General features: G+C 42.6%; 1 protein-coding gene across 1 annotated transcript; it reads right to left on the bottom strand.

Annotated features, from left to right (window-relative positions):
• Window positions 1-446: 446 nt before the first annotated feature.
• FAM189A2 (family with sequence similarity 189 member A2) lies at window positions 447-49657 on the bottom strand. Its single transcript, XM_028516805.2, is given in 15 exon segments — window positions 447-1192; window positions 3804-4096; window positions 6221-6376; window positions 7740-7818; window positions 8007-8136; window positions 14697-14709; window positions 14712-14829; window positions 14964-15071; window positions 16515-16582; window positions 16585-16611; window positions 16614-16641; window positions 20538-20619; window positions 20621-20646; window positions 38173-38229; window positions 48721-49657. Coding segments are annotated over 15 exon segments (2169 nt in total). The 5' UTR covers window positions 49504-49657; the 3' UTR covers window positions 447-991.
• Between the last annotated feature and the right edge of the window lie 11291 nt (window positions 49658-60948).

Raw genomic sequence — 60948 nt, 5'->3', positions numbered from 1 at the left:
TTGAAAACTCCCCCATCATTAGCACAAAATCCAGCCCGAGTTCCTTCTACCTCTCCCCTCACTCAGGGCTGCTTTCACAGCAGCCTCTAGTGCTGGGGGCCTTTGCATTGGCTGTTCCCTCTGCTGGAACACCCTTCCCTGCCCCTCACAGTCAAGTACATTGTAAATGTCATTTCCCTAAAGAAGCCTCCTCTAACCACCTCCTTCCTTCTTAGCACAAATGCCCAATCTGTAATCACTTTACCAATTTACTGCTCACGGTCCCACTCCAAGGCAGCTCCACGAAGCCATTTGGCCAAGCTACACCTAAGCGCAGGGATCAAGTGCTCTGGAGAATAAACTGGCTTGGTAGCCTGCCCAAACCTGGCCACCATTGCTCCCAGTTCCAAAATCTTTGTAGAGTAAGGCGCAGCCACGTCCACATACACAAATGTACACCAAGTGCATAGGTAAAAAGTAAAAAGTTTTATTCTCAGATCTGCCTTAGTCATCACTAGTTTTGCAAGCAAGAAGAAGCAGGGTCGACAAGAATACTCTCCCTAGATGTCCTTCATGACAATTTGTCACTGACGGGGTTTCCTGTCGTTCTAAAGATAGTGTGATTTCAGGGTGCAGAAAGGGGCTTCATGATTAGAGAACATGGGAGTTAATCATCATGCTTCATACCAATGCAAGGCCACCAAGAGCGACCAAGAGCAGCCCAGCAATGACAGAGAGCTCAGGGAATAAGAGAGGAGAAAAGGGTGGGGGACCCTACACCGGGACAGGGGGCCGGCAGAGGAAAGAGAGATGCTGTCTTCACCATCTCCAACTTGATGCATCCAACAATTAAATGTGCCCAGAAAGAGCTGATCATTTGCGGGGTCAGCAGAAAAAGAAGACAGAGCAGGGAAAAAGCATCCTCTGAAGTACCCCCCATTTGAAGAACTCCCAGAGGGAGACCCCACCCCTGACCCTGTAAACTACTCCGCAGGAGTCTGATGTGGCTGGTTCACAGGACAGTCTCCCGAAAGACACCGATGAGGCTGTGTGGCCGCTCAGCCGCACGCCGGGGTCTCCGATCACCTCTCAGCCTCCCTGCCAAGACGAAGGTGCTCAGGTCTCCGCAGCTCTGCAGGTGCAGCAGGCCAGGCCGTCTCCGCAAGGGCAGGCGGCGGGCCCTGATAGGGCCGGGCTGCCCGGGTGCCATGATCTTTGGGAGAATAGAATAAAGAGGGTGGGGAGAGGTTAAGCTTCACCAGTTATGATCCTGGGACCTGCCACCTATATCCATCCCTGTCATGTTCAGTTGCCTTGAGAAAGAGAAGAGGGTATTTTCCCAAAGAGAAACCCACTGGGAATTCCAGAGAGACTTAACAGACTGTCTCTTTCCTAAAGTTCCTAAGACATTTCCCAAATTTTCTATGGTTTCTATTGTAGGCCGGCCTATACTTTACTGATTCATCTACTGCAATTTCTTCTTTTATATTTAACATTTCTCATCACTTTCTTCCAAGTCCTCTGTGGCCTAAGCCAGTGACTCTCACTGGGACCAGCTTCCCGGCTCTCCCCACACTGATTCTGACATGTGAGTCTAGGGTGGTGTGCAAGCATCCCAACAAGAACCCAGGTGACACTAGCGTACTCAAACATTCGATACTAGCCTGACATGGTGACCAGGTGGTGAGTATATAACCTCTCAACTAAAACCAAAGATGCTTCTAATTGCTCTAAAAACCCCTCAATAAGCAACATAACCACTAGGCCAATTTATCTGTAAAAAACTCTTAAGAATAGATCTGTTTTTATAATATACTGCATACATAACTTTAAATACATGAAATTCTTCATCCAACTTGGACCGACAAGGGGAAGACGGCTCATTATACGCAAGTGTTTATGCTGCACAGTCCCATTGGTACGGCCTGTGACACTGTGAGCGCCTCGGGGAAGACCCCAGACCTGGCACTTCATCGCCACTCACACCACAGCACGACCCCTGGGATGACATTTTGCTTCGTTTGCACCATTCTCAGATTTTAAAGTCATTAAAAAGTTAATCCCCCAAAGAGAAGAGACATTAAATTCACTAACATTCTATTATTATATTTGTCTTTAACGCCTGTCCTTGTTTCCTGATTAAGAAGAAAATTTCAGCATTGATAGATGTCGTCTGTTGTTACATATATGTTAGAACAAGTGGTTGTGATATTGTCAAAATTTAAAATGGATCAAAAAACATTCTAGTAAAAAAAAATAAGTGGAAAATGTGCAAAAGCTGGGAAGAGCCCAAAACAAAAGCTCCCCTTGCCCGTCCCTGCCTCCTGCTGTCTGTGGTGGGTGCAGCCCTATCACGCGTCACCCCCGCGGCCAGTCCTGGGAGGCGCCAGCAGGCAGCCCAAGTCTATTGCAACAGTCCCAGCACTGAACTTTGATCCAGTCTGTGCAAAAGCCCAGTGAGTATCTGAGCTGATGGCGTCTGCTGGGCTCCAAGCGCCTGTCATTTTCCCCCAGAGTGATTCTGCAGTGAACAAGACCTTGTGGAAGGCCCAGACCAACCACTCAGCAGACTCTCCAGCCCTTACCTCACCACAGCGTGGTGGCATTTGAGTGGCTCTCAATGCTTGCCACTGTTTAGTGGGCTACTGAGGCTGGACAGGGGAAAGGAAGCAGGAAATGACATTTTGCATAGACCAGAGGGACACAAGATTTAAAATGTCTTTGCTATACAGGATTCGAAGTAGAGCCTGACCCAGGAGCACGCGCCAACCACTCTTTCAGAAAGCAGATAAGAGGGTCCACATTCATGTGCTCCCTCCTGTGAGTAATCAGATCGCGCTTCAGCTCCCCTGGGTCCCCTGAGGGGCTGGGAGAGAATGTGGCTTCTGGCTTCAGTTAGAAGAGGCCAGAAGGCAGAAAGGAGGAACAGAAAGGAAAGTGAGAAAGGAGTTTCGTCAATCTGCCTCAAAATTTGACCTGCACATCAGCCCATTTCAACTCGGGAAGTATTCTCCGGGGACTTGATGCAGATAGGCAGGCACAGCCAGGTAACAGGGTGTGCGCTGTGCACCAATGCCTCCAACAACTGCCCCACATCCCTGGGCAATGCAGCAAATGCCTCAAAGGTGCCCACTTTTAAAAACCAGTGGGTAGCTGAGGCTGTAACCCACGCCCAGTTCTCACCTGAAGGAAACCCCTTCACTCAGAGATATCGGTGTTGTGACCCCCTAGTCCAACCCTGCACTTATGATGAGAAACCCAATATCTAAGTGCATCACTGACGTGCCCAGTTGTGTCTTTCCCCTCTAGCTCCTGGTCAGGGGTTGCCTTGCATTTTTTAACCTATGGGAAGGAAGAGGTGGGTATTCCTTTCAGTCCTCTCAGCTTAGGTGTCTTGCTAAACATTCCATGAGAATATGAACAACCCCCAGAATCGTGGCTATATTAAAATTCACGTATGTCCATCATTGTCGAAGGGCTGAAAAAAACATGCTGCGCAAGGGAAACTTTCAACAGAGGATAGCAATTGCCGAACGTGACCACTCGGCCAGACGCCTTGCTTTCTTCCCCAAGCCACACCCTTTTCTTTGTCCAGGCTTCCACGCCCTGGGAAAATGGGTTTCTCTTCCTTTGAGCCAAGAACACTGTGGAAAAGCCGCCACCCCTGAAAAGAAAGTGCTCCAGCTTCCTCCCCCTGCCCAGACCATATTTCCCTTGACACGGTGACATTGAGCTTACTGTGCCTTGGACAGGAAATCAGAGAAGCCACTTTGGCAGCTGTGGAAACAAGTTATCTGATTCACACCAAACAGTAATAAAACTACCTGTTCGAGGACACGGGCACTTGCAATGACTTCCTCCATGTGCTCCTCGTCGCACTTCAGAACAGACTTAATGCTCTCCACAAGCTCATGGATGTCCGGGTTGATGTTGCCAGGGGTCTGCTCCAGGATCTTCGCCACCAGCACCTTGGTGTCTACGTAAGATTTGTAATCTATTAGAGACTGGGGTCTGCATCTTGAGACTCTGGATCTCAGACCCCTCCTCAAGGTCACTGCAGCCATATCCAGTCTCCCTTCAGTCTGAGTCGCAGCTTCACAGCTCAGCACGGGAGCGGCTGTGGACAAAGACAAACAACACGTACCCATTGGCCGTGCCCCTGTGAACACACGCCTCTACCTAAACTCAGTGTAGAAAGTCCGTGACAAATGCCGACAGCCATGCACCTCTTGCTTTTTCATTTTGCGAAAGGAAAAGGAAAGCAAAACCAACAACTGTGACACAAGCTTATTTTCTGATATAGCTCCAACGGGACATGTCCCCGAAACACTTCACTATGCCACATGAAACACGACCCTCCCCGGGTGAAGCCAGGTGATAGAGGAGAGCACCCAGAATACAAACCACAGCGGAGCCACAGTTCCATGGGTAATGACCAGTATGCGGGGCAAGCAGGCAAAACGTGGCTGACTGATGAAAGAATGTTCCACAGGGGGAGGATGGAGGAGCCACTTGGAGACAGGGACTAAGGAAAGACAAGACTTGTGGGCTGAGTGCAGAGCTCTGCTCACTTTGACTGTACCTTTGTCCTAAACGTCCTCAAGGACACTGTACAGACTTATACGACCAGTGCCCACACCACGGTTGTGAGGCAGCTCTATAGCTGATGGTTACAGAAGGAGAAACCTCAGTGCAGAAGCACTGCGTGATTCCAGAAGTCAACAGTGGGCCTGGGAAACCCACCACAGGCTCTCATTTCCACGACTACCTGCTGTAGCAAGGGTACAAGGACTGGCAGAACATTGCTGCACCGTTGGGTGGGTGACGTGACACTCGGGCCTGGTGTTTCCACGTGGTCGGAAGCCAGCCGGCAGCTGTCAGTGGACACGGCACTGGAGAGTCCAGTCTGTGAAGGCCTGACAAGCAGGAACTGAGATATTCAGTGAGGAAAGGAAGCAGGGGTGGAAGAAGAGGTGGAGAAAGGAGAGCATCCTTTTCCTCTGGAGAAAAGTAGGCATGAGGATCTCTAAACGGTCGTTAGTGGCGGTTCTCCTAGGCTCCCATGAGCTTAACCCAGAGAGCTAGACTCTTCCAGGAACAATCCCTACAAACATGCCCATATGAGGACAGGGTGTGCACTCAGTCATGTGAAGGCAACCTGGTCCCTTCCACGGTGAGGGCTCCCACAGGTGAACACGTGTCACCCCTCCAGCACTACAGGATGGGAACAGGTTCTGTAAAGATCTCTCTAAGCTGTGCAGACAGCAAAGTTCCCGTTGAGGCCAGCAAGTGGCCCAGCTTGAGTCCTCAACTTGGCAGGCAGGGCAGGGACCCACAGTGAAGAACGGCCTGGGAGCTAAGGGGCCAGGCCGCCAGCCGTCTGGGGTTGCAAAGGTGCGCTCAGTCCCAGGCGCTGGGGCTCCTCCCCAGTCAGGAGCCACAGCAGAGACAAGAGCAGTGTTCTCTCTGGCTCCCCACAGTCAGTCCAGAGCTGCGCAAACAATGCAGGCTGTCAGAGGGACGAAACCAGAATGTAAGGGGGGTGACACAAGACCCCAGAGAAGGCAAAGGGAGAGTAGTATTTGCATAGAGCACGAGGAGAGCATAAGCCACTTGGGTTTTCATTCTCTTCCTTTAGTTCCTGTATTTTTTAGTTTTCTACAATGAAGACATATTTGGAAATGTTCAGATATTCATATATTCAAATAGCATCTATATATAAACAAACCCCTAAAGGGATGGAGACGAAGTGTGGGTTTCACGCTAACCAAAGTTCTTCAAAAACAAGGTTGGATTTAAAGAATTTAACCTATCTGTACACAGTAGAAAGATAACTAATATTAAAGTGTAGAAGAGGGGATGAAATTACCACCCTTTGAGTTTTTCCGTGAGAGAGAATGTGCACCCCCACAGGATCGCGAGCACCTGGAAAGCAGAACTGGGTTTGCGTTAGTGCCTTTGTGCAGCGCCCACCACCAGATCATCCGCAACCAAATGCATTCAATAAAATGGCTTAAAAAGAACAGCTCCCTACCAACCTTAAAAGACATGGCAGATATATATTCCTGATGTGCATGTAGAATACCTTACTTCCTCAAGACCTCTTAACCGCCTTTAGGATAGCTTTTCAAATTCAGGGTCCCAGGCAGCCACAACCCCACCTCCTGCCCCCCCCCCCCACTTCCACCTGGCACCTGGAGGCAGATGCATGCTCTGAGGGGAGCTTGGGGAATGGCCTCACCTCTCTCCACGGAACAACGATGGAACAGGGGGTCACTCCTCGATCTTCTCCTCAGGGGCCGGAGAAGTCCCCGGCGCTCCACAGCACGCCGCTGGTTGGAGTTGGCAGTTGAAGTGGATGCACTTTCTTCTCCGGGTATGTTGGGAATGTCCCCATCTGAGTAATTTTTTAAGAGGAGAAAGAAAATTGATTTCACTAGCCACAGCCCTCAAAATTTTGGGTAGGAAACACCTGTGAGGCCAAACCTTGGGGGTGAGGGCAGCACAGTTAGTAACATTTGCTTAGGCAGAAGGCCCAGGACGTTTGTATTTCCCAGCACTACGGGAAACGCTGCCTCTCCAAACCGGCACTCCAAGTCTAAAACAAACAAACAAAAACCTCCAAATCCAAGCTGAAATAAAGAAGCCTGCCAAAATATCAGTTTTTTCTAAAGGTGTTAGCACCTTCTCCAGGAAAGCATCCTGTCCACCTTCAGCATCAGAAAGCTCCCACCTATCTTACAGTTTCTGACTGTTCTGGATGAGCTGGGTCAGGTGGGCGGTAGGACCTTCACAGCAAGATGGCTGCCCTGGTGGCTGTAAATGGAGCACAGGCAGGGTTTGGGGGGGGCGGGGGGGCGGTAGATGCCTACAGGCTCCACTGTGGAACTTCTGGAAAACTGCATTAAAGAGCTAGAAGCCACTAAATGAATCAGTAGAACCACTCTGGAATTGGATGACTTTTGCTCAGGAAAATAAAATCACATCATCTGTGAGCCTGAGTGTGGTCGGAGAAACTTTTTTAAGAAATGGGACAACTGCAAACGTACTCGGGAAACAGAGCGCCGCTGCCTAATTCTACATAAGACAGAAGGTGAACAGAACAGAAACACAACCCCCAATGGTGCTACTGAAAAATCACCTCCGTCTAAAAGAGCTAAATGCTGATCCATTGTTTGTGACTGTGCGCAATTTTGTCCTGGTGGGCAATTCTCTGGGCCATTTAAAACCTCTCCAAAGAGAGAGCTGTAACACTGTTACCTTGAATCACAAAGAGAAATATAAATGGACTCTAGTATTTAACTCAGGTCTGGAAATCAGGAATCACTCCCTGTTAAGGTGACATGCCCTGAACCCTAGGTTATAAACGACAGCGTAATCTCACAGCAAATCAGCCCATAATAAATGAAATGCTTTCTTCTCTTCAAAAGAGCTCATCTTATTTTAATAGAAGTGAATAAAAATCTTCAGTTGGAAAATGTAAGAATGCCGCCAAATTAAACTCTGTAAATCTATTTCACGGGTCAGTCCCAGAGACCAGTTCGGTTATTCACAAAAGATTCTAAGGATATCTGTATTTCTGTCCACATGTTATCTCCCTCTGTAAGCCCTAAAGTTGATAGTAGTTTTAGGGAAGGATACAGCTTGACTCATTTGCTCCAAAAATATCTGATCTCCAATAAAATGCTACAAAATCATTATTTGATCATGTTCTAATTTTCAGAATCACAGGTTCTGGCAGTGAAAAATGGGTTTATTACCTTGAGTCATGGTCACGCAGTCCTGCTCCATCGGGCTTCTGGCAGCTTCGGATCCTCCTGACATTTGGAATGAAGACTCCTGAATCACAGGGAAAAAAAGGAAAATTGGTTAATATTCTACTCAAGCATCATCTGGGCTCAGTGACCCTCTGAAAAAGATCAGCAGTGCAGGCACGGGGCTGCGGTGCAGGGGCTCCTGCCTCTCTCTGAGCCGAGCGCTGCTCGTCCTGCCTGTGCTCCACCGGAGAGAGACTGTGTGCTCCGTACCTGCGGCCGGTCCGTCTGGTTCACCACAGCTTCGTACGGAGGCGGGGGATCCAGAGGACAGAATACTTCCACGCCCTTGATTCTGGCTCCATATATATGCGGCAGCGGAATAATATTGGGACCACCCATCCTAGGAAAAGTATGTTGGCATCAGGAAGCAAGTTCTTCAGAGAGACCAGGTGACCTTAGTGGCTCCAGCTTGCTTGGCCTTTGCCTGGAGATGGTTATCCTCAGGCAAGTAGCAACACATAGTATGCAATACTATCATTCCTGTATAATCTACTAGGCAAAAAGTAAGCAAAAGTTTCTAAGAGACAGAAAGCAGCTTGAGGATTGCCAGGGGCAGGGAGGAAGGGAAGGGAGGAATGGGGAATGACCGATTAAAGACACACAGTTTCCCGGAGGAGCTGAAAATGCTTTAGAACTAGATGGAAGGCATGCTTGCACCATACTGTGCACTTACTAAGTGCCACTGAATTGTACATTTCCAAATGTTTCATTTCAGGTTATGTGAATTCCACCTCAATTAAAGAAAAAACAAAACTATAGACACAGGGAAGCTCAATTATTTCTTACATTAGTGCAGAACAACTTTCTTGCCTGGGTTTCCCTGATGTTTCATTCATGAGAGCGACATTAATATTTGTTAAAAAATGTTTGAAAGAAGAAATAAAATTTTCAAATAAAGTGAACAGCACACAGCTCAGAGACAAAGCAGCACACGGCAGGGGGGACCCCGGAGGGACTGATTCTTCCTGAAGGCAGTCCTTCAACAAACACCGACGGAGCGCTGGCTGCACACCAGGCGCTGTGGTTCTTGTCCTGTGGGTAAAGGGCCCTTGACAACAGAAGCACAAACAAAAACAAAAACCTTGCAAGATTTTCTGCCAGTGTCCATACAAAACTACATACCCACACATGTGATCTACATAACAAAGACCCTAAATATTAAAACAATAATTTAAAAATACATAGAAGTTTATACCTTCTAACAAAACCCCCAGTTATAAAATAATTCCTGGGGATATGATGGGCAGCACAGTAACTGTAGTTAATACAGTATTGTATTTGAAAGTTGCTGAGACAGAAGATCTTAAAAGTTCTCATCACAAGAAAAAAGTTTCTTTACTGTGTTTGGTAATAGATGTTAACTAGACCTGTTTTGTTGATCATTTGTAATACATACAAATGTCGAATCATTGTGTTGTATACCTAAAACTGTATTCCATTTCAAATATCCATCATTTTTTTTAAATATACAGAATACAAAAAAAAAAAACCTGTATTCAAGCCTTGGAGTACTGGAGAATGAAAAAAGTTGATAACAGCAGAGTTTAATATCTGCTGTTAAAATGCAAGAGTGGACAAGCACTAAAGGAGATTAATAAGGAAGCAGGTTCTAGAGCCAGTTCACGCAGGGCACTGCTTCTTTGGAAAGGTGCTCTTTGTGTTTATGGCCATTTCCTGTTATCCTTGGTGCCCATTTTCAAAAATGTAATTGATGGAGGAAAAGAGGTTGAAAAAGATGTGACATTCTTTATTGCTAACAATAAAACTTTATTGTTATATCTGGGATTTAGAAGAATGAGACTCTACAGCCTGAATTAAAAAAGAAAAAAACAAAGCTGTCCCCCCTTTTCCTTTATCTTAGTTCAGAAGGAAGACTCTCATCTCCTGCTTGACCCAAAAGGGAAGGGAGGTTATGTTTTGACAGCTACTGCAGGGATGTGTGCAGGCTTGGTATGGAGCACACAGAAGACCTAAAGAGAGGCACCAGCACGAAGGGTCTCTCCCAGCGGTGCCGGGCTGGGGTCCTGGTAAAGTTATCAAAAGGGATATTATGTGCTCCCCTCCCAGCAGGACTTGCCCATGGGTGTTTTGCCAACTCTCCACTTCAACCAAAGCCGTTTAAGAACTGTAAGCACCAGGAGCTGCCAGGAACCCAGACCCTCTGGGACTGGACTGAAGCACTTTTCTGGTCAATGAATAAGGTAACTGGTTTACTCAGTGAGACCTAGGGCCTCCTCCTGTCCTCTCCAGAGGGCCAGCCTTCAATCCTTAATTAACATAAGCTTCATGAGCCATCTTTCTAGCACTTGCAAACCCTGGATTTTTCCCCCTCAGCCAAATGTGCCAGCATTCACTATTGTGCCCTGGCCTGGAAAATTAGTACCCCCATCTGTCTGTCTGTCAGCTCTGGTGGTCTGTTTGTATTTCCACACCAGTGGCTCCCTACACAGTATGTGCACAGAGAAGAAAGGGCTTGTTTAGGGCCAAGGGGACAAATGGCTTCCATTTTACAGCCTCAACTACAGAATCTCTTCAAGAAGGAAAACAGACAGAAAAGAGGGGATAAGCTTTATCTAAACTGACCACAGAATAAAATGGCTTCTATGGTGGTTATTGAAATGGCCAGGAGACGCCTCATTTTGATGGAAGATGCCACTGGAGTTCATGCAGAAGGCAAGTTCCTTTCCTACTAAGCAGCTTTCCCTTATTTATTTCCTTATTTACCTCTCGGGGTAAAAATGGACCTGTTGTGGGAAATGGGCCTACTACTGACTGGCAGGCTTGTCCCTGATCCCTTATGGGTTTCACCTGGGAGGTCTCCTAACTGTGGACGGCCCAGGCCTCCGTTCTAGAGACTCTGCTCTGACTGCCTGCGGTGGGGCCCAGGTATCAGTAGGTTGTTAATGCCCCAGGTGACCCCAATGCACAGCGAGGACCCAGAACACTGCAAGAGGAAATGGATCGTGGTGGCTGAAATTATATCTGGTAGAGATGATCAGATTTTTATTAAGAATGACTGTCTTTAGCCATAGCCACGTGGCTCAGTGGTTTAGAGCATTGTGCCATGCACTGAAGGGTGGTAGGGTTAATGCCCGGTCAGGGCACATGCCTGGGTTGCAGGGGACAACCAGTTGATGTCTGTCTGTGTCTGTCTTTCTCTGTCTCTCTTTCTGCCTTCCCTCTGTCCCTCCCCCTTCCTCCCTCTAAAATCAGTGGGAACATGTCCTCGGGTAAGGAATGACTGTCTAGAAAACTAAGGCAGAGGTAAGATTAAGGGCTGTTCCTTCAGAGTAAGAGACACACCGAGAATATTTTAAACACAGTAATTAACAGTGATGGAACACAGCAGAAACTTTTACTTTACAAAAGATTTTTTATGCCCATTATTTTGTAACAATCCTCTCAGTAGCCATGTGACAATGCAGAATAATGAGGAAACTGAGGCTCAGAAATGAAAAGAGATCACCCAAGGTCACCCTTTTAGGAGACTCCAGAGTCTGAGCTCTTTCACATTCATCCCAAAGTCTCCAGGAAGCCAGGAGCTGGTTCGTGGCCTGAGCCCTGAGGGTGACCAGAAACTCAGACAGATCACGCAGAATATGTTGTTTTGATGCTACAAATATGCCTTGAGGACTCATCTGGGGGTGATGCAGTAACTAATATGTCCTTGACCAAAGAATGATCTTCCTCTGTGTACTGGAAAAGCTGTGCATGCCTTTTCACTGAGCACCTGGTGGTAGGGTTGCTGCCTGTAGAGGGGGGAGCAAGGGAGGGGTGCCCCACACAAGAGCCGAGCACTGGGTCAACTGCTAGCACAGCCTGGCCCCACTTGCGTGTGAGTGTTGAAGCTCATTAGTAAAAGAAATGGGTGGGCTTTGTCTTCACCTTTAAGAAAGGCTCAGGTCAACCTGGCTCCTACCCTCCCTTCTTTAATTTCCTACAGCAGGTCCCATGGTCCGAGTAGGTCCACATTCATGAAACAGTTTGGAGACTCTGCCCTTTGAACTCGGGCTCAAGCCAATTTCTAAGACCGGGGGGCCTCTAGGGTAGTGGAGACAGGGTGCACAGCCCCTCTGTTCTGACAAACTGATTCACAACTCAGAGAGACCAAGATCATGTTTGGACCAAGGTCATGGCTGCAGTCAGGCTTTTGGTTATGAAAGTGACCTGAGAAGCCCTTTCTCAAGGAGATGAATGCATGAAGTGGTTCTGTTTATAGACGTTAAGTAAATAAACCTCTTCTGAGAGGTCATAACACCTTAGAAGAAATGGGGAGCATTCACTGTGTGAAAACACTTATCATAACTGGCTGTGGAAACTTAAAAAAAATTTCTTAATATTTTGCCTGCCTTACAAGAAAAAAAAATTACCACTTGGGATTAAACATCTAGTATCTATAAAGTTGATTTATACAGAGAATCTAGCAAAAGCAGTCAAATTTTAAAGTATCTCTGAGAGCCCTAGCTGGATTGCTCAGTTGGCTGGAGCACCATCCCATACACCTAAAGTTTGTGGGTTCGATCCCCGGTCAGGGCATGTACAGGAAGCATATAATGGATGTTTCTCTCTCACCTCCATGTCTGTCCATCTGTCTCTCTCTACCTCCTTCCTCCCTCTCTAAAATCAATAAAAACATATCATTGGGTGAGGACTAAAGGGAAAAACATTTTTTAAAAATATCTCTGATAGAGCCTGGCTGGCGTAGCTCAGTGGATTGAGCGCAGGCTGCGAACCAAAGCATCGCAGGTTCGATTCCCAGTCAGGGCACATACCTGGGTTGCAGGCCACGGCCCCCAGCAACCGCACCTTGATGTTTCTCTCTCTCTCTCTTTCTCCCCGCCTTCCCTTTCTAAAAATAAATAAATAAAGTCTTTTTTAAAAGTATCTCTGATAGAATACGTATATAAAGGTGAATAAATTTAACCATTTTGAAAAAGAAAGTGGGCTTCCCTCTGACATTGGTGGAATTTCAGCAAATGAGACTGGTTCCCCATTGGAGATAAGATCTAGGGCTCTGGGTATACAGTTTAGGCCAAGCAGTGTCTTCTTTCTCACAAGAGTGTTTTGTTTTAACACCCTTCCCCATGTTCCTTCCGAAAGTTCTGAATAGTAATGCCCTTGATGAGAAGCTTGTCTGTCTTCTTCCAACCTGATTTGGCCAGGGGCCTTCTCAGGACCCAGACAGACAAATCCAGAGGTGCACATATATCCTCCAAGAATGGAAAATACCCACACTGCTAAACATGACTGTGGAGGAGCACAGGAAGGAAGGAAAGAGAGAAGAGAAGGTTGGGAGGCTGGTCAGGACACTCTAGGCCTCTGTTGGACAGCACAATTCCCAAGCCCACATGAGTCACTTTCCCTTTCAGCTACTACAGGAATAAAATCTGTCTGTTGCCTCCTCTTAGGTCAAACAAGTGCTCCCCCACAGTCTCAGAGAGCCAAGGAGTTCTTCAAGAGGGCACTTCTCTTCTGAATCATGAAACACCAAGCATTTTACTATTCTCATGAACCCTCTGCACCCAGCCTGAGACTAGGTAATGGTTTAGCAAATGTGCCCTAATGTGCACAAAGAACATAGGTTTTGTTGCTGTCTCTCCAGCCCCTGAAATTCTTGGCTCATTTCCTAAGAGAAGGAAACCAAAGAAGCTGCCCTGGCCCCTGAAGCTTCAAAGCTTCAGTGCACCACTGCCTGACCAACAGGGGAGCTGAGCTGCTCCTCAGCCATCCCCAGCCCCTCTGTTCAGCCAGCTGATGCCCCCTATGGCTTTGTGGGCATCCTTCATCCATCTAGGTGGGCTTGAGGTGGGGTTTAGGTATGACTCGGAAGGACAAGTCAGGAAGATAACCCGAGGAAAAACCACTAACAGCATCTGGTGGTGGTATGCACTGGCAACCTCTTTCAAAGCCACGTATGGCTGCTGTAAGCATAAAAAAACTGATTTCCAAAAACACCATGCCTCGCACCAAATTTGACAACTCTCCAAGTGTACCTTAGGGAGTAAATACTTTAAATTCCTGGCCCTCAGAATATCAAGCTTAAGACACTCATCTTTCTATAGAATTCAGAGGTTCTCTCCTGGAAACTTAAATATAGGTTTGCTTATCCTGGAAATTCAACTTAAGCTCACCTTGTCCAAGAAGCCAACCCTGACTAGCTGACCCTTCCTTCAAGTTCTCTGCAGCCCACCCACCATTCCAGGTTAGGTGGTTCTCCTCTGTGCCCTTAAATCCTCTCCTCTGAGTACTGCTTACTGTGATCGTAACACCACTCACTTTGAATGACCTAGACTGTAAGTTCCTTGATATGAGGGAGGGGGATAGGGACATTGAACTCATTTTCAATCTTAATAACCCAACACAGTGACTAGTAAGCAGCAGAGAACGGATCAAATTGTTGGTTCAATGAATAAACTAAGTCATTCCTTAGAGATACATTCTAGAACTTGGTAACAATCAGAGGAAGACATGGGGCATTTCATTCTACAGATAATAAATCCCGAGTTAAGAAACCGATGATCAAATTTTTAGCTAGAATTTGAAAATGATAATAAGCCTGGTGTCTATTTTTTCCAGACCAGAGAGAAGTAATTAATAATTCATCTTTTTTAATGGCTGGGAAGAGTTTCATGATTTGGGGACCTGCTGATGGTGTATAATGAACATCGATTTGGCTTAACTAAGTGCGTTTCTAGGGCAACAGCAGCTCTCAATCATGTCAAATTACAACAGTTATCTCACTGGGTGTCAGTTTTCCTGGGAAGCTAATTGAAACTGAAAAGTATATCTTTAGGTCAAGGTTTGACTTTTCTTTGGTTTCATGCAGTTAATCAGAGAGAGAGAGAGCTCATGCTCACATGGTACAGAGCATTGGGGTGACAGGGTACTTACGAACGATACCGCCGGTTCATCCGGGTGTGCATGAGTAATATGTGGCGAAATAGGAAGGGGGAGGCACTGGTGGCACAAAGTCATCGGGGTCTGGGATGCGTCTGTGTTCGTCCACTTCTTCAGCAGAAATCTGGGATTCATCCTAATTAAACAGCACCTCTGTTAGTCAACAGCCTGCCCGCAAAGGCTCAGGGAGAAAAGCAATGAACAGCACAGAAAGGCCCCTGGGCAGGTCCAGCAGAGACACGGTCACAGTGCCACCTTGCATGGACTTACACTGCAGGATCTCCTGGCTGCAAATATCTGGAGGTAGCGAAGGGCGGCTGCCACCAAGCAGACGGTGGTGGTCAGGGCATTCAAGGCACACAGGGCAAAAAGGACTTTCTAAAACAAAGAAACAATGATGGTACTGAGTACCTCAAAGGAGATGCCCAGAATGCAATATAAAACAACTTTAAAATAATAATACTGTCCCAATAAGACAATTCTCATGAGAAAATGCATGTGAAGAACTTACATTTTAAGTGCCCCCCCAAATGCTGGTGATTATCATGACTCATGCAACAGAGAGTACTTCTTAATTTAATAAATTTATCTTAGAAGCTTCCTGTCCCAGAAAGACCTGATATGACAATAGTTCTTTTGCAAGCATCAAATACGGTTTGGAAACATTCCTCACAGGAAAGCAGTAAGTTTTCTCTTCTGAAGTTGGTGTCCCCAGTGACATCCATCCCCTCCCATAGCCTTGCATCAGGACAGCTTGCTGCTTCATTTCGTGGCCACTGATTCTATTTCAGGAGCTTTTGGCAGTGCTGCCCAGAGCACCCAACTAGGACAACGGAGGGGGCGGGCTGTCCGAGTGTAACAGGGCTCTCTCCTCCAAACACACAACTCAAAATAGTAGCAAAGGCAATTCCAAAAGTTTCTGTTGCCACAGTCCTGGCTCCTTAGTGGGGCTTTCCCCAAGCAAAGTCCTGGCTCAGAATGTTTGGGGGTGACTCAACTACCAAAAATCCCCAGCCAAATAAGAAAGCCATTTTTTACGTCCTTCGTAATCCAAAGAGCTGGCAGCTTCTCTCTCTTCTTAGAGATTCCTCCTCCCCACAAAAAATTAACCCCAAAGATCTAACTAAAGAAAGCCATCACTAGCTTTCAATAGTGGTACACTATCCAAAAGCTAATACCTCACAGTTCACCAACTGATCTTGTCACTTACTGGCTAACGGTCCTTAAGTCAGAACATGATTTTATCCAGTTCCCTAATAAAGGTTAATTTTGATTTCTCTTCAAATAGGATCATTTGTTTTTAATCCCTTTTGTTTATTATAGCTGTTGCCTATTAAACAAGAGGTAAGTGCTTGAATTTCTCCTATATTTCCTGGCCAATATCCCTCCAAAGTCTGTGTCCCAGAACTGTAGCACTCAGCAGCCCACAAGATTCATTTATACTAACACGGGAGGATCAGAACAATGACAGATCGGTATGCAACTTCAAGGTTGTGCTAAAAGCCACATTATATATGTATATATAAACATGCATATATACATGTACGTGCATATGTATATACTCAGGCTCCTTTACATGTTTTACTATTTTATAATTCTTAAACACAAAGAAATTCATCCCATATTTAAAAGACATACAATAATATGTGATTCTTCTGTGTTCAATTTTGTCTCTGAGTCACTCACTGATGAGGGGTTGTTCTCATCTGTTTTCAGCAGCATAACTGATGGAGGGTAATGGCAAGATATTTCAAGTAACTTTGTTTTTTCTGGGGATCTGAGGTATATTTATTGCTGGGCAGTAGAATCCACTCAAGGTACCTTAAGTAGAAGGTGAACTGCACTACAAGGCTGAACTGGGAAGAGTTTCAAGGCATTTTCTTTGTCGTGCATTTGGCTGGTTGAAATTCTTCACACAGAAGCAAATCTTGCCTTCACCTAAATCCACCTTAAGGGGAAAAAGGCAGAACAATAATTTAATTATGAAGAAAAATACACAGGCTATACCACAGAACACCAATCCTACAGAATGAAATATAGGTTTAGTGTCAGTATATCAGTCAGGATAGCTCTCGGTATGCTGTGGTAACAACCAGGCCCCAATTTCCAGTGGTTTAACCAAACAAAGTTATTTTGAATATACTACATGTCCATTAGGTCAGCAGGGGCCTCTGTTTATCATATTCACCTAGAGACCCAGGCTGATAGAGCATCCACCATCTCAGGATTGATCGTCACTATGCCAAAGAAATGGAAGACACAGGACGATTGTACAAGGGCACTTAAAGTAGGCTTGCCAGATAAATATAAGACCACCCAGTTAAATTTGAAATTTAGATGACTAACAGATCATTTTTTTAGTATAAGTATGACCCAAATATTCCATGAGACATGTTTATAGTAAAAACTATGAGCTGTCTATTTGAAATTCAAACTTAATTCATTGGTTTTTATTTGCCAGATCTGGTAACCCTAGCTTGAATCTTCCTCTTGGAAATGACACTCAACACTTTACCTCCCAAAAGATTGCCAAAGCAAATCATGTGGCCCCACCAAACTCCAAGAGGGCAAGGAAGTTCAGTCTACCAAGTGTCTGTAAGAAGCAGATGGTATTATTTCAGTGACAGTAGTAGCCCTAAACCATGTAGGCTTAAAAAGATCTCTTAGTTCACATCTTCCATGTTTTCTTTATTTAAAGTTATAATGTCAGTGATCAGTAATTTCATATATATTTTAGTAAGAGGCTTTGCAAACCTTTTCCAAGTTTCTCTTGAGTCATGTTGTGAAAATATGTACCACCTGCCTGTGGCTCACAAGACCTATAATTTGAGGGCAGAGGTTTGTTCTTACTTGCCCTGCTGCTTGAGCTGCTGAAGTTGACTATTCTATTTTGGCTAAAAAGAAAGGCCACACCTCTCACACTTGCTAAATTAATCACACAGCTTTGACTTCACATGTTACCATGGATTTGGGGTGACCCATGTAGGTGGAGAGGAAAAGAAGAAAGGAGAGCATCTCTTACCCCAAAAGACTTCATTTGTCAAAGAGCCTCCCTAATGAAAAGCAACTATGACATGGCCCCACTAATTAAAACTTGTGTGTTTTATGCATTAAAAATGGCAAGAAAATGCCACCAAGTAGGTAACTATACTATCCCAGAAGAGTTAAGATTTCAAATGATTTTTAAAATTGCCCTATACTTTTATGACTTAAATTTTTACAATCAGAAACAAACACAGATTTGGTTTTATGGTGAGAAAATTTTTTAAATTGCAAATATACTTAGAAGTTTAAACAGATATTTATGCCTTGACATCCCCCACCCCACTCCCCACTCTAAGGCAATTTTACTATCTCTGAGAATTTGAGAATCTCTGGATGTGGGACTCAAGTCTGGATATCTTTAAAAATGTTCCCCCAGCTTATTCTAATGGGCAGCCAAGGTACAGAACCACAGAATTTCTCATAAAAGTCAACTATACCTTTAACCCCTGCAATCTGGCTTCTGTTTTCTCCAGACCTACCAGTGTCCAGCCACTAGGCTAATTTCTCACTATTGCCCTCCCAATGTGGTTTCTACCCATTCCCTTTATTTATTCATTATTCAAAGTCCTTCTCAAATGCCTATATTCCAGGTAGCCTTCCCCATCTTCCCATGGATACAAACCCTTCTTCCCTGCATCCCCTAGAACTGTTGTCACACTAACAGCTGAACTCGGTCTACCCTGTTCTGTAATTGGACATTTATTCATTCCCTCTATGAACACTGATCAAGCATTTGCCATGTGTATACCTACTCCTCTCGCTACTGATAAAATTCTAAGTCAGAAGTGATGTCTGACTTTTCTTTCTACTCTCTGCAGCCTCTAGCATGGTGTCTTGCTTATAACAGATGCTACAATTTTGCCCAATTGTCTTTCCATATATTGTGACTTTTTACTTCCAACTTGTGTGTACTCTCTTTGCTCCTTCTACTTTGCTGTGCAATTACTAATTGGAAATACAAACTTTCTTCAAAATTTTTTTCTGGGAACTCTTCTGTATATAAAGGAAGCTACTGAAATCTCCCAAGATAATAGAGAACCAAGGAAATTCCCAACTGGAAGAAGAGAGAAGACAGGTGGATGAATATCTTTAACCTAAAAAAGAAAAGGATAAATGCCAGAGAGGTGTCGAACTAGGACATTGTGGAAGATTATCTTGTGAGGGGACCAGGGTTTATTTCCTAAAGGAGGAAATAAGCACTTTTGAGGCTTTAAAAGACTGATGATGACCATTGGATGAACAGGAAAGTAAGGCACAGGGAATTTGGTGGGGGTGGGGGAGGTGGAAAGACAGCATTGTTAGAAATAAGAAAGTAGGGCAGGAGCCTGGGTAATGAGCTGCAGGCTCTGGCTCAATTACAGGGAGCGTGGGCCACTGCAGGGAGTGGGCGGGATGAGGGTGAGGCACTGAGGGCCTTCCAAACCAGAAAGGGCTGCGATCTGGGGCCCCTTTAGTTACAGTTATGAAAGCATTAAATGACAAAAATCAAAAGGGTTAAGAAGGTGCAGCAGTTTTTTAGTAAGTCCCTAAGGAGCTTTCCTGCTTGGGAAGGTCATGAGTTTCCTTCCAAGGGTCTATCACAGCCTTTGTAGAAATGTGGCAGCCAGCTTCCAGCATCTGGCTGGTTTCCCAGGGTGAGACTGCCTTGATACCAAATTCCAAATTAGTGACATCTAATGCAACATCTAAAAAGTCTTTTTCTTTAATTAATTTATTTATTTACTATTTTGTTTTTGCTTTGTGTCACAGGGAAATACTTGTTACTACAAAGTCCTTTTAAAAAGTTCAGAGATATCAAGCAATTTTACTTCTGGGTATACACCCCAAAGAATTGAAAGCAGGTTCTCATACAGATATTTGTAGACCTTTTTTCATAGCAGTATTATTTGCAATAGCCAAAAGGAGGAAGCAACCCAATCATCCATGGATGAGTGAGTGGATAAACAAACTGTGCTATATATATACAGTGGAATATTATTCAACTTTAAAAAGGAAGGGAATTCTGACACATAATACAATATGGATAACCTTTAATGACATTATACCAAGTAAAATAAGCCAGTAAAAAAAATACTGTATGATTCCACTTATATGAAGTACCTAGAATGGTTAAAGTCACAGAAGGTAGACAGTGGTTGCTGGGGGTTGCTGTGGGGGGAATGGGGAGTTATTATTTAGTATGTACAGAGTTTCAGTTTTGCAAGATGGAAAGAGTTCTGGAGATTGGCTGCCAAACAATGTAAATGTACTTAATACTACTGAATGGTTAGGGTGGTAAATTTTATGTCATATGTATTTTACCACAATTAAAACTTAGAAAACAATTCAGAGATGGTACAGGTCTACAATTCTGAAATCCAAAAAGTTTCTGTACCACTGCTGTCCCAGACTGCAAGAGGGCACTACAGAAAAAATACATCACATGTATTTTCTAAAATTTGGAAAAACTCTGAAATCTGGCCACCAAAATATGTGGATAAAGGCTGCTGACCTGTAGTCTCACAATATCTATTTTTCTTCTTTCAATGAGACCAGACAGATATTGATAATGGATACCTAATCTGCCAATTAACTAACTAATGATGCATTATATTACTGTGGTTTGGGGTTCTGCTGGCTGGCCCCTGTCTTGAAAAAAATAACTGACAACTGGAGTAAAATAATTAGGAGGCAGCTTCCTTTCTAATTTCAGGCCTCACTTTAGGATGCTGCCTGGCAATAAGCAGCCAATCACTGGCACCCAAAGTAAGCCAGATAGGCTGGTAGGCCCAATGCATGTGGTGTTTTAGCACTGCTTACCAAATCACACCTGGGCACGCTGGACACGAACTGGGCCCCTTGGCAGCCCAGGATAAATCCAGCTAAATTTAAGAGGACACACCACAGAGAGCAGCACAAAGAGGTTTACCTGAAATGGGAGAAAATGGGTAGTTAGAAAAATGACAGCTAAATTCTGAGATTTTATCTGAATAAAACTAACATTCTTTTCCTAGAGGAAATATTTTTTTAAAAGTCAGAACCATGTTCTTAGTATCCAAAATCTTCCCCACTACTTTTTAGAATTTTTAAAATGCACTCAGGAATGCCATTAACCTTCAAGTCTTCTCAATCATTTCAGGTCTCTTTTTTTTTTTTTGGTAGATAAGGGAGTTTCTATCTCTATGTTTTTTCTGTACATTACATTAAGCCGTGGCTATTTTTTCTTGAGCCATTTTTTTTCTGAGGCTTGCAGAATCAATGGTAAGTCAAATGGAGAATTCTAGACCATAAATAGAACCCAAGGAAATGAGGGAGCTCAGAGCCATTCCTAACCAGAAATTCTAGTACATAGGTAAAGTAAAGATGAACCTTTTTTCAGTTCTGCAACAGACAGGCTAAGCCTCTCCTGATAAGACTGGAATTTTTTCTGTTGCCTCTCAAACCCTGCATCCAATCACTGGCCAGACAGAGTGGCACCAGTAACCGCCAGGTACCCATTTATCTCAACAATATCAAATGCCTTGAGAAAAAAAAACATAGTTACAATCCTTATGTCCACCAGGACACCACTAATCTTCATAACTAAAGCTTAGCATCATCAGCTATAGAATGGGTAAGAGTTCACTACCCAACACTAGACCCCAAATTCCATGATTAATATCTTAAATTCAGCTCATCAAATGACACCATTAAAAAATCAGTAGGCAAGCCCCAGACTGGAAGAAATGTCATTCAGATGTTGACCAAAGAACCTTTTCCAGAACAGACAAAAACTCCTCACCTCAATAATAAAAAGGCAACCCAAATTTAAAAAGGGGCAAAAAACTGAAAACATTACTTGACAAAAGATGATACGGAATGGCAACACGCACAGAAGTGTCAACATAATTAATAACCACAAATGAAAATTAAGACAACAAAGAGATACCACTTTACAGCAACAAGAATGATTAAAATTAAAAAGACCACTATCAGAGAGATGTAAATTAAAACCACAATGAGATACCACTTCACATCAGTCAGAATGGCCATCATAAACAAAGCAACAAACAACAAGTGTTGGAGAGGTTGTGGAGAAAGGGGGTCCCTAGTGCACTGTTGGTGGGGCTGCAGACTGGTACAACCACTATGGAAAACAGTATGGAACTTCCTCAGAAAACTAAAAATGGATCTGCCTTTTGACCCAGCAATTCCACTGCTGGGGCTATATCCTAGGAATCCTGAAACACCAATCCAAAAGAACCTATGCACCCCAATTCATAGCAGCACAATTTACAATAGCTAAGTGCTGGGAGCACCCTAGGTGCCCATCAGTAAATGAATGGATCAAAAAACTATGGTACATTTTACACAATGGAATTCTATGCAGCAGAAAGAAAGGAGCTCCTACCCTTTGCAACAGCGTGGATGGAGCTGGAAAGCATTATGCTAAGTGAAATAAGCCAGGCAGTGAAAGACAAATACCATATGATCTCACCTTTAACAGGAACCTAAACAACAAAACAAACAAATAAGCAAAATATAGCCAAAGACACTGAAATAGAGAACAGGCTGACGGTGACCAGAGGGGAGGGAATTTCAGGGGAGAATGGGAAGGGTTTACAGGACAAATATAAAGGACACACGGACAAAAACTAGGGGGTGTGGAAATGGGAGGGAGGTGGGGAGGGAGGGGTGGGTGGGCTGGGATGGGAGTAAAGGATAGAAAACTGTACTTGAACAATGATTGAAGTAAAATTAGAAAAAAATTAAAAAGACCAGAGATAGAACAGGTGAGAAGGAGGAGCACACAGAACTTGGGTATTGCTTGCTTGTCTGGGTAGAAAATGGTACCACCACTTCAGAAAACTGTTTTCAGTTTCTTAAAACTTAAATATAAATCTCCCGTGCAGAAGAATTCCAAATAATTTATGGAGATAATCTACCCTCAACCCACACCGCAAATATGAGCTGCACAAGGTGAGTTCCTTCCAAGGAACAAGGTATGAAAAGACCAAGGGGGAGTAACTTTTCAGAGGAGGAAGTTGACAAAAACAGCATCAGCCCAGTGAGCAAGGGTAACATCACTAATAAGACAGGCTGATGGCAGGCACCCTTGATATAAGATGATGAAAACAGCATGTTACCTCTGTGGTCTTCCTCCCCAACCCCCATAATAACTACAGTCTATTCACAAGAAAAACAGCAGGCAATCTAAATTGAGGTACCTTCTACAAATGCCTGACCAGTACTCCTCAAAACAGGTGAGAACATCAGGAAAAACAAGGGAAGTCTAAGAAACTGTCACAGCCAGGAAGAGCCTAAGCAGACATGACCACGAAATGTAATATATCCTGGGTGGGATCCTGGACAGAGAAAGGGCATCAGGCATAAACTAAGGAAACCTGAAGAGTATGCATTTTAGTTGATAATAATGTATCAATATTGGTTCATTAATTGTGATCAATGCACCATACTAATGGAAGATAGCAATACTAGGGGAAACTGGGTGTGAGGTGTACAGGACCTCTCAGCACTATCTTTTCAATATTTCTGTAAGTCTAAAACTACCCCAAAATAAAACTTTCATTAAAAAAAATTCTGAATATACACCTACCATATGACCTGCAATTCCACTCCTACAAACAGACCCAGAAAAATAAGTGCAATTGCCCACAAAAAGACTTATGCAAGCTACTTACTTACAGGAGCTTTATTCATATTAGACCAAAAGGTGAAAAGAACTCAAATATTCAACAACAGGAGAATAAACAAAGTGTGGTGTTTTCACATAGTGGAATGCTTCCAGCAACAAAAAGGGACAAAGCACTGATGCACAGCAACAACATGACATTCAGAGAAATTATTTTGAGTAAAACAAGCCAGATACTGTATGATTTCACTTACACGACATTCGAGAACAGACAAAATACGATAATCATGGTGATAGAAATAAGAAGAGTGGTTGCCTATCTTTTAAAGAAAGTTTTGGAGTGAAGGGGTAAGACTGGGAAGAGAAAGGGGAATTTTCTGGAGTGATAAAAATGTTCTATATCATTTTTTGTTTGTTGTCTACAAGGGTGTGCTTTTAACATAAGCAGATGCTTTTAACATAAAGGAAATCCTGAGTCTGGCTGTCAGAGCAGCGGGGTGAGATCACACAGTGAATGCACTACTTCTAAAATGTCACAACCACGAACAAGCTGAGAGAATGCCCCAGGGATTCACTGCCTGGGAGGCGTGGCTTCTCTCCAGCACAGGAGGGGCTGCCAATGAGGAGTCAGGGTCAAACCATTAGAACGTCACCCCTGAAAATCCCAGGATGAGGACCTGAGCTGCATGTCTATTCCCCAAATGTATTCCTACATATGGCTTTATTATTATTACATTATTCTTATTACTATCTGGCCAAACTTACTGGCCAAATGGTTGTCCCAATAACTCTTGTGTAGACTACTGGGCAGATATCAGATATGGGGGTGATTAGGATACTGAGCATATCTCTTTCAGAGGTTGGATCAGGTTCAAGGGCACAAAATATTGGAGTTATGAGGGTCCCACTTAGGATTTACAGGGACATCAAAATGGGCCCCTTTGGCTTTAACTTGGTTATGATGGTATAACTTTCAAGACCCAAATTCCCATCCCAACCATGACCAGATAGCATCCCCTCAGACAGAAGACGGTGAAACATCAGCTACCAATGAAGAACATCACAGCCACAAACTCCACTTAGCCATATTTGGAAAGGGGAAGAATTTCTTATATTTCTCACACTGGCTTCATTCCTGCCTTTAAAAAGTCATTGCAGTGATCTGAGTGTCTTTTTCTGGAAAGCACCTGAATTTAAAATCAGGAGACCTGGTTCACATTCAGGCTTTCCCACTTGTTTGTCATGATATCTTAGGCAGCCTCTTCGAGACTCACTTTTCTCATCTGTTAAATGGATCTGTATTCCAGCCTACCTCACAAAATTATTGAGACTCACACAAAATTATATATAAATAATCCTCTGTAAATTTCAAAATGCTCTGCAAGCAGTTTTATCAGTGTTAATAATAGGCATTTTCTATTTTGAGGAGTAGCTTTGTTATTACAAAGTAAACTTCACAAAATGAATTTCAAGTCCAATACTTGCATTTTGCTCTTATGTTTGTGACACACCTGAGTTATGGCAGCTGGAAAGAGTAGTACTCTGTTATAAGAATAATCTGACCCTGGCTGGGTGGCTCAGTTGGTTGGAGCATCATGCCATACACCAAAAGGTTGTGGGTTCAATTCCCAGTCAGGGCATATGCCTAGGTTGTGGGTTCCATCTCCTATGGGAGGCAACCAGTTGATGTCTGTCTGTCTGTCTGTCTGTCTCTCTCTCAAATCAATAAGCATATCCTCCCATGAGGATTAACCAAAAAATAACCTGCAGGTACACTGTTTCCAAAACTTCTCCAAAAAGATTTCTTTCTGCAGCCTGCTTGTCTTAGAAACTCACTCCATGCTAACCTTTGAGAGTAGTGTGCAGGGCATCTCCTGTTTGCCCCTCCGGATCCTCTCACCACCCGCCACTCCCTGCTCCCTTCCCAGAGAGGCTGACATGTGAAGACAGTGTCAGTGGGGCTCCTTTGCCAGCCAGTCTCTAAGTTCAGCCAATGGGGAGCCCTGACAGAAGATCTGAGGGAGGAATGAGGGTGAGGTTAGTGTAATTTCCCTGGTTCCCTGTGTGCAGCCTCAGGCCAGCTGTGCCCCTCAGTGGAAAGCCACAGGTCCCTCTCAAGGGATCCTCTGTTCACTCTTGCAACTTCCAGATTGTCCCACTGCATCCTCTTCTCAAGGCAGCCCCAGGGACAGCCACAGCCTCACCACTCCCTATGCCCTGCACATACCTTTGTGAACAGACCCTTTATTAACCCTTGCCAAGTTATAATTTTATTGGGTCATCTGTGTCCTGCTGGGACCATCGCTGATACAACTTCTCCACAAAATTTCTCTTCATATTTAACCTCAATTTCTTCCTGCTCTTTGAGCTTCATTCCTATTGCTCTCACTTAAGATTTATCATCACATGCCCACTGAAGTGAACACCATGAGTTACAGTTCCCGAATTCTACTGAAGCCAGTTCATCACTGAGGCTTATCATGAAAGAGAGAGAGAAAGAGAGAGAGGCCCAGAGGTGGTGGAGAAATGTCCTTCTAGAAGATGTATTATAGACATGAAAGACAGTGGGACCTAAAAAGTGGAACACTTGCTCCCAATGCACCCTATGGATTTTAAGAGTCAGATGTAAAATCTATCCATTTAAAGGTGAGGTGCAAAATCCAAGATCCAGAAAGCTGGTCCTCTTACAAGCATTGGCAACATGAATAAGCCTTTCATAGTTTCTGACTTTACTGTTACTAACTTGCATTATGAGTATTTTATGATATGTACATTGAATATATCAGGTAGCTTGATGTAAAATGTGCTGTTTTTCAAGTCAGTATTTGGAATTGACCTCAACTCTGATCTTTTGCAATTGTGCCTTTAGTTCATTCCAGATCTTAATTAAATGACCCAATAAAAGAATATTTGAGGAACCTAAGACTATTAAGAAGAAATATCACCTTCAATTTGCCTAGTCCTACCTGCTAAAGGTCTCTCATAATCCCCATCACATAACAGCATTAAATAATTATGCCTGTAACAGCTTGGAATTATTCAGTGTCTTTTTTGATACAAGATTTCATTCTCTAAATAGGTTGACCTTTCCCTACTGCCTAAGATTTTTATTTTGCTTCTCACTGCCCTGCTGCTCCAAGCTCAAGATACAACTGAAACTCAACTATGCATAAAGAAACTATCCCAGCAACTGTGTAAAGATTATGTAGTTTAAAATGAATAGGTTTGAAATGGTGAGTTGAACATAAGCATTTAGTTCTACTAATTCCTGGGTGTTACAGGGGCAGGGGGCAGGGGGGCATTAAATGGTAGTGAAGGAAAAAAATTTAATGCAAAAATCCATAAATACAGAGAATGGGAAAATAGCAATAAAATTTTAGAAGCTAGAATGCCGATGGGCAAGTGTATGTATGTTCTTGGAGAAATGACATCCACGCTTTAAACCACTGATTAGTCCCTAGTTAATATTCCATAGAGCCCATGACAGTCAATAAAACTGCTTATTTGACTCTTAACAACATTTAAAATTTTAATTCAGTTTGGGGAAGCATTTTAATACTAAGATGCAGAATCACGTGCAAGGTTATCCGAACATAACCCAGTGACACTGGGGGGAAAAGCTGAAGACAAGACACCAAGTTCAAGCTTTCCTGATGTAGTTTAGCAAAATGAACGTTCTGATTGATTGCCCAGCACCCTGGCAACCAAAAAAAAAAAAAAAACCCGTAACAAATCACAAGCACTCGAAAGCCCAGGCTTTTGCTACTTTAGGGCTTTTGCTACTTTAAACCTGTTTCGGGAGCTCACATGCCAACTGACTTGGTTTAAACGTCTGTGAGGCTTTAATCCTCAGATCCCAAGAGAACTTACTCCTAGCCTTCACTCACTGGCACCCTTTAAGTTTCTTCCAGAAACTTGGCGGATATATTGCTCACATTCAGACTGGCTCTCCTTGCCAACAAGCTAAACACAGACTCATTGCTACGAACAGAACCAGCTGTCTCTCTTTTCTCTCAAAGATGTTTGTGTCGGATTTACTCATATTATAGCTGTCCTGAGATTTTCTTTTGGTAAAAGGTTTAAATATAACTTCCAGTTCTTTTTCCAACACCAGTGAAAGGCTTCTTCCTCTCCCCACCTGAGTAAGACACAAAATTTTCATCAGTTTTAGAAGAGTTTTAAAATGAGTAACTGCAGTTTGAGAACAGTTTCAAAATGAGTAACCAGAGTTGCTAATTCTGGTGGAAATGTACAAGCCGTGGGGGTACTTTCAAGCCTCCTTGCTTGTGAAAGGGGATTCTGTCCTACCAGGGTGTCCTTCCCCGGACTCATGCAGATCCCTTATCTCCCAGGGCTCCCTGTCAGCTCATCATCCCTCATTTCTCAGAAAAGTAACTTCTCATGACCCAACAATCAGGCATAACAAAAAGGGAATGCCCTTAGCATGTGTCTAGCTCCCCAGTTTGCCAACACAGCATACACAGCCGCATCACCCCTCAATTATACATCCTTCTCAGGAATATGGCTGCAACCAGAAGAAAAACATCAGATGAGAATGTCAGAAGAAACAACCAGAGGAGGACAGGGCAGGACATATTGGATCTGCAGCACAAACAAGAAAGGGTCAGGAATGTGGACTGCAATGCCTCTGGGAATATGCTGGTAGGGGTAAAGTTGCATTTGAAGATAAGAAAGAAAGTTCAGTTCAAACAAAATTGCAGCTCTATGGTCCTTGATACTGAACTTTTCTTACTCCCTTATTTTCTCCTTTTCTTTGTACTTCTCTGATATGTGTTCTTTTCTTGCTTCTGGCCTCTTCTCCACTGGGGCTAGCTTCTCGAGGTTCACCAAGTCAGAGTCAGATCTTATGATTCCCTAGCAATGAAGATCGCAGCTCTTGAGAAGAGTCTCTTATCCAGAGTCAAGTTTCCAAGATGGCCACTGTCATGGCCCTCCCTCTCTGTGCCCACAGGCCGTTCTTCCCCTCAACAGGTGCAATTCCATGCATACAAAGGAATGTTATGCAACCTGATGCAGGAAGTACCTACACAGGAAAGAACCTTGAAGACATTGTGCTAATTGAAATAAGCTAGATACAAAAGGACGAATAATGTATGATGACACTTACACATGAGGTCAAATTCACAGAGACAGAAAATAGAATGGTGGTTAATTAGGGGTGGGGGATTGCTAAGTGGGTACAGAGTTTTTATTCAGGATAATTTAAAAAATGGATAGTGGTGATGCTTGTACAGTGTTGTGAATATACTTAATACCACTGAACTGTACATTTTAAAATGGTAAAAATGGCCATTTTTATTATATTTTATCACAAATTGAGGAATCACACAAATAAATGCAAAAGGAAAGAAAGAAATAAAAAGAGATGGAGTCCAATTTCCATTTCTCCACCCCTAGATGCTAAGCTGGCCTTAGGAACTTGTTTGATCAGTAGAACATAGCAGAGGTGACATTCTGGGACATACAAGACTAGATCATAAGTAGTCTGGGCCACCCATGCCTCTTGCCATCCCCCTGAGGTCTGCGCCACCATGCAGGGTGGCAGTGACATGGGAAGGTCACATGTTCATGCTTTAGTCAACAGCCCTTGCTGAGCTCCCAGGCATGTCTTTTATAAAAATATACAGAAGTATTTAAGAATGAAATTTTGTGAAGGCTGGGATTTATTTCAAAACAACCCAATGACAGGAGAAAAAGAAATGGATAGGGGTATAGAAGAGACAAGTTTGAAGGTTTGTTAATGATTATTGTAGCTGGTCAATGGGTACAAGGAGCTTGTTGTATTTCTCCCAGATTAGGGGTGTTTTTGAAATTTACCATACGAAACGAAGAAGGAAGAGGAAAAAAATGGAAGAAGAAAAGGAGGAAAGAAGTGAGAAGAGGAGAAGAGAAGGAAAAGGAGAAGATGAGGGAGAAGAAGAAAAAGGAGAGAGGGGAGAACAAATAAAGCAATTTGACTGGGAAGACAAAAACGTGGCAGGAAGAATGCTCTAGAATAGAAAAGACTAAAGACAGAATAATCAAAGGAAATGACCAAACCTTGACTAGGCCGTAGGTTTTTAAAAAATGGAACTAGGTTACATAGGCATATTCACTTTTTGAGAACACATCAATCTGTGCACTTATACACACAGAAATGTGCACAATTCATACTTCAGTTAAAAGGCTTTTTGATTAAGAAAACATTATATAACATCTTGGAGTGATTGGGGAACTTGAAAGAAGAGCTGAGTATTAGGTAACATTAGGAAATCATTGCGGTTTTTTAAATTACAAAATGTTATTATGGTGAGAAAGAAGAATGTCTTGTTTTTAGGACAGAATGCCTCCTAAAGAATATGGGGTAAAGTACCGTAAAGTCTGAAACTTTGAAACAGTCCAACATAAAACCCCTCATTTAAGTATAGACAGACACAGCAAATATGGCAAAATGTTAACAGCTACAGAATCCAAGTGGAAGGTATGTATGAATTTGTTGAGTTATTTGCTCAACTTTCCTGTAAGTTTGAAAATTTTCATGATAGAATATTGAAAAATATTGAAGAGATTTTTTCAGGTGCAAAAGTAACAAATTAGAAGCAACTGTCTACTTAGTAGCTGATACTAGCAAACTCCTTTCTAAAACAGCTGGGTAACCTGCCTGCAGGCGTAAGGCTACTACAGCAGTATCCATCACACAGTCAGTCTTCTTTCTGGCAAGGCACAGCACAGCATACCCGCACATAAAGCCTACTGCCTACCGAGGCCCACTCGGCCACACAGAGCTCCCAGGCAGCCCCCTTTCCCAGAGAGCCTGCTGTGAAAACAGACCCACACAAGCAAAGTGGTGACAAACAGTGTGGAGAGACCACCTGAAACTGCACCCCAACTCTTCTACTTCTAGCTATGCGGCCTTGGGCAAATTACGTAACCACTCTGTGCCTCAGTTTCCTCAGAATGACGAAACTAGTAACGCTCCCCAGATTAGTGGGTTGGTGTATGCACCTCAGTTACATGTTTGTTACTGCCACCAAATGTTTCAGACATGACAAGCATTATCCATCTAGCCTTCAGTCCTGACTTGAACAAACGACCAAGGACCAACAGACACCCACAAACCAAACAGCACAAGAAACAAGGACAAAGAGGTCAACAGACCCACTGAGTCCCAAGGAAAAAAACAGATAACTCGGAAAGGAGGAAAGGAAAAATTGTAATGGATATAATCAGTATCTTCAGAGAGGTCAGGGAAATTACAGCATATATAAAACAAGAATAGCTGCTATGAAAAAAGGATGAATCGAAGTTCAAAAAGAATCCCAGAACATCAAAATATATCATTATCAAGTACGTCAATAGAATGGCAGGAAAAAAAGATAAGAAAATACCCAGAATATAAATTTAAAAAAAAACAACAAACAGAAAATGTGAGACTTTGAAAAGTTTTCTTAACAACGACCCTCAATTCAAGAGGCCCAACAGCTGATTATTAGGTGTTCTAGAAAGAGCAGAGTAAATTAAGGGCAGGAAATAATCAAATAAGCAATTTTAAAAATTGCTCAGCATTGAAGAAAGACTTGGTTCACAGACCTAGCTCTAAGGTGAAACAACCAAACTCTTGGAAGAAAATACCAGCACACCCTTGTGGCCTCAGCCTAGCCCAGCATCCTAAACCACGATGGTGCAGCAACCAAGGAAAAATGATGCCTCACTGACATGAGAAACTTGTGAGCTTCAAAGCACACTATTAAAAAAGTAAAAAGACAGACTGTTACAGAACAAACAAGGGGGGGCCTTGGGACGATATACTATTACTGAAAGAAGCCCCCAGGTCTGTTATGTCCGCCGCCAGAGGAAAGACGTCTCTCTGTGCCAGAGATTTGTGAAAAGGAAAGGAAATGTTTATTTCATGCTATACAAATTTAAAGTAGTGACCTAATGTCTTCATCAAAAATCCTAAAGTCCCTTAAAACACCCACAAACAGACGCAGTCCTTCCGTCCCCCTTTGCCCAGTCCAAAATACCGTATCTCAGGAAAGGAAATAGAAGTCCATGGCTCAGGCAGTCCTCTGGTTATTCCCAGTCAGTACTCCATCTCGACTGGGAGACCGCCCTGGGTTCCTGGCACCCTTAGCTGTGTCGCCAGGATCTCTGCTAAAACCAGGTGGTGGTTTCCCCTTCTAAAGCTTCGGGGGTCCCCACTCTGGCAAAGGCACGTGGTCCTCTCTCCCAGGGCCACAGGAGTCTCCACTCAGCCAAAGTCGCGTGCTTCTCCTCCACAAAGCTGTGTGTGTGTGTGTGCGGGGGGGGGGGTCGCCACTCTGCCAAAGCCAAGTGGCAATTCTCTGCTAAAGCCGCATGGTAATTCTCTCTCGCAGGGCTGCAGGAGTCTCTACTCTGTCAAAGCCGCACGGTTCTCCCTCCTCAATAGCTGTGATTCTCTCTGCACTGCCACAGCCGCATGGTTCTCCCTCTCAGGGCCACGGGACTCCCCACTCAGCCAAAACCACATGCTTCTCTCCACAAAGCTGTGGGGGAAGGGGGTCGCCACTCCACTAAAGCTGAGTGGCAGCTCCCTGCTAAAGCAGCATGGTGATTCTCCTCTCACAGGGCTGCGAGAGTCCCCACTCTGCTAAAGCCTCATAGTTCTCCCCCGCAGGGCTGTTGCATCTCGGTTTAAATCCCCACGCCAATCTTCCTCTGCAGCCCCATTTCTGACTCTTCCCATAGTCGGCCACACTTGCCCTCATCTGCTGTCTTCTCCACCTTTTTTTTGGTCACCAGCGTGGGTCTGGGCAGGTGCGGCCCCATGTCATGGAGCCAGTCATCTCCAAGCTCCCACGCAGGCGCTGTAACTCAGGGGACCTGCCCCCTAGTCACAGCTTGGGTGAGAGAGTCCCTTTCCATCCCCCCTGGCTCAGAGCAGGGCCACAGCTATTTAACATATCTATGTAACCAGTCAAAGGTTATAGATATGTTAAATGACCACGCCAGAGGGTAGGGGCAAGGCTGTTGCTATGCAAAACAGCTCTCAATGGCCCTGCTCCATTTGTCGCTTCCCCGACCCACACCTGGCGGGGGAGGGGCGGTGAGGACATCCTAAAATCTCCTGGACACCTTGAGTTCTGGACCCCATACCAAATGCCCATTTGGGGTCCCCCTCTTGGCTGCACCCTGTAACAAGCCCACAGAATGGGAGAAAATACTCACAAATAATTTATCTGATGGGACTTGTAATAAAAACAGAAATAAACCAATTTAAAAATGAGCAAAAGGTCAAAATAGGCATTTCTCCAAAGCAGACATGTAAATGCCAATAAGCACATGAAAAGATGCTCAACATCAAATCAAATAACGAGATACTACGTAACACCCATAAAATGACTATAAAAAAAATATAGACAATATGTAAATGTTGGAAAAAATGCGGAGAGATTAAAACCCATGGAAGCTATTGATGGGACTATAAAGTGACACAGCCACTTCAGAAAACATTTCCTCAAAATGTTAAACATAGAGTTACCGTATGACTCAGTAATTCTAAGCATATAGCCAAGAAAATAAAAACAAGTCCACAAAAATACTTGTACACAAATGCTTGTAGCAGCATTACTGAAAATAGCCCAAAAGCAGAAATGTCCACTGACTGATGGACAGACAAGTAAGATGTGGTTCATCCATCAGTGGAATATTATTCAACAATAAAAGGGGACAAAGACTGACACGTGCTACAATGTGGATACCCCTTGAAAATATTGTGCTTAAAAAACATGCTAACTGGAAGAACCCAGCTACAAAGGATCACATATTAAATACTTTCATTTACTTGAAATACCCAAAAGAGGCAAATCTATACAGACAAACTGCATTAGCAGTTTCCCTTTCTCTAGTCAATATCAGACACAAAGGGTCCTTAGTCACCACAAGTAACAGTCTCATTCAGAACTATAATGTCCTGGCCTCTTCCCAGTCAAAACTTGCAACTTCATTTAAATTTCAGCTTTTCTTCTCATCAGGCTGATTACTATAGGGAGCAAGAAAGCCTGCAGTGGGAAACGCAAGGGAGTTAGGCCATCTTCTTGATTTCCCTACTTTTTGTGTCCACTTCTCCTGAGCCTGCCATTGAGGAGAGGAAGAAATGGGCAGGGGGTAGGGGGCCAGGGAGGAGAGCACCAGGGCATGATGGTAACACAAGGGCAGCAAGAGTTCATTTGACTGTTCACCCTAGACTCGGCAAGTGTTTAGAGAGGACTCTCCTGAATGGGGTTCCCACAGGCTACTCTGAGATACTGACTGTTGAGCTGGCAGTCCCCTTGACTTGGGCGTCCAACTGTGCAGGCTGTGGTCTCCTTACTCCTACAAGGGGCTCTTGGGAGCAGGATCTAAAGTTACCCCAGGTCTGTTATCTCTAGCCTCTGGTCAACTTGAAAGTATGTGTCTTCGCTTCACTTTGGTCTGTAAAAGCACATTTATTTCCCAACTGCCTTCTCTGAGTCTGAGGCTGCAGGGCACTCCAACCAGACCTCTGAATTCCCCCCAAGCAGGTGCCTGACAGTCCAGTCTATCAAGGGACTTGTATTGGTTCTCCAAGAATTTATCTGTAAGCACCACTCCCCTGGGGAGATGAAACTCAAAATGCCATAGCAATTTGGTAACTTTCTCAGAAAAACATCTGCCTCTAATCCCTAATCTTTCTGGAGGCTGGGGATGGAGATGGGTTAAGGGTTGCAAAACTGGTTTTCATCCAGGTTTGCAAATCCTACTTAGACAATCTAATGCACTAAAATGTGGGAGCTGCTGACATCTGCTGTATTGCGGCATCAGGAGAAATCTGGAAATAGAGAATCCAATTCAAACATCCTAGTAAAATCACATTCACATAAATACTATTTATTATTGGTGTTTACTATTTTAAAAACAATTTTTAGACAATGTTTGAATGGTATAACATAGTTTAAGAGCAAAACATAAACATTAAAACACTGACAATATGAAAGTGATGGTACTATTATTAAAAACTGGGAAGGGGAAGGGGAAGAAGTAGAGCTAAGTGCTGGTTTCTTCAAGTTACAGAAGAGAGAGTCAAGATATACTATGCAGCCCTGGCTGGGTGGCTCAGTTGGTCGGAGTGTCGTCCTGGACACCAAACGTTTGTGGACTCCATTCCTGGTCAAGGCAACACCTAGGTTGAGGGTTCAGTCCCTTGGTAGGGCATGTACAGGAAGCAATGGATCAATGTTTCTTTCCCTCTCTCTCTCCCCCCCAACCCCACTCCTTCCTCTCTCTCTAAAATCAGTAAACATATCCTTGGGAAAGGAGTTTTTTAAAATTTACTATATAAAGTTGATGGATTAAGAAATAGGAGCCTATAATATTATTTAAAATTATAAAGTCATCAATAGGGGAAATAAAAACATTCTTTTACAATGGAAATTGTTTGCTCTTGATGGAAAATATACAACCTAGAATAGTGTGCACACACACACAGAAATGTATGCACATGTACAAACCAGCTTAATCCCAGTCATAGCTAAAAAAGCTACAAATCTTTGCAAACTATTTCCCAAGATTATTACTTTTGTTTTGGACACATGAGTACTTTATCAGTAGTATAAGGAAGAGGACCCAATGAATGAGAACTACCAATCCTGAATTTGCATGAGAACTTGAGTTCGAAGGAACTAGGTCAAACTGACCCTTCTTTGTTCAAAGGAGTATAAAGCCTGATGGAATCACTGAAACATTCACAAAAAAAAGGGAGGACAAAGGTCAGTGGTTCTCAAAAGAAAATATTCAAGTGTTCTTGACCAGTGTGCAACCCAACAACTCTAAATGAGGATAGCTTGCCTCCTAAAATGGTCCTGGAAAGACTAACCAGACCCTGTCAACCTCCATTTATCGAAATACTCCCTAAACACCCTAATCTCAAAAGGTTAGAATAAAGTTCTAGAGAACAAAGCAAGTGAAAGAAATGTAAGACAGAATAAGATAACTTTGGGACTCACCTAGGACCTATGCCTTATTGACTGCCTAACTAACTCCACATCAAGGTGAGTTGTGTACTGAGCTGATTGTAGGACGAGAGACGAGACCTCTGTCCTCAAGAACTGTTTACTGTGGGGAGCCACCACCACTAGCAATCAAACATCACATACACGGGCCAGTACTGGCTGGGAACCAATAGTGAGTGCTGGGACATGGTGAGGGGAGGGAGACACTGGAATCAGGGTGGTCAGGGAAGGTCTCTTACAGGAAGTGACTGCTGAGCTGAACCCCAAAAGAGAAGCCAGCCAAGCAAACAGTGAGAGGAAGAAGGTCCCAGGTTTATGTAGAAGATTCTGGCTGTGCAAGAATCAGAAGGTGCTCCTGGGACAGTGTGGGACGTGAAGAGGAGAAGGGCTGGAACTCTGCCTGGCCAAGCCTGGGTCTACACGAACACAGATTCAGTAGCTGCTGGCTTCTCTCATGGAGCATAGCCTCTTACCAAAAAAAAAAAACCCACCAACAAAAATCAGTTGGTGCATTCTCTGAACTCAGGAATGGGTGGGGGTGGACAAAAAAAAGGTCTAGTACCCAGTAAAAGGGGGATGGCAGTAGAGCTGCCCCTTGGTATCACAAGATTATCCCATCTATTCAGAACAGAAAACTAAACTCAGAAAAATTAAGTGGTTTGCAAAGAGTTGTACAACCTTCAGAAGACGAGCAAGGACTCTAACCAGGAGTGTCTGACTGACATGTCCAGTTTCATTTATTACATTACATGATTTTTTCATTTTTTAACATAACAAAAACATTTGGCACAAGTTACAATGATATGCTATTAAGACTCATGTGAACTGAGGATTTTTCAATTTATGATACTCACTAAGGCTCAAATGATCTATTGATATCCTCAGAAAGTTTCCCTTGTATGATTCTTGTCAATTAATTTATCTGCTTTTTAAATTAGTGTTAATTAACGTTTCAAAACAATCTCTACATAACCAACAGGCTTATAAATGACAGAATGCTACTTGACAATTTTAAGTAATAGGTAGGCACTGTGACCTCATACGTGAAAACAATATTCACTTAATATTATTTAATTTAATATTAAATGGAAAAAGTGAAAGGTCAACACTGGATGAACAAACTGGTCACAACTTTGTGATCAAGTATATACTTACCAACAAAGATGAGAAATAAAATTTTTAAATGTAATAAAGACACATTTTTATTAATGTTGTTTTCATTTAAAGATGCCTGAACAAATATAATAAAATCATAGGGCATCTTTCCAAAAGAAAACAATGTTAAAGAAAATAACATCTTAAAAGGAGAACTTTCTTAATATCTGTCTAGAACACTCACTCATATTCTCTTCACCATTTGGAATTTTCAAAGTATAAATAGCATTAGAGATTTTCTGATTTTAATTTAAGTTAAACACTTGAGGTTTGTATTTCTGAGCATTTCGATATTAACCCAATGGAAAAAGATGACTCCTATAGTCAATTATTAGTATAAATATTGAACACTATCCAAAATTCTTCTGCAGAGACTGTAAGCCTACAGAGTTTTGTAAAACGAGCCTCAGGCACTCACAGCATACGCTGCAGAGCTCATCCAGAGCCTCGTTGTCTCCCATCCTGCTAACGTGTTAAAATGCTGCATTAATGATTTACTCCCTCCAGAAACATGAGCATAGTTTCACTAAATGCAATAACTGATGGACTGGTAAAAAAATGTTGCCTAAATTCTCTTGTGGGCCTGAGAATTCTTTAATTTTTTTCAAGATCATCAATACAGTCTCAGAACCCATTTTTCTCCCTGTATTCTACAATGTACTTCTTCTCCTTATATTTAAGAATTTAACCATTTTTGTGTTTATTACCCACCACCTGGTAAACTGTGGTCTGTTCAAGATAAACTGTTAAGCATATAAACAAAATGATGAGAAAATTATTTAACCCTATTTCAAAATAGATGGAGAAAAATGAAAAATAAAATGTTATATAGAAAAAAATTTTTTAAAGTATACTTCAAATTGAGTTTCCTAGACCCTCTACTTCATCCTTAAACATTGGTAACTTCATTGGAAATGGTCTATTTTTTATAGCATTCCTTGAATCAGAAGGACATAGCAAAGAAAAGCAAAGGCATGACATTGGGAATATAATAAATGCCAATGAATTGTACACTTTAAAATTATTTTCTATTATGTGAATTTTACATCAGTAATGAAAATTTAAGTCACCACTACATATCTATATTACCATAAAATATATTTGTGTAATAAAGAGAAAATATAGAAAATCTGAGCAACGAAATTCTGAGGCTGTCCAAAGCATTGTAACAATAAAAAATTATGTAATCATGATTAATATTGAGATTTTCTTCAAAAGAATATGGAGGAAAAAGGAATATGGAGGGTGGGGGAGAATGGGTAAGGGTCAGGCTGGACAAGACCGGCTGTAAGTTAATACGTAAGTACTAAAGCTGGGTTATTGGTACAGGGGGTTCATTATATTATTCCCTCTACTTTTGTATCTGTTAAAAAATGTCCATAGTAAACATTTTTTTCAAAATTATATCTTTACAATAGGTCTAATCCTGAAATGAACAGCACGTATTTAGCCCTGGGTGTATAAGAACCTGGAAGTCAATCAGAACACTGGCAAAATTATCATCTTAGTTTACTATTCCGAGAACATCTGAGTTGTAATATTGTCCACTGTTAACTTTTTTTAATGAACCAGGAAGCTTTAGCATTTCTTCAATGGTTTGTTTAACAGACTTCATAAATAGCACATTTTACAAAAGGCAAGAATTTATAGTACATACCAGGAGTATCATAGGCCGTTTCCAAGTTGTTAATCCTATGATTCCAGAGAGTATCACCTACAAAAACAAAAAAGGCACCAATTCCATTAAACTAATCAATCCCCAGTCTCTCCAGTACATATTTTTTGGTGTGTGCTGACATTTCAAAGCCTCTAATTCAAATATTTAATAATATTTAATATTCCTGCTGATTACGGGAGTCCTGGTAGTCTACTTTGGACTATTCATGTCCAAGGCTCCAAAGCTTTCTTATCAATTGTGTATGTTTTTTTCTTAGGGTCAATTAAGAATACACAAAACAAAAATTAATCTACCTTCTGGTTAGTGAAGGAATCGGCACTTCTGATTCAGGCTCCCTGACCCCAGTAGCACCTAATCTATTTCCAAAGCCAGTCCCATAAGATGCATGTCTCGCCACAACCGCCTTTCCTAGGTGGGCACCCCCATCTTTACAGACACGCAAATTCCTTGAAACCAGTGAACAAGGCCTCCAGGATCCTCCCCTGCCTACTCCTGAAACCTGGATTCCATGTACCCCCCACCCCTCCCACCACACACCTTCCTTACAGGCACATCTACCATTCCTCAGACTGGCCAGGCTCTAGAGTCTAGACATTCTAAGGCTTGGTACTTCTATTTGCTACAGTGTCCTCTCCTCCCACTCACCTCTGAGCTGCGGAGACTTCTATGCATCCTGCAAGACCCCAACTAACAGCTGCTTCCTCTGAGAAGCTTTACTGATCCCCACAGCCCACATTCCCAGAAGCCCTTTACATATAATTTTCCCCCCAGAAACTCTATTACATCTCTGTCTTGCCCACCAACTGTGAATTTCTATCCATCTCTCTGAAACCACAGCTCCTACACAGTGCCTGAGACTGACTGGCAACTAATAAATGTTCCTGAGCATTTATTGCACAAAAGGGGAGGGACCACAAGGAGAAAGATCTCATGTTTCAAAATGACACTTCAGTAAACAACAAACTAATATCCTCAGGAAAGAGGAGCTGGCATTTTGCAAAAACGTAAACTAGAAATCAACATCAGCCCTTTGAATACCACGGTTCACTAAGTGGGAAAGAATAATCAAAGTAATTATTCAGCCCAGGGACATTCTGATATCATTTGAGCACATTTACCTTTGTGTATAGTAAAAAAGTACATTGGCTGAATGCAGTCATGAGAATTTTCTTTCAAGTGCACTTTTTACCAAAATCACTAAAATGCACCATTTCACAATTACTGTTTATTGACTACAAATCAAGTAAGCATTTGGCAGTGTTACTTCGAATGCAAAGCTCACAGTCCTGCTTGCAATATTCTCCATTCTCTATTAACAGACTGAAAGTAAATCTTTCCACAACCTCAAACCAGCAGAGTTCAAATTCACCCTCTAGTATCAAGGACCAAAAACCACGTTTGAGCAGATAAGCGACAATCTGTATCCCAGCTATGTTCAAACCTACTATCAGCTGTCTGCCCACCAGGTGCTATATGCACACAATCACCTTAAATTCAATAGGGTGTTTCCACACTCCAAAGGGTTTCTGCCTGGAGACGTGCAGGGCATTTTGCGGCTCATCAGGAGGGTGTGGGCTGCATCCACTTTACAAATCGGGACTCGGTATCCGGTATCTGTGAGACCTTGGGATCCAGGTTTACCACTTGGCTTCTAAAAAACTTTGTGACCTTGGTCACGTCATTTCACTTCCCTAGTCCTCACTCTTGCTTCCTTAAAAACATGGTGAATGAGAAAACCATCTCTGGGTCTCCTCTACCTCAAAAGGTTTACCCCGCTGCGACGGTAGTAATACCTCAGAAACGAAAACTCCTTGATCCAGCACGGGGCTCCGGGCTCCACCCCGTAGACTGCATGTGGGCACGCACGTGCGTGCAGGTGTGCTGCTTACGTCATCCCTGTGCGCGCGCATGCGTGCATGTGTGTCCGCATGTTCACCTGTTCCCTGCCTGCCCGCTCTGCTGCTAACTGGACTTTGCCAAGAAAACGCAACTATCTTTGTGAAAACGGGAGTGAAAGTAGCGCTGCCCTTGAGGGAAACACAAATGGCCCACTGAACTGAAATATGAATATGATTGGAATAATCAGTTAGTGTTTGATATTTATGCCGCTGGTCTCCATTAACACACAACCCTGTGGTTCAGCTTTTTAGAACACATTTTTTCCATTAAAATCGCATTATCAGAGTGAGATGTCCAACCCGGAAAAGCCCACACAAATAGTGAAATGCCTTAAACCATACTTCCCATGCCCCCCTGGCCACATCATCCCACCCTCCTCCACTTTACCATTTAGTATATGTACATAATTTACACATGTACACACTTTTCTCTAAATTCTTAACTAGGCACATATGGGTATGTATGTGTATCTATACAAATGCACAGGGGTGTAGTTTTTACAAAAACATGGATCATAAAAGGTACTTTTCTTCCTCTTTTTCTCTGAATAAATTCTTCATGGAAATTTCTTCATTGTTCACAGAAATGGCTCTCATCGTTTCATTTAATGGCTATATAATATTCCTTTTGTATGGCTGCACCTAATGTATTCGATCATTTCCATATTTATGAGCATCCACTCTATTTTCAGTTTTTTGCTCTCACAAACAATGCTGCACCAAACCTCCATGAACTGTTTTTACAGTGCACTTCAGTTCTGGTGGATAAACTCACAGGAATAGGTTGCTAAGTTTAAAGGGAGAAATATATATATGTGTATACACATATCATGACGGGTACAATTGTCGTTTCAAATGAAGGATCTCTAGGACAAAAGACTGAGCTATCTTTATTTCTTTTTTTGGAATGGGGGAATTTGCATATATAAGCAATGAACTAAATTTAAAACACAATTTTTAAAGTATGTACAAAATGTATTTGACAAATAAGAAATATGAATACTATACAACACATATGGCAAAGATACTTAAGAACTCAGCAGGGAGAAATATAAGCTTATTAAACAATAAGACGACCTTAAATGGAGGTATTCTTAAATAAATACTCAAAATAAATCAAGACAAACATCACGCTCCTGGGTAAGAAGACAAAATAAAGATGTCATTTACATCTTGGAACTGTTTTATAGATTGGACTCACATCTATGTTAAATCCCAACAGGAGTTTTATAAACCACCCTTCTTTACAGGCATACATTAAAGAACTGCATACATTCAGGTTGGACATGGGAACTATAATTATTTACATCCACCTCAGCCCTGAACCCTGCAACAAAGGTACACACTGACTTCTACTCAATTGTCCCCACTCTTTGAGCCCCAGTAAAACCTAAGACCCTGCGAGTGATGAAGTGGAGAGAGTGAACAGAGGAAGTAGAGCTGGAATGGAATACAGAAGTGCTGCAATTGGGGATGAATCTTTTAAGAGCTCAAGACTTAGGGCATGGATGCTCATATTTCATCTAGGGGAGGAGTGGAATTCATGAATGAGGAGAGGGAATGGGGGAGGGAGAAAAGAAGGGGCAGACTGCAAGTTGATGCAGACATGAAAGAAAACAGCATGGATACTCCTCAAAAAACTTAAAACAGAGATACCATACAACCCAGCAATTCCACTTCTGGATATTTACATGAAGAAAATGAAAACACTAATTCAGAAAGACATATGCCCACCTATGTTCAATGCAGCATTTACACTAGTCAAGACAGGGAAGCAGCCCAGATGTCCATCAATAGGAGTGGATAAAGATGTGATACAGGGAGCATTTGAGATCTTGCTCCCTGGCACGTGTTGTCAGTTTGGCCCACATAAACTCTTATTTTAAAAGACAAGAAGATGTGGGGTGTATGTGTATGTGTGTATATATATATATGTGTGTGTATGTAATATGTATATCTGTGTATACATATAAATATAATTAAATATTACTTGGCCATGAAAAGAAATGAAATCTTTCCATCTGTAACAACAAGGATGGACCTATATGTATGGTAATATCCTAAGTGAAATAAGTCAAATAGAGAAAGACAGATACCACATGGTTTCACTTATATGCAGAATCTTAAAAGCAAATGAACAAATAAAACAAAACAAACATACACTTATAACAACAGAAACCCAAGGAATGGTTACCAGAGGGGCAGGGGTTAGGGAATGGGTGGAAAGGAGAAGGGAAATATAGTTGATATACTGTGATAAGTTCGCACCTTGACAGATGATTACTAAAATTAGCTAGGTGGTCACAAGGTAACATATAAAAATGTCAAATCACTATATTGTACACCCAAAACTAATAAAACTAATATAATATTATATATCAACTGTAATTAAAAATTTTTAAAGCCTGGAAAGAAAGAAACACATTAAAAAGGTTTCCATTGGGATTATGGGTGTTTTAAATTCCCTCCTCCCTTTCCTTTCTGAATTTCCTAAAATTTCTACAATAAATATGTTTTACTTTTGTTTTTCAAAAGAAGATGTATAAGTCAGAGTATGCTTTGCCTATAACTCCCTCAGTGGCGTGGTAGCTGGAGCTCCAGAAAGGAGTCAAGAAGGTCCCTTAACAATGGCCACTCATGGCACACGTTACCTGGTGATGCTAAGACTTGTTTGATTGTGTCTTACACTCACTGGCTATCTCATGAGGTCTTGGATCTGTGAATGGTCATTACTGCTAAAGGCTCATCGAGGCACTCAGTTATGGCAAGAGTTAATGAATAAACAAATGGATGATGAACTAATAAATGAATGAAGGTCAAAAGTAGGAGACAAACTTGCTCAAAGATGACCATGGAAGCCTAAACACATTTTTTACCCTTGTGCTTCATATATCAACAGCAAAAAGCAACTCTATCAGCATTCTTTCTACCCAGTGCAAGATGCAACTTGCTCTGAATGAACAGGCAAGAACCTATTTTCTAACCCAGATTATCTCTGCATCTTAATGAGATTTATTACAATTTTGGCTTTTCTTACTTGCAATCCATTCCTGTAGCTTTTAGGAACAAACAGAGGTTCTCTGTGCCTCTGTCTCTGTCTGTCTGTCTGTCTCTCTCTCTCTTTATATTGCAAAGAAAGATTCTGAGATACTCCAAGCAGGAATCATTGTTACCTACCACACATGGTTAATGTGCCTTCGTGTTTCAGCTTAAAAATCAATCATTAATATCAAAAAGCATATAATTCTACTCTCCTATTTTATTTGTTAATCCACTAGCATGCCTTAAGGGAAAAATGTTCTGGTTTTTCAAAAGCTACTATATCAACAGAGATCAAAAGAGCCATGTTGTTAATGTCCCATTGTTACCTTGTAAACAAGCACACAAAAATCTAACTGCTCACTGACCTGCCTCGTCCTATAGCTTTTACACTGGCAAGTTTCAAAAATTTGTGTGTGTGAACATATCATTCTCCCCTACCAGTCCTGCATGACTCGTTAAAAAAAATTAAGGAAGGCGTAACAGGATATTTCCAATGTATGCATGATGGTTACCAGAATGTCCCACAAAAAACTGGCCTGTTCACCTTACTGTAATAAAGTACTGCCATGGGGTGGGGAGTGCACAATACCACATGCAGGTGGTGGATTGCAGAACTGCACACCTGAAACCTATATAATTTTACTAACCAATGTCACCCCAATAAATTCGATAAAAAGTAAAATAATATAAAACATTCCCTTGAAGTTTAAAAAACATTGATAAAGCTTCTAGTATATGCCAAGCCTGGTGCCAGGGCCCAGCAGGGAAGCACCGTCCTAAATGTTTTCTAATTATACCCTCATATAATCAATTTTTAGGCAAAAGTCATCCCACCTGATTTTATAGATGAGTAACTGAGGCTCAATGACTTGCTCAAAAACTTATAAATGTAGCTGCTGTCATGTAAAATAAAGGACCAAAGAAATCAATGAAACTCATCATAAAGATTATATTTAAAATGCTGCTTAAACATTAAAGTAGTACTTGATTTGATTATAATTGAAAAAAAGGTATTGACTGTTGTTTAACTGTTAAAGACTTCAGAGGTTTTGCATTAGCTTCTCCTTTGGGCCATTTGTTTTTTCCTTTTATGTTTTATGATTGCAATTTTCTTTTAAAGTTTACCTTAAGCTTCACCAATGTCTTTTTCACTATAAGGAACTGGAATCTTGCTAAAGAATCACAGACTCAAGGAACAGGTGGCCATGAGTACAGGTCAGGGACTTCAAGCAGAGAGACATGAATGTGTGCAGACAGTAAAGGAAATTAGGGCTTCCACAGAAGGACCACAAACAATAACCAACTCCTTACCACTTGCCTAAAACATCTCCCAAGGATCACATATGTCACCAGAGTCAGGAACTTCATTTTCTGAAGCAGGAGACACACACCAATGCAACTCTCTCTACTCTTCAATTAACACAGAGTGGCAGGCTGAGTCTCCAGTAATCCCAGTGGAATCTAATGTTAACTAAATGCTCCCCCAAATCAGGAGCCAGGACAGCATGGCCTGCACATGGATATGGAGATCTTTCTGCCATAGAGTCAAACTTCAGGTTGTTTTTACAAGTGGCTAACGTCTTAGCTTCATAAACTCTGGTAATAATAATAGATTAAGTCATTAACCAAGGATATCAGGAAGAAATGAAATGATTAGAAGGTGCTAAAAACCAATAACTACATGAGCCCTGGCTGGTGTGGTTCAGTGGATTGAACACCAGCCTGTGAACCAAAAGGTCGCAGGTTTGATTCCTGGTCAGGGCACATGCCTGGGTTGGATGCCATGTCCCCAGTTAGGGGCATGGGAGAGGCAACTGATGGATGTATCTCTTGCACAATGATGTTTCTCTCCCTTTCTCCCTCCCTTCCCCTCTCTCTAAAAATAGATAAATAAAATCTTTTTAAAAATGACTACATGAAAATCACTGCCTTCAACTTGCTGAAATTATGAAAAAAAAGTCTTTACAGGGCCTGTCAATTCTTAAATATATATTAAAATAGATAATCTATGCCTTCAAGATTCAGGCAAATGAAGGAAACCTGAAAATCTCAGGCTTAAAGTAAGAACACTTAGAGGTGTATATGGAACAAATACTCTTGAACTACCTCATGTTTAACAAAATAGTCCTTTCAAATAAATTTGTCCCTTGACTTAATTTTGTATCAAATATACAAACAAAATTTTTACTGAAGCCAAAAGATTTGCCCACTGAGTTGATATTGCAGATTAAGGCATATAATGGCCTGCCAAAGCTTGAAATATGAGGATATCCTTCTACTGTGTTCCTATGTGGGTTTGAAGTAACCTTAGACTTAAGGTGGCACTGCCACTCAACTGCCAAGTTTCACGGGCCAACAAAACTTCTGAGTGATAAGTAAAACCCAGTATATCTGTACAATAGAATCTCATTTGGCAATAAACGAGAATGAAGCACCGACACATGTCACAACATGGATGAACCTGGAAAGCATTATACCAAGTGAAAGAGCCAGTCACCAAGGATCACGTGTTATGATTCTCTTTATACTAAAGATCCAGAGTAACAAATCTAGAGAGATAGAAAACTGATTAGTCAGTGGTTGGCCAGGGATACGAGGGTCAGGGGAAACGGGGAATGACTGCTAATGGGTGCAGGGCTTCTTTTGGGGGTGATGAAGATTTTCTAAAATTGATTGTAATGATGCACAATTCTGTGAATTCACTAAAAATCACTGAATTGCCACTTTAAGTGGACGAATTGTATGGAATGTGACTTATATCTCAGTGAAGCTGTTACTTGTTTAATAAAAATTTCTACAATCTTCAAGTCATGGTTTTAAGCTTTTTTCATAAAAAACTTAGTTCCGCTCTTTAAATTAGTTATAATATACTACTAAGTCTCTTCCTTTAACTATTAAAATCTTTCCTTTTAGAAATATGTACCGTAGTATGGAATGGCTGAAATTTTAAGTGGGATTTAACTTAAAATAATCCAGCAGGTGTTATGAAGGGGGAAAAGGTGTGGGTATAAAGTGGGCATGAGTGGATGACTACTGAAGCTGGGGGATGGGTAAGTGAAGGTTCCTCATACTATTCTCTCTCTATTTCTTGAGATTTTAAAATTTCATAATAAAAGATTAAAAGTGGAGAGTGGTGTTTAAGACTTCCCGGTCATGTCTATGTTGTCTCTCTGTTGTTTATATTTCCTTTCTTTAAATATACACATATCAAAATATCTACAGATGAAATAGTGTGATGTCTGATATTTGCTTCAAAATAAATAGGAAGTAGCTAATCTGATTAGTGGACTAGGAAGCATAGAGATAATTCCTCCCGTGGCTGGAACACCCACCCTCCTGCAGTTACCAGAACACACAGAACTAGCAGCAGAGCCAGGAAGAAGTACAGACACAGCAATTGTCGGTTCTTGGTAAGGACTTATGGAGGTTCATTGCACAGTGTTTGAACAAAGGTAAAACTTCTCATAGTGCACAGTTTAAAAAAAAACACCTCTCTCACGTACACACGTTCAAAAAGTATGCTGCTGGTGAGACTTTCTTCCTAAAACACCTGGAGAGTCGTGGTGCCAAATGCCACCCTCAGCCCTACTGAGTGGCTCCAGAGATGCAGTATCTATTGATTCTGTTGTCACCTTGCAAATTCTGAGGTCATCCTCAGAAACAAGCCACAAAAAATAAGAAGAATAAACAAAAGTTTGCATGTAGAGCCAGGGACAAGGGGCAGAAAACGTCCCAATTGAAAAGAACTTAGTTCCAAACAACTGATTCTTTCCCTGACCTGGTTTCCTGAATCCTGGAAACAAGGACACACCCAGCTGGCAGGTCCAGTGAAGAGCCTTCATCTTCTGGCTGATGGCTTTTCTCTCCTTCCTTCTTTCCTTCCTTCTTTCCTTTCTTCCTTCCTTTCATTCTTTCATACTTCCTCAACTCTAGCTGTGGCTTGAGAGACATATAAGTGCATTTACCTCTGGAAAAATTCCCAATAGGACACCTGATTTCAGGTTTTAATTTTAGAAGGGAAACAAATAGTTTTCAATAATCCTAAACTAGCTATCTTTGAAAAGACAAGAGATTATGGTTTAATCAAGAGCAAATCCCTAAAAATGTACGCAAGTTCCATTTCTGGCCCACAGTATTTCGAGAAATGAAATGCACCCACCACTGGGCTGAATTTAGTCTGACAAGTAGGCTAAAAAGCATAATGGATCTAATTCCTACCCAGTCAGAAACACCCATCCTCCTGGAGTGTTAAAGAACACTCAGGAAGGCCAGCAGGAGAGCCCAAGAGCAAGGCTAAGAGGACAGGATTCTTTTTACCTGGTGCACACAGACCATGAACTCCAGTAACCATAGCATGGATTGTACCCCACTAAGATCATCCAGCATCAAAGTATTTCAAAGGAGAGGAAACTGGCATCAGTTTAAGCATACAATGTCAGTCCAGCCTCCAGGTACTTAACGTTCTTAATGTTCTTATCAAATGATTACTCTGGGTTCAATGAGTTCTCCCTATATTCTTAGAATATGGCCTTGAATCTGGGTATGTGAGGACCTGCAAAAGGACATTTTTGTGCATTCGGAACATATATTCATTACAGATCCTAGTCAAAACTGTCAGCACTGCCAAACTTCTAGATTTAGTTAGTTCATAAAAAGGTCATTAACTTTAAAATGTTCATCTTCCACAATCTTTCCATGAAGACCCATTTCTAAGTCTCTCAACCCCAAACAAACTTCAAGTGTTCAGATGCCTAGAAAGCTGTGAAACTGCTGTGAGGCAGAGGAGAGTAGCCACCCAGGGTCCACAGACACTAAGGCCAGGTTCCATGGCCCCGGACCAACCTTTCGCACTGGAGGAGGCAGACATCTCCAGCTCACTGTCCCAGCTTCCGCAAGCTCGTGAGTAAAGATGGTTTGGGTTCTGGAGAATTACATTTTGCACAGCGGCCTGCTGGCTCCAAGAACTCAGTGGGGGCGTAGGGCCCTCCTTTAATGACCAGGTACAAGCAGGAGTTTACACACACCCTGCCATTACTTTCACACATCCTCAGACACATTTCACATTTTTCATGTCTTAAGGGAGAACACAATAAGTGAGCTGCCTCAGTCAAGATGTCACTTCGTCCATCCTACAAATACACCTACTATGTACCAGGCACTGTTGATACATCAGTGAACAAAACCTTAAAATCCCTGCCCTCCTCACACGGACGTTGTCCGTGAAGTAAATAGTGATCAAAAGAAGTTTAATCATTGCTTCCCCTTTCCTGCCACCCATTCCCATCCTTCCAATTTCCCAAAGAGCTGGGAATCTGTTTTATTCTATTAGTTTGACAAGGACTACAAATCCTTTAGGTTGCGAGGAACAGACACTATCCAGGTGCAACCCAATTCACCTCTGAACTCCATTCCCTTGGAGCCTTTCCCCCCCCCCAAAAAAACTTCAGCTGGCCTGAGGGGCTGTGGTCCCCACCTGCAGCCCTGGAAACCCAATCCTGGGACAGTGGAGGGAACCCGCTAGAGCCCGCTGCTCCCTAGGGGGTTTAGGGGATCCTGCGGAGGCGAGCGGGAAGCGCGAGGCACTCACCGAGGAGCCAGCCCAGAACGGGCACGCGTTCTTCACCTGCGGGGAGCTGCTGAGCGATAGCGCCCCGAAGCTGAGTGCCACCATACAGCACCCCAGGATCAGCTGTAGCAGCCCGAGAGACAGCAGCGGACGCGCAGGCAGCCCCGTGGAGCTCGGGGCAGCAGCTGCCGTGGCGGCCCGGCGAGAGGAGAGCGCGGGCGGGGCGGTCAGCGCCCCGGCGGTGGCGGAGCTGCGAGGCCGCAGTGGGGGCTGCAGTGCGGCCCGGGGCCAGCGCGGCCGCAGCGGTGGCAGCGGGGGCTCCTGGGCGACTGTGGCCGTGGCCCCAGGGCCCCCGGCCTGCTGCCCGCCCGAGAGCCCAGCTACGGGGCAGCAGGAGCCCGGGAGCACCACGGGCAGGGACATGTATGGGCGGGTAAGGGAGCGGCCAAGGGCGGCCGGGAGGGGACGCCAAGCGGGGCCTCGGGCGCCACGCACTGGGCACCGCGGGCGGGCTCCGTAGACAGGGGGGAGGGAAAAAAATGTACACAGCCCAACCACTTGCTGCTGTCCCAGCCTCCGCTGCCTCCTCCGCCGAACCCGCTGCCCCGGCACCCACCGGCGGCTCCCACCTGCCGCCCGGTAGATCCGCCTCCGGCGGGCCCGTGGAACACCCTCACTCTCACCCACAAAAACCCACTCGTCCTCTGCGCCTGCACTGGGGCGGCCGCGAGGCTGTAGCAACCCTTCGGTCACAGCCGAATTTGCATCCGATCTCCGGGGTGTAGGAAAGACGCCCAGACCCATTTTTTAAAATAGGTCTCTGGATCTAAGAGGGGCGCCACAGGCAGAGCGCGCAGGAGCTAGCGCTGATAATCTAAGAGCCTGCTCCGCCAGTCGCCGAGCTGCGGCTAGAGAGCGGTACAGGAGAAGCGCAGAGACCCTCACCCTTCTCTGGTTCAGCCAAGAAAGGAACGCTAGCAACCTTTAATGAAAAAGAAGCCTGGCTTTAAACTTTCTGCACTCCACCCCTAGGAGGGGGAATCACAGGAGGAGGAGGGGCTATAAGTAACTTGGTGGGGAAAGACTACGCCGCAGGGCTTTGGGGAAGGACGAAGCCGAGCAAAGTCAGGCTTCCCGGCGCCGACTGCGCCCGGGCCCTGCCGCTTGGAACGGGGCGGGGGAAGAGGGCTGGGTAGGGCTCCCATGCTTTCCCAGCACTAGGGTAGGAGCGAGTGTGAGCACGAGGTTACCTTGGAAATATCCAGAATCCCCAAAGAAAGAACAGGAGCAGCCCAGAGCACGTGGCCAAGGTTACACTCTGCGTCCACCTCACCTTGCTTGACTTGTGAGTTTTACTAGGTATCACCTGGTAGAGCATAGAATCCCAATCTCACAAAAGAAAGTCCGAACATAACACTAACCTGTTTTTGGTAATTTATAAGACATATTTAGAGCTATTTTAAAAAAGAAAAAAGAAAAGACGATTCGACTCTGTGAAATGACTTTCTCTAATAGTGTGTGTATATATATATTAGAGTATATACTATATACTATATATATACTATATATATATATATCCTTCCCTTGAAGGATTCTTATGTGCTGAATGTATTCTTATACGTAAAATGCAAATCTATTGTAATAGGTTTTTTTCCCCAAGAAACAGAATGCTGTCACTTTGTAATAAGTCAGCATCAGCATTAGACAGCTCATTTTATCAGTAAGGTGAGGGCATTTAACATCCCCCTGCCCAATAAACCAAGGGAAATGCGGAACTGGCTGTATGCTCTAGTTGCCAAGGCTGTATTTATTTCGGTCATCACTTCAACCCACAATGCAATGCATTGCTAATGTCGCATGTGTGTTTACATGCACACTTTCTGAATTATTAAAGCACCTGTGATTGAGTCCCAAAGACTTCTTCTGCAAACTCTTCTTCAAAATAAACTTTGAATAGTGGAGAAAAAGGGATCTGTCTTTTTAAATAAATGTTTTAAAGTATGTTGTTTCATACACTTTAAAATATCTTATATTACATGTTCTTTTTTTTAAAACGAATTTTCTCCGGATTTTTTTTAAACGATCTTTTTTTTTTAAGATTTTATTATTTATTTTTAGAGAGGGAAGGGAGGGAGACAGAGAGAGAGAGAGAGAGAGGGAGAGAGAGAAACATCAATGTGCAGTTGCTGGGGGTTATGGCCTGCAATCCAGGCATATACCCTGGCTGGGAATCGAACCTGGGACACTTTGGTTCCCAGCCCGCACTCAATCCACTGAGCTATGCCAGCCAGGGCTTATATTACATGTTCTTAAATTGCAGGTGATGGTTAAATTAAAAGCATCTTGTATGCTGAGTTTAATTTATTTTATTTTTAGAGAGAGGGGAAGGGAAGGGAAGGAGAAAAAGAGGGAGAAGAACGTGGATAGGCTGCCCCTCACACTACCAGGGACCAAACCCACAACTTAGGCAGCCTCTACCAGGAATCCAACCTATGACCTTTTGCTTTGCGGGACAATACCCAACCAACTAAGCCACATTGGCCATGTCATTGTATACTGAGTTTATACCTTTTATTTTATACACAAGCTTCAAAGTATTTAATTTTTAAGATTCTACTATACTGTGCAATATAAAAAATCTGAGTCTCAAAAAGTTCTGTCAGTTTAACAAACATATTCCACTGGTCAATCCTTAACACTTGAAATGCACTGTTAAAAGTGTGTTCTGTGTGTCTTGGAATGTTGGTGCTAGAAGTCAGATAGCCTCCTTCCCTTTGTGGGGTTAATGACTGCAAAGGGAAGAGTTCCAGGGAAGCTAACAGCCATCTGTTTCTTGTTCTAGGTACTAGTTACATGACTGAGGTTCCCGTTGAGAAAATTCATGCAGTTACACGTTGTGCACATCTCTGTATCTTATAAACACTGAAAGTATTCCTAAGTACTTTACCCTTAAATTTTTTTAAGTCTGTTTCCCTATATAGCAACAGATGATTCCAGAGGTCATTAAAATCCATAGACAGTTATATCCAATACTTATTTATTTTTTTCAGACTGCTAAACCTTTTCCAAAGCTGCCAATTAAGAATCGTTGTGGCCCTGGCCAGGTGGCTGAGTTGGTTGGAGCACGGTCCAGTGCATCAAAAAGACTGCAGATGCAGTTCTTAGGGCACCTAGCTAGGTCACAGGTTTGATCCCATCAGGGAGTGTACTGGAAGTGACCAATCAATGTCTGTCTGTCTCTTTCTCTCCCCTGTCCCCCATTTCTTACTTCCTCTCACACTAAAAATCAATAAACATATCCTCAAGAGAAGACAAAAAGAAGAGTTGTTACATTCCAGTTTTCTTTTCTTGTAACTGACCATATTTGCAGCTGTGACTTTCTTTTTCTGCTCTTACCTGAAACGTGAATCAATGTAACCCTGCCCCAACCTTTGAGGTTATGCCAAATAACGCATTTGAGTTTTGGAGTTTTGGAGTTTTAGATTTTGGAATCCAAGTTTGATTCTTTGCATCCCCAAACATTGCTTACAATAAGTCCTTAGTTGTACCTGATCAAGCTGAGCTGTATGAAACTAAACACTTACAGGATGATTCAGAGCCACTGATTTCAGATTGGCTTAAAAAAATAAAGTAAGGACTTTAGAAAACAGTCTGGCAGTTCCTCAAAAAGTTAAACATAGAATTATCATTTGACCCAGTAATTTCACTCCTGGGTATATACCCAAGAGAAATGAATACATATGTCCAAACAAAAACTTGCATTCTAGCATTGTAATGAATAGCATTACTCACAATCATCAAAAGAGAGAAGCAACACAAGTGTGGATGAATGGGTAGACAAAATCTGGTAATCCATGCAATGGCCTATTTTGGGAAATAAAAAGGAATAAAGTACTGATACATGCTACAACATGAACAAACCTTGGAAACAGTATGCTAATGCTAAGACAAATAAGTCAGATAGGATAAGACAAGAGCCATACAATTTCACTCATATGTGGAATATAAAACAGAAAGCAACAAACAAAGCAAACAAACTCACAGACACACAGACAGTGGTATGGTGGTTACCAGAGGGGAAGAGGAGTGAGCAGAGGAGAGAGAGGGTAAAAAAATGCGGTGACAGAAAGAGACTAGACTTTGGGTAGTGAGCACACAGTGCAATATACAGATGATGTAATACAGAATCATACACTGAAAACCTATAATGGTATTAACCAATGTCGCCCCAATGCATTTACTTCAAGAAGAAAACATTATTCTAAGTAAAAGATTCCAGTCACAAAAGACCACATATTACATGATTCCATTTATATGAAATCTCCAGAATAGACAATCAGTAAACAGAGAGTAGATGAATGGTCATTTATGGTTGGGAGAAGGGGACAGTAAACAGGGGAAGGGTGATTGCTAAGGGGTAGGGGGTTACTTTTTGAGGAGATAAATGTTCTAAAGTTGACTGTGGTGACGATTGTGCCACTGTGAATATACTAAAAACCACTGAATGGTATACTTTGAATGGGTGAATTATATCTCAATAAAGACACATGTGAACTATATCTCAATAAAGCCCTTAAAATAAAGTGAGAAGAGCTTGTGGAAAAATGGACCCACACATTTCATTAATGTTCAAGGAAACAATAGCTCTAGTGTATTGTTTCATGGGACCTAGCTGCCAGCTTTCCTCAAGATCAAAGCCAAATTCCAAGGAGAAATTTCCACCAACTCTTCCTTCCCTGTACTTTGTTTTCAACTCTTCCCAAACAAAGGCTCTACTGCTCAGGATTTTGGGCTCTTTCGCTCAGGTTTCACTGGACACCTTTAAACAAGCACCTCAGTTCACCCTGCCCTTTCTCAGAAGACCTAACCTGTCCACTGATTACAGGAGGTTATTCCCTTTTAGAGTGGAAGCTGCTGCTGAAATTCCTTCACACATGTTTCCTGACCACCTGCCCCCAGTTGTTAGAAAGAGAAGAGTTTCTCCAAGTAAGGCCCCGTGGACTCTCAAAGTCCTCATTTAATATGGTAGCTTTGGAGCAGCTTCTCAATGTGTGGTACACGGGCAACAGAAACATTAGTGGAATGTGCCAGAATACAGATTCACAGGCTTCCCTACACCCACTCTGACACTCCAGATAAGAGGCCTGGATCATGCATTTTAACAAATTCCCCCAAAACATTAATGGATGGAACTATTCAAACGCCAGAATTTTTATGTGGAAATTTTTACATAGGAGGGGACTAGGGGTGGCAAATTAGCTAGAAGAGGAAGGCAGAGGATTTGGCCTAAAAACAAACTTAGATATAAATATGCTGCAGGTACCAGCTTTGCTGGTTCTCAGCCGGGCACTGCTGTCCAGGTGACCTTTATGAAGAAGAGGGATTGAGATCACTGGATTCCAGTGGGAAGAACAACATATTAAGAGCCAGACATCCTAGGTGGTAGCCCCTCTTCTACTCTGTGATCTTGAGCCAGTTCCAAGCTTCTCTACCCTCAATGGCTTCCTCTGTCAAGTGCAAGTTGTGATGCTTCATCTGCCTGAGGCTGGACCATATGATGAGCTGTAGTCTCTGAGGCCTGCAATTCTGAAGTTCAGCCATTCTCATTGCCTTGGTTACTCAGATGACCAGCAAGAGAACAGCAACCAAGAAAAGCAGGTGAAGCTGGTTGTGGAATCACTAAACCTGCAGACCCGATATACCCAGGAAAAAAACCAAAAACTTAGGCTTCAGGTTCCATGGTGTCATGGTTTTCCAAGAGGGAATGTGTGGTATGAGGACTGTGTTGGGGATATGGGTGGCAACTGCCAGTTATAAGATTTCACTCTGTAGAAAAAGGACTGTGGAGCTTTTTGTTTTAATTAAGAGAGAAAATGGAAGAAGGAAAGTGACCCTGAGCAGAGCTGGGCAGACCACACACTTCATTTTTCTGAAATAACAGTGCAAATTGTTACATGGCCCCAAAACAGACTTATTTGTTAAACAGAAGGGCTGCAGCCATGCTTTTTACTCTCATTGTTGAAATTGAATACTGAAAATGTCTTAAAATGCAAATCCCATAAGACAATTCAGGTCAACTACCCTAAAAATTATTTATTGGCTTATGAATTTCTAGGGGAGATAAGCTACACACATACATGTAATACATGTAAATATATCATATAAGTATGTGAGAGCATGTATGTTTGTGTGCATGTGTGTGTGAGAGAGAAAGAGAAACCTCATAATATCAGAGTTCCCTGTGGGTTCAAGCTTCTATAAAAGTCAAAGGTAATTCACCTTTGAACAAAGATCATTCCTCTATTCTGGGGAAGTCTCTCAAGCCACCTTTTAGTTATGCAGTTGTGAAGCCTAGACCCCTCAGAAGCAAAGATATTTAGGAAAAAAGGTGTAGGATAAAAGAGCCTGCCTGTAGGCCCTGACAGGGTAGCTCAGTTGGTTAGAGCATCACCTGGACACACCAAGGCTGTAGGTTTGATTCCTGGTCAGGACACATACAGGAATGTATAAGTAAGTGGAACAACAAATCAATCCATTACTCTCTCTCTCCCTCCCTTCCTCCTGCTCTCTTTCTCTCCCTAAAAATTCAATAACAAATAAATTTAAAAAAGAGGTTGTCCACCTGGAGCAGATATATTTAATAAAAGCTCCACAGAGGCTGATGATGTCCTGGAAAGCTATGTGTCAGAGACCAGTATATCTTTCTGTGTGGGTATGTTTTCTTTCCAGCAACTTTTCATGAAAAAGAGGTCCTTGAATCCCCAGAGATAAGTCAGAGGATGGCCATTCCTTCCCATCAAGCTGAAGGAGAAACAATAAGAGGGGCTTGGCCTAGGTTGGGGACAGCCCATGTAGGCTGAGTTGTGCCCATATATTAGGTTTTTCAAGACCAACAAACTCTGTGGGACATGTACAAATTCACTGAATATAAAATGTCTTAGCCATTGACCTACTTCATGAAGATCACAAAGCCACCAAGGGAGAGACAGGTGGAGTCCCTCCTAAAAGGAGAGGTCACAACTGCTGTCAGCCATCTTTTGAGAGGTCAAGGTCATTCCTGGGATAGGAGATGAGAACTGAGGAAAGTGGAGCTTAGAAAGTGGAGCCACCCCTTATTTTCTCTGAGCCTCCAGGTAATACCAGCCACTGGTTTTGACAGTGGTATCAGGCTTAGTGTGTACATTATTTCAATACGACATCTCTACCAGGTGGATTCTTGACTCAACTGAGCCAGAAAGGAAGAAAAAGAAATGGAAGGAAATTATTCATCTTTTTGCTTCTTGCAGTCATAGTCCCTATTTGCCTTTCAACAGTCCGTAAGGATAACAGAAAAATTAAGTTGCTCTCCATGAAGCGTTACAATACTAGATCCTTCTCCCAGCTCTCTTGACCCCCCCCCCATAATGGCTGCCCTCGGGAGCCAGTATGAGTTCTGTGTATTTGAAAGCCTTTTCTGTAGCCCTGTCCCCACTTTCTGATTCAATGAATTGATATCCTGAAGTGTGTGTGTGTGTGTGTGTGTGTGTGTGTGTGTGTGTGTGTATAAAATCTTTTGTGCCAGTTTCTCCTTAACTTTGGGGCTTTCAAACATTCCGTTCCATCGAGGGCACTGTTCCATGCCTACTCCCTTCGTCCCCAACTCACTTACACACAGTTCCTGGGGCACTCCTACTCGGCCCTAACTTACAGACTGGAGTTCCCTTGCTACAGAAAGTCATCTTCAACATCCCCACGGACTGCCTCTCAGACCAGAGAAGTGTCCCTGCTTTGTATTTCACGTCATTCTCTCCTTCCCATCAGTTCTTGCCACGCTGTATTGTGACTGCTTCATTTCTCATCTAGGTTTCTGTCCAGACTCTGCTGGCAGGAGATGCTACAGAAATGGTAGCTTGTCTTTTTGTGGCATGGTCAAGACAGGATTTTTTTTTTTTTTGACACACTGAGGGACTTCTGTTTCTGTTCAGCCCTGGAAGTGATTGCTGATAAAAGCATGTACTTCATTCTACCAAAGAAAGAGCTGACCATGCTGCCCTTTTTGCCAGTCTGAGAACGAACGAATGAAGGAATGAATAGCCTTTGCTTTTTCTCTAACTTGCTGTGTGATTTTAGACAAGCCACATAAATTCAAAGGGCTTCAGTCTTTTCCACTAATGAGCTGTGAGGTGGGGTAGTTAGGGAGAGGTTTAGACTAGCTTATGCACATGGTTCTTTCCAGTTCTAACACCAAGTTCTAAATGCCAGCCTTTAGAATTGCTCTCTTCTCAGGGTGCCTTGATCTCCTTTAAATAGGAATGTCCTGATTATGAATCATCTCAATGGGAAAGTACAAAGATGTGTGTGTGTGTGTGTGTGTGTGCTCGCACGCACGCGTGCATGTGTAAATGAAGCTGAAAGAAGGAACCCAGGCCCCGAAACCCTGGTGTCAGGCTACCTGCGCCCGAATATCAGGTGTCCCGCTCTCAGTGGCTGTGTTACCTGTCAGCCCCAGGGACCAGGGTCCATGCCCCTCTCCAACTCAGGGCCTTTGAAGCTTTAGGATATGACCTTTCTGTGACACACCTCTGAGGGGACTGATGTGATTGACAGCCAAACCATCTTCACTGGGATTGGGTGGGTGAGTAGAAATCGGGGTTGGGGGGTTGGGGGGACAGTGGTATATGGTTTTCACTGTTCTTGGAAGTGGTGGATGCTGCAGTCTGGGAAAAACCTCTGAGGACCCTGCAGGCCACTAACCATGAGCTTATAAACAGAAACCCCAATATCAATATGGAGTGAAGGATTATACAGCGAAAATTGCTAAGTGTGCTTAACCAGAGTTAAATCTGAAACAGGGCCAAAAAGCAGTGGGCTATGGAGCAACCAGCCATGCAGGATATCAAGAATCAGAGAGAGTTGGGAGACAGATAACAGACACTCATACATTTCATGATGTTTGTATTAATCTTCCAGGCACATTATCTCATATAATAGACCAACAACCAAGCCAAGTAGTTAATTTTTTACTTATTTAAAGGTGAAGATGCCCTGGCTGGTGGGGCTCACTGGGTTGAGTGCCAGCCTGTGCACCAAAGGGTCACTGGTTCGATTCCCTGTCAGGGCACATGCTTGGGTTGTAGGCCAGGTCCCCTGTGGGGGGTGCACTCGAGAGGCAACCACACATTGATGTTTCTCTCCCTCTCTTTCTCCCTACCTTCCCTTCTGTCAAAAAAATAAATAAAATCCTAAAAAAAAAAGATGAAGTACCTGAGGTTCAGAGATACAGAGAGACTTCCTCAATGTCAAACTGCAAAGCCAAAGTGAAAACCTAGGGCTTCTGACTTCCAATTGAGTTTCTTTCCCAGTACACCGCAATAATATTTTGTGCAACATTACTCATCATTCAGGACAGTATGAAAAAGGGCCCTCAAATGGCTGAATTAAAGAAGACATCTTCAGCTTTGTCCATCTGTCCCCATCTCCAGGAACCGCTCTTTGCCCTATTCCCCGCACGTGGTCCCAGTCAGAGCTGCCTTGCTCTTGTCTGACTCTACCCCTGTATGGAGATTGGGGCTGAGGCAAGCATTTGCCTGCATCTCCCAGCACCTATGCTCTGGACCATACATGGTTGGTCCACACCAATAGAATGACTGCATAATTGTGACTGCGAGTTAGACAAACCCACATGAAGTGTTCAAATAAAAAATTAGGATCTCCCTCGTAATATTTTTTTAAAAGATGTTTGATCAATTTCAGCATCTATTTCTCTAAGTGAAAGAAGCAAGTCACAAAAGACGACATGGTATATGATTCCATGTGTAATGTCCAGAAAAGGCACATTTGTAGAGACAAAAAGTCGACTAGTGGTTGCTTAGGGTTGGGGAGGATGGGGGTATAGCTAAAGGGCATGGTGTTTCCTTCTGAGGTGATGAGAATGTCATAAAACTGCAGTAATGGTGGTACACATCTGTAAATATACCAAAAACTACTGAATGGTGAACTTTCAATGGGTAAGTTGTACTATATGTGAACTATATCTCAAAAAGCTATTAAAATCTATTTCTGACTTTTAAAACTCTTAATAAAATAAATGACATAATCTCATGATTATATCTACCTCAAATCATCAAGAGCATATAAAACAATTTCATTAAATTCGGAATAAGTTAACATTGTCTGTGTTCTCCACTTGAAATGTTGTTCTAGGCTTTATAGCTAAGGAAGGAAAAATATTTCAAAGGTGAATAATTATTATAATTTCAAATATATGACTCATGACTGGGAAAACATACAATCACTCTAAATATCCAGAACATGAAAGAGAAAAGGAATCTGTCTAAATCAAATATCTTCAAAATTAAATTTAAAAAATTAAATATCACAGGCTCCCATCAGTTTCAAAGTTGGATGGACAAGAAAGACACTTACATACACTAAAATCAGACCAGCACAAATGCAGTCAAGTGACAGACTCCAGCGGGAGTTCTGGGCTTCATCTGCAGGTGAAGACTCAGCTATTAGGGTAAAGTGGATCCAGCTACTGGTCTACAAGAGCCATCCTTCTTTTTCTTTGATTTGAAGTCATGTCACAGAAACCAAACAGACAATCTCGATGTGACTGTGGTGCTGGGGAGAGGACATGGGCCGACATCTGCCGCTCAGGCCTCACACTCAGCCTTCGGTTCTAGTCTGAGGTGACCCCAGTTTACTGGGACGGTGCCCTGTCCTCATCCAATTGAATTTACGTTAAGGCAGCATTATTTCATGTCTCACTAAGAAAGACTAACTGCTGTCAATTAAGGTGCCATCAATTGTACGATATTTCCCCATTTCAGAGATGGTAAAACATGGTGGTATAGGGGAAGCATATCTTAGAACAGATGAAATTTCCTTAGTAAATGAGCAACTTTTAACCTTGGAAGAATTTAGAATTAAATATTCTGAACTGCTATGAATTCTAATAATATTCCTAAGTGAGTAGCAGATTTTAATTCTGGAGAGATTTACAATTAAGTATTAAAAAATTTAAGGGGGTCAAAAGCCATGTACATATTAGAAAGATCCTGTACATATTAGATAGTCTCTGTGTTCATGATATTGAAAAAAATGTTGTGCTAGACTGAGAGCCTTCTAACTCCAGTTTAAAATATACAGTTGAATAACTAAGTTAGTTGTGCTGGAATCCTACTAAATTCATACACAGTATTGGAATACCTAGGAGAACTTTAGCTTTTACTTGTTGTGTTTATAAGGTTAATATATTGTATCTATAAGAGTTAAGTCCTCAGGGAGATTTGTTTGGTCAAGCAATTAAAATACTTAACAAGAATATCAAATATCTTAAGTTGATAAACAATGTTTGAGGTGTTAAAGCAGTTTAATTAACTGAGTTTTAAATAACAAAAAATATTTAAATATCCCTTAAAAAGTAATTGTTAACAACTGCTAAATTTATGATAAGAATAAAAAGTTCTGCAAGGTCCTGGCTGGTGTGGCTCACTGGATTGAGTGCCAGCCTGCAAACCAAACGGTCACTGGTTCTATTCCCAGTCAGGCCACATGCCTGGGTTGCAGGCCAGGTCTCAAGTCGGGGGCATGCAAGAGGCAGCCACACACTTCTCCCTCTCTTTCTTCCTCCCTTCCCCTCTCTCTAAAAATAAATAAATATAATCTTTCAAAAACAAAGTTCTGTAAGAACAAGAGCTATAATAAATTGAGAACAATTTGTTTAAACCAAAAGTAAATTTCTCAAGAGTCTTTTCTGCAAATAAAACCCACATTAAAAAAACTATGGTAGCCCTGGCTGGCGTAGCTCAGTGGATTGAGCGTGGGCTGCGAACCAAAGTGTCGCAGGTTCGATTCCCAGTCAGGGTACATGCCTGGGTTGCAGGCCATGACCCCCAGCAACCGCATATTGATGCTTCTCTCTCTCCCTCTTTCTCCCTCCCTTCCCTCTCTAAAATAAATAAATAAATCTTAAAAAAAAACTATGGTAGATTTACACAATGGAATAATACACAATATAAAGAAAAGAGGAGCCTCCTACCCTTCATGACAGCATGGATGGATCTGGAGAGCGTTGTGCTAAGTGGAATAAGTCAGGCAGTGAAAGACAAATACCATATGATCTCACCTGTAAGTGGAACCTAATCAACAAAACAAAGAAGCAAGCAAAATATAACCAGAGACATTAAAGTAAAAAACAAATTGACAGTAACCAGAGGGGAGGTGGGAGAGGAGTAATGGGGGGAAATAGGGGAAGAATAATCAAGG

This window comes from Phyllostomus discolor, chromosome 3, assembly GCF_004126475.2.
Source record: "Phyllostomus discolor isolate MPI-MPIP mPhyDis1 chromosome 3, mPhyDis1.pri.v3, whole genome shotgun sequence".
NCBI lineage: Eukaryota > Metazoa > Chordata > Mammalia > Chiroptera > Phyllostomidae > Phyllostomus > Phyllostomus discolor.
Note: the sequence above shows the minus strand (reverse complement) of the source record. Positions and strands in the feature narration are given on the sequence as shown.